This window comes from Erinaceus europaeus, unplaced genomic scaffold (genome assembly GCF_950295315.1).
Source record: "Erinaceus europaeus unplaced genomic scaffold, mEriEur2.1 scaffold_854, whole genome shotgun sequence".
Classification (NCBI taxonomy): domain Eukaryota; kingdom Metazoa; phylum Chordata; class Mammalia; order Eulipotyphla; family Erinaceidae; genus Erinaceus; species Erinaceus europaeus.
Window position 1 is genome coordinate 1 of NW_026647864.1, and position 54,935 is coordinate 54,935.

At 43.4% G+C, this 54,935-nt stretch overlaps 2 protein-coding genes across 4 annotated transcripts; one reads left to right on the forward strand and one right to left on the reverse strand.

Annotated features, from left to right (window-relative positions):
- Nucleotides 1–4,296: 4,296 nt before the first annotated feature.
- On the reverse strand, nucleotides 4,297–36,719 carry LOC103113503 (probable tubulin polyglutamylase TTLL9). 3 transcript variants are annotated; one of them, XM_060184466.1, is made up of 11 exons: nucleotides 36,543–36,719; nucleotides 32,534–32,577; nucleotides 25,679–25,771; nucleotides 21,038–21,149; nucleotides 18,464–18,649; nucleotides 10,561–10,629; nucleotides 9,662–9,736; nucleotides 9,298–9,465; nucleotides 8,001–8,091; nucleotides 5,610–5,650; nucleotides 4,297–4,522 (listed from the first exon to the last, which is right to left on the reverse strand). In XM_060184466.1, exons 1-11 carry the CDS (start codon nucleotides 36,555–36,557, stop codon nucleotides 4,337–4,339), a joined length of 1,080 nt encoding a protein of 359 aa, XP_060040449.1. In that variant the 5' UTR covers nucleotides 36,558–36,719; the 3' UTR covers nucleotides 4,297–4,336. The 3 variants fall into 3 exon arrangements, with proteins under 3 accessions (XP_060040449.1, XP_060040451.1, XP_060040450.1); XM_060184468.1 differs by lacking the exon at nucleotides 9,298–9,465 and having other exon boundaries at nucleotides 36,543–36,716; XM_060184467.1 differs by lacking the exons at nucleotides 32,534–32,577; nucleotides 36,543–36,719 and adding an exon at nucleotides 32,044–32,157.
- Nucleotides 36,720–44,375: 7,656 nt separating this feature from the next.
- Nucleotides 44,376–53,976, forward strand: LOC103113544 (dual specificity protein phosphatase 15). Its single transcript, XM_060184469.1, has 5 exons — nucleotides 44,376–44,688; nucleotides 45,322–45,355; nucleotides 49,116–49,198; nucleotides 51,995–52,044; nucleotides 52,935–53,976. Exons 1-5 carry the CDS (start codon nucleotides 44,668–44,670, stop codon nucleotides 53,011–53,013), a joined length of 267 nt encoding a protein of 88 aa, XP_060040452.1. The 5' UTR covers nucleotides 44,376–44,667; the 3' UTR covers nucleotides 53,014–53,976.
- Nucleotides 53,977–54,935: the final 959 nt, after the last annotated feature.

Below are 54,935 nucleotides of genomic sequence, written 5' to 3' on the forward strand. Positions count from 1 at the left end.
ATTGTATGTCTTAGCAACAGAAACTAAGCACTACCTAAATGCCTACAGAATGGGGAAGTAAGCCAGTATAACTACTAAATGGAACACTTGTTAACTAATAAAGATACTGACAAGAAAAATACTATGTTTAACTTTTTTAAAAGTTGTATTTTAAAAACTGGGATTGCTAGTAGGCTGGGAGGTAGTGCAGTGGGTTAGGTACACATAGCACAAAGTGTAAGGACCTGCTAAGATTCCAGTTCAAGCCCCCAGCTCCAAACCTGCAGGGGGATCACTTCACAAGTGGTGAAGCAGGTCTGCTTCTCCTCCTCTCTGTTTTCCCCTCCTTTCTCTATTTCTCTCTACCATACCCAGCAATAACAACAAAGGCAACAAAATGGAAAAAATGGCCTCCAGGAGTAGTGCATCCATTCCCTCATTAAAAAAGAAAACAAAACAAAACAAAACAAAACAAAACAAAACAAAACAAAACACCTGGGATTACTGGTTTACAAAAGGCAAGCTACAAAAAAAAAAAATTACAAATTAACCCAGGAGGAAATGCATGAAAACAATAAGTGCTCATCTCTAGAATATATGACTACAGAAAGATTTTTTTTCCTTTTCTGAACCATCTGACTAAGCTTTCTTTTTTTCTTTCTTTCTTTCTTTCTTTCTTTCTTTCTTTCTTTCTGCCAGAGCACTGCTCAGTTCCAGCTTATGGTGGTATGGGGGATTGAACCTGGGACTTTGGAGCCTCAAGCACGACAGTATCTTTGCATAACCATTATGCTATCTACCCCTGCCCCTGACTAATCTTTAAAGAGTGATAGTAAAGAGCTTTTAGTGTAAAAGCTAAATATTTAAATAAAGTAAAGCACATCAGTTGTGACACAGTTGAATATAATGGACCTTGATTTGATTCAAATCTTCCAGTTTTTAGAGTTAATAGATCAGTAAAGATCCTTTTAATGCTTTCTTTCTAGACAGAAACATTCTGCCTTAAAAGTAAGGATGAGTGGGGGAGTTGGGTGGTAGAGCAGTATAGGTTAAGTGCAGGTGGTGCAAAGCTCAAGGACCAGTGTAAGGAAACCCGGTTCCAGCCCCTGGCTCCCCACCTGCAGGGGAGTTGGTTCACAGGCGGTGAAGCAGGTCTGCAGGTGTCTATCTTTCTCTCCCCCTCTGTCTTCCCCTTTTCTCCATTTATCTCTGTCCTATCCAAAAACAATAAAATCAATAACAACAACAATAACTACAATAAAACAAGGGCAACAAGAGGGAATAAATAAATAAATATTTAAAGAAAAGTAAGGGTGATGTCACAAATATTCCGTTTCTATACCTTAATATTGTTTTTCACTTAGTAATAATCTTTGACACCTTTTCTTGACATTCCAATTAATGTCACTATAGTAAACACCACTACAGTGTTGTGTTGATGCTATTTTTCCATTTTACCATACCTCAAGGGTGGTTTAAGTAATTTCTACTTGTTTACTATTACAGTGTTAAAGTGAATATCTTTATATTCTGTGTGTCTATCCACCCATATTTGAATAACTATATACATATATGTACATATGTGTGTATATACACATACTAATAATGTAAGGTTAAATATGTAAGCTTTATAGTTCTGTGGTACAAAGGTACTTCATTATTTTAAAAGTTGGTGTGTAGTGGGCTGGGCTGTGGCATACCTAGTCAATTGCACACATTACTATACCCAAGGATCAGAGTTTGAACTCCTGCTTCCACCTGCTCGGGGGAAGCTTCATTAGCAGTGAAGTAGGTCTGCAGGTGTCTCTCTGTCTCCCTCCCTTGAATTTTTCTCTGTCCTATCAAATAAAGAATAAGAAAAAAGTTGGTGTGTAATGCCTGAAGAAAATATGATAAAACAATAATATTTGTTAAATCTGGATGGGAGATACATGCATTACTGCTATAATCATTTTTCCTTATAGTTTTCCATGTATTTTATATATTTCAATATTGTGAAAATTAAAACAATAACACAAAGGAGTGGAAAATGTGTATTCATTCTTGGGAAAATTGCAAAGCCTCACTAAATAGAAACTGCCCTGGGAGAGACCTGGGTTTGCTTAATAAGGCCCCATGATGCCCAGAGATATAAAGACACTTTCAAATGAGGGAGGGGGTTCATTAACGTGTACTGAGAGTCATTCTGGGTTGAACATTCTTCTAAATGCCTTAGGTGTATCACACAATTTAAATAAAAATGAGGTGGCAACAAACTAAATTTGATGACTTGCCTATGATAAATGCTTATTAGAATTACAAAATAAAGGAATCATAGTAGAAATGCTGGAGTTGTCAAAATCAAATGAAACCAATTATAAAAAGCACTCAGGAGGACCCACCCCCATTCTAACACACAGGCAATGCAAATGCATTACTTTGAGAGCTCCTTCACTGTGTGATGAAGTTAAGGCAAGAGATAAAAATAGGCTGAGACCATCAGCTGTATTATTGAAGCCTCACTTCAATCACTTCCCACTTCCATTTCTCCTTTATGGGGTGATCTAGTCCTGTTGGCTTGTTTCCTAAATATTTTAAAATTATATGTCCCTTTTTCCTGATCCTCAAGTCTAAAGTCTCCCTGCCCCCAGGGTTACTGCTGGGGCTCAGTGCTACTATTAAAAAGCCACCACTCCCGGCGGTCATTTTGTCCTCTTAATTTTTTTCTTTCTTTTTCTATTTCATTTAATAGGACAGAGTGATATTGATTCATCACTTGTGAAGCTTCCCCATCTGCAAGTGGGGAGCAGGGACTCAAACCCAGGTCCTTGAGTATGGTAAAGTGTACTTTCTACAGGTTGAGGTAAGGTATCTTCTGACCCCTATTGTTTTATTTTTATTTATTTTTTGCCTCTAGGGTTATTGCTGGGGCCCGGTGCCTGCACTATGAAGCCCACTGCTTCTGGATGCCATTTTCCCCATTTTGTTGCCCTTGTTGTTTTTATTATTATTGTCATTGCTGTTGTTATTGGATAGAACCGAGAGAAATCAAGAGAGGAGGGGAAGACAGAGAGGGGGAAAGACACCTGCAGACCTGCTTCACCACCCGTGAAGCAACCTCCCTGCAAGTGGGGAGCCAAAGGCTTGAACCAGGTTCCATAGGCCAATCCTTGTGCTTCGCCATGTGCGCTTAACCCACTGCGCTACCACCTGGGCCCCCTATTGTTTCTTTTTAACAGTTGCACAGTACTCCACTATATACATTTAGTTGTTTGCTTTCACCTACTGTTATAAACAAGGCTGTGAGTGTACTTTAAACCCCTTTTCCTATATTGTGAGCATATCCGTGGGATTAAGTCTCAAAATGGAATTGCTGGGCCAGGGGTATGTAAATTTATCTTTCGATGGACATTTGTTGTACTGTCTCCTGAGAGTTTCTACCAGTTCACTTTTTTTTTAAAAAAAAATTTTTTTATTATCTTTATTTGATAGAGTCAGCCAGAAGTCAAGTGGGAAGGGAGTAATAGGGAGACAGAGAGACCTGCAGCCCTGCTTCACCACTTGCAAAGCTTTCCCCCTTACAGGTGGGGACTAGAGGGGGCTCAAACCTGGGTCCTTGAGTATTGTAACAAGTGTGCTCAACCAGGTGCACACTGCCCAGCCCCCCCAGTTTACATTTCCACCAGCAACATAAATATTCCTTCATCTGAACCAACTCAAACTCTTCAGCCCCTGTCAATTTGATGGGTTTTGAAAGCAGCATCATATTTGAGTGACTGGATAAGCCAATGTCTAGGCACTCAGGAAAAGCACATGAAAGGATGTGCAGACTTTCTCTAAAGGGGTTCAAAGCATTCAATCCTAGAAGTAGGAATCCAAGTGATTATTAAGTAAAGCAGTTTGGGGTGAGTTGTTCTTGGCAGAGAGGGGCTGCTCCCTTTGGATCACTGGGGGTGTCCCCCACCAACTCTACAAGATGAATCTAAGCATACAAAAGGATATAACCAGGTTTGTCTTTTTTTCTTTTTTTTTTTACCCCCCCCTCCAGAGTTATTGCTGGGGCTCGGTGCCTATACTACAAATCCACTGCTCCTGTGGCCATTAAAAAAAAAATTTTTTTTTTGATAGAACAGAAAGAAATTGAGAGGGGAAGGCAGAGAGAAGGAAAGAAAGACACCTACAGACCTGATTTACCACTTGTGAAGTGACACCCCTGCAGGTGGGGAGCCAGGGGCTCAAACTGGGATCCTTGTGTAGGTCCTTGCACCTCAAATTATGTGCACTTAACCTGCTGCACCACCGCCTGAGCCCCCCCCCCCCCCCCAGGCTTGTCTTTCTTGTTCAAGCTGTCTCTCATGCTCAGACCAGACTCTGACACTCAGAAAACACTGTGGAATGAGTGAGTTCTCTTGGTAGCAAACAGGACAATAAGGGGCAGAGTGCGTATGGAGGTGGTAGGTGTGGGCCTCAGGATACATTGGTCATCGATGCTGCTGAGTGTAAATCGGGTGTTGGAGAATCGAGCGAAGCCATCCCGGTACAGCCAGGCCCGAAGTGGGATGTACTGTCCAGAAGTGGGAATGGAAAGAGAATAAGGCAGGGGGACAAAGACAAGCATTTCCCACTTCCAGCTGTGTGCCCGCTGTTTCCACAACCTGCTTCCTTCTTCCCCACATCACCTCTCAAGAATCTGCTCACACACCAGCCTTCTTGGATTCTCCCTCTCTCTTTCCCTTGCGGGGTAGGGAGTAGAGTAGGATGCAGAAGGCATCAAAATGAATGGGTCTCTTGTGGGTTCCACTGCCACCCCCAACATGGTGTTGCCATAATCCCTAGCAAGATAAGGACAAGCCTGTCTCAGATACCTCGATTTCCTTGTGCTGCTCAGCACACCATGAAGTTTAAATGTTTGTTGCGTGACAAGGTACAGGGAGTCTAGTAGCTGTGTAAATAAGTGAGTAATTCTGGGCTAGGCTGTCTGGCTTGGAGTCTCTGCTCTGCCATTCACCAACTGTGTGGCTTTGGCAAGTCACCCAAGTCCTCTGTAAGTGCTTTCTTTCTTTTTTTTTTAAATATTTATTTATTTCCTTTTTGTTGCCCTTGTTATTGTAGTTATTATTGTTGTTGATGTTGTCATTGTTGGACAGGACAGAGAGAAATAGAGGAGGGGAAGACAGAGAGGGGGAGAGAAAGATAGATACCTGCAGACCTGCTTCGCCACCTGTGAAGCAACTCCCCTACAGGTGGGGAACTGGGGGCTCGAACCGGGACCTTTACGCCGGTCCTTGCGCTTTGCGCCACATGTGCTTAATCCGCTGCGCTACCACCTGACTCCCTGTACATGCTTTCTTATCTGTAAAGTGAGAGTAGTAATAGAACCTACTTCCCTGTTGAATACCAGGGTCTGGCTCTTAGTAACTACTCAATAAATGCTAGCTGGGATTACTGCAGATGACTAAGTGAATAGGGGACAGATAGGCAGAGGGAAATATAGAATCTGGGGCCTCTAAATGGGAAAACTTGGATCTGGTTGGTTCCTCCACTTCACACTCAGATGCTCCCAGGCCCTCTCAGGCAGGTAAGGCCAGCCAGATTCATAGTCTCCCTGCTGCCCCACTTGCCACTGGAGGAGCTAAGTGGTAATTACTCACCGACATCACTAGCACGTAGACACGCAGGTCAAACTTGCGGCCTGTGAGGCAAGGAAAGAATTAACTCAAGTAAAACAAACTGAGTGCCAGGCAGGCTCGAGGGATATAGCAGTCAGCAACGGCAGACATGAACCTCAATGAAATCACATAAGAGGTACAAGAAGAGGAGCTGATGGTCAAGGTCAAGGAAAGGCTGCAGCTGTGGTGACCTGGAGGAAGAGAACCTGGCTGCCTAGCCCAGAGAGCGGCGTCCTCAGGCAGGAGGTAGTACATGAGCAGAGATCCCAAAGGGGCAAAGGACTTATTTAAGGACAGAGTGGTAGGATGTTTGGTTGTTAAGGCCAGCAGCGGCTAGGCTATGTGGCATTTGGGGGTTTTGTTCTACTAGTCGCTGGAAGATGGACATTCAATTCCTCTTATAGCTAGAGTGGAGAGGAGGTCAGTGTCTTCCTGAACCCAGGTCCTTGGACATGGTATACTCCAAGGGGAGCCAAGGTCCAGTGAGCCAGGTGTCTAGGAGGGAGAGGACAGGAGGACTGGAAACAAGGTGGGAAAGGTGGCCAGAAACACTATAGAGTGCATGGGAGCTCAGTGAAGAACTGTGTGCAGGAGAGAAGGAGTAGGCCATCCAGAACATCTCTTGGCTTCTGGTTGAGCAGCCAGGGTGGGGGCTGTGTCCCCTGATAGGGAGGCTGGTGAATGAGTCAGAAGGTGTAAGAGGTTGGAGTTTAGATATTAGGTTCAAGTTGCTGGGAGATGCTCAAAAGGGACCTCAAGGATGACAGAAGTCCTAGTGGGAGTTGTATAGTTATATGGAAAACTGGCAAATGTTATGCATGTACAAACTATTGTATTTACTGTGGATTGTAAAACATTAATTCCCCAATAAAGAAATTTTTTTTTTTAAAAAAAGGACATCAAGGTCTGGGGGCAAGGTCTCAAATGGGGACAGAAAGCTGAGAGTCACCAGCAACTTGGTGGTATTTAAAGTCTCAAGACTGATGGGGTGGGACCTGGGTTGAGCACACACATTGCCATGTGTTAAGGACCTGGGTTCAAACCCTAGGTCCCCACCTGTAGGGGAGAAGCTTCACAGGATGAAGCAGTGTTGCAAGTATTTCTATTTCTCTCTCCCTATTTCCTTCTATTTTTCTCTCTGTCCTATCAGATAAAAACGAAGGAAGGGAGGGAGGGAGGGAGATAGGGAGATAGGGAAGGAGGGAGGAAAAAAGGAAGAAAAAACTGGATAGGGGAAACTGTGGGGTGGGAAGCTAGGGTTGGGGGAAAGGAGAAGTGAGGTCTTGGGGAAGGACACTGCCTGAGTTGGTGAGAGGAGGCAAGAGGTATTAAAACCTTTTTTTTTTTTAATTGCCACTCTAGGTTATTACTGGGACTTGGAGTCTGCATGAGAAATCTATCACTCCTAATGGCCATCTCTTTCTTTTCTTTTCCTTTTTTCTTTTTTCCTCTTTCTTTCCTTCTTTCTTTTTTGAAATAGATAAGGAGTGAGGAGAGAGAGGGAAAGAAAAAGAGAGACACCTATAGCCCTGTTTCACAATTGGTGAAATTTAACCCACACAGGTTGTGACTAGGATTTGAACCCAGGTCCTTGAGTTTGGTAATGTGTCCACCCTACCAGATGCACCACCACCTGGTCCTGAATCAACACTTCTTAATATGTGGCCCCTCTTAGACTAGACCCTCCAAAGTTCTACCCCTTCTCACATAATTCCTGACATCTTCATATGTCACAGATACCCTATAGGAAAAAAGAGATGTAGAAACTACCAGATGGTTTCACTCATATGCAGAATCTAGAGATCTGATAAATATAAACTTGAAAAGCAAACAAACTGTCTCTAAGACTTATGATAACTTTAGTTGTTACCTTTGTGAGGAGGGCTTTTGGTAGTGGGTGTGGTGTGGAACTACAAACTGTAATCTCACAATCTTGTAACCTACTATAATCACAAATTAAAAAAATTAAAAGAAGAAGAGAGATGTAGAGATGGTCTGGGAAATCAGGGAAGGCCTCCTGGGGGTGGTTAAGTTTCACTTCAGGTTCTTGTAGTACCACTTCCTCCTCAGTCTCTCTAGTTCCAAACCTACCTGGGTGACTCCAAGATGTCATTTAGGTTTTGACTCACCTGTCACCACTCAGAGAGACCTTCCCTCCCTATTCTATCACCCCCTGTTTGTAATACTTCATAATATCCACCACTATGTAGAACTCTCTTATTTATTGTTGTCTGCTTTTCTGTGTCCCACAAAAGGCAACAAGGGAGGCAGAAATAGAACCTGCTGTCAGGCTTAGCACATGGTATACTGCTAGTCAAAGCTTGGTGTCTGACTGACTGACCATTCTATTGGGAGCAGAGACAGCCATCTCACCTCCAATCAGGTAGGGGTTTTCAATGTAACGCTGAGCTACATAGTTTTCCACAGGAATTTCTTCCTTCTGGTCATCAGAACATCTTGCATCCTAGTTGTAATACCAATTGTTAGCTTTATTACCCACTTCATGTGCACTAGACATTACATTAGGCAGTCTATGTGGGGCACATCCTCCAATACTCAAATCAGCCCTATTAGGGAAGCACACACTACCCTCACCCTCGTTTTACAGATAAGAAAGTGGAGCACAGAGGAGAGTGACTTGCCTGATGCCACACAGCTAGTCAATGGCAAAGCTGGGAAGTGGACCCACAAGGGCTGGGCTCAGAGTCTGGTCACTTAACTTCTCTGTCTGTGCTGCCCAATATTGCAATCAGTGGCCACAGATAGTCATTTACTTTTCACAGAGTGAAAGGAAATGAAATTGTGTGCCACAAAAAAATGGATGGACCTTGGAGACTTCATGCTAAGTGAAATAAATAAACCAGACATGAAAGTTAGAATAGTGTGTGATTCCACTTATAGGAGGATCCTCATGTAATGTCTTACTTACATAAGAGTAGTCAATTTCTTAGAGACAGGAAGTAGAACTGTGGTTGTAGAATTGTGGGCTGGGGGTAGGACGGTGGACAAAGAGAAGTTATGCTTAATGGGAACAATTCTGGCTGGGTAAGGCACATGCCTTGTCACATGTGCTGCTCAAGTGGATGCCCTGGCATCACATGGGAGGTGCTGTGGCACCAGAGGAAACTGGTGGAGTGGTGCCTCTACCTCTACCTAAATGGAAAAATGGCCTGGAGCCATGGAATAGCATATGTACTAGGTCCTGGATCCAAACAATAAAATAGTAATAGTCCTGGAAGTGGATGTTAGAGTTTATCACAACACTCTGAATGCGATTATGGCACTGAACTATGTAATGAAAATGCTGAAATGTGAGATTATATATACTTTGCTGTCACCACCACCACCACAAGGAAAAAAAGAATGGAAATTTAAATATCCAGTCCTTCAGTTTCCCAAGTCACTTTTCTTTTTAATAGTTTATTTAGTTTGGATGCAAACAGAAAGAAATTGAGAGGGAAGGAGGAGATAGAGATGGAGAGAGAGAAAGAGATACGTATAGCACTGCTTCACCATTTGTTGAACTTCTCCACTACAGGTCCTTTTGTGCACCGTAACGTGTGCACTCTACCAGATGTGTCATTGCCTGTCCCTTTCCCTAGCCACTTTTCAAGGGCTGGTCATCAACCTATGGCAAGTGATCACCATACTGGAGAGCACAAGTAGATACCATTTCCTTCACTGTGGAAAGTTCCTTTGGCCAGTGCTGCTGAAAGCACACACAGGTTCTAAGGACTGTCTTCTCCCTCTTCTGCTTTCCCACTGCTTCCAGGCCAGCCCAGGGAGATAGCAATGCACTCTCACACATGTTTCCCATGCATTGTCCATTCTCGCCAACCTTGTGAAGAAGCCAAAGACCAAAGGCAGGTGACTTGGCAAAGTCATAGAACACACCTATAGGAATGAGTTCTGGAACTAAAGGCTTCTGGCCCAAGGGCAAAATCACCCACCTAGACTCCTACACCTCCCAAATTGCTTTAAAACAGTCAGGCTATTCCTCCCTGGGACCCAGGACGAGCCCCATCTATACTCACATGACCACCAGAAGGATTGACAGTGCTCCGGGCAGGCTGGGCCTCCAAGCTGGCAAGCTTCTTTCCAGCAGTGCCCTGACAGTTTCATAGAAGAATCAGGACACTTGGAGGAGGGGGAATTTCATTTATTGGGCACCTGCTGTGAGTTTGCTGGTGCCAGAGCTGCTAGCTGTGTAGGAGTCTGGTCACCCCACTCCTCTCACTCATCCTGTGTCGTTCTCATCTTTAAGGCTCAAAGGGGTTCAGCAGTTTTCTTAGGACCACACGACCAAGGAGTAGCAGCTGCAGGACTAAAACTAGGGCTTCTACTGCACCACTTCTGGGGCCAAGGAGGGGGTCATGGGAGGAAGGGAACTGCCTCTCACTCAGTCTAGGACCTAGAGGAAGAGTTTAGGACATGGGGTCAAACCCTCCCCACCAAGTAAGCAAAAGGCCAGATAAAGAATGCAGTGCTCTCAGGTTTTAGACGTATTAACTTATTGCAACCTCAGCTGATACTATTACTGTCTCCCATTCACTTGGGCACAGAGAAGTCAGGCAACTTGCCTGTGGTCACAACTTTATGAAGTGACATGGTCAAGATTTGAACTGTCATTATTTTATTTATTTATTTATTTAATTTATTTATTTTCCCTTTTGTTGCCCTTGTTGTTTTTAAACTGTCATTCTTATGGGAGGAGTTTTTTTTTTTTTAAATCTATTAAACACACACACATACTCAGAGCATCTCACAGGCACAGGCAATGCCAGAGATCAAAATCAGGACTTCTAAGTCCCTTACTCCAATAACTGTGTGCCACCTATCAGGCCCCTGGGCATAGCTTCTTTGCCAGCAGGATCCTTGCCTTAACAAAAACAAAGAGGTGTTCTGGGGGGCAAAGGATGAGAGGCAGGCTCACCTTCTTCCAGTCCATGATGTCCTTCAGCTTCCGGAAGAGGAATATGCCCTTTCCCTGTGAACGGGCTACCTGGGGCAGGGCAGGGGTGAGATGGGGTGGGGGAGTACAGAAAGTTTCTGGTCTCCATGTGGTTCCTTTTAAAAATTATTTTTATTATCTTTATTTATTTACTTATTGGATAGAGACGGCCAGAAATTGAGAGAAAAGGAGGAAATAGAGTGGAAGAGAGACAGGGAGATACCTGCAACACTGCTTCACCCCTTGCGAAGCTTTCCCCCTACAGGTGGGGACTAGGAGCTCGAACCTGTGTCCTGGCACACTGTAACATGTGTGCTCAGCCAGGTATGCCACCACCCAGCCCCTTCCATGTGGTTTCTTATGGGCCCCTGTGCTGAGACCCCTCCCAATATTTTCCTATCTCCCCAGGAACCCCACCCTTACCCCTACTGCTATCCCCAGAGAAAAGCCTAAACCAGGTTTTCAATAGAGAAGGTGCTAAGCTTGTAGGGAGGGAGAGAAGAAAGTGAGACACTGACTTAGCTCACAAAGGCATACAATTGCATGAATAATACAAAAGAGCAGACAATTAAAATCCCATTTCTAACAGTCCTGGGAACATATCATCCCATTCTTTTTTTGGAAATCAATTTGCCTTCCTAATTAGGCTTTGCTTCAGCTAATACTGAAATCACCCTGCCTTTACTGGATCCCAGCATGGATAATTTATAGCTGTAGAGTCTGAAGGCCAGGATGGTCTTTAATAACATGTATTGCAGTCTTTCTGAAGGCATTACTACTCACTCCTGTGAAATCCCTGTACAATGATCACCTACCTGGCCTGGCACATTCACTGTGCCCAACAGTTCACTACCCTCCCCCAAGTTCCCACACAGCCCATTTTGTTGCATGGTATTTGTTGCAGCAGTCATCCAAAGGGTGCATATTAGGTGATACTTGTGTGGTGAGCTTTACGTTATTTCAGTAACTCAGACCTCACGGAGTTTTCTAAGCCTAACCTGTGTTGAGCTAACTTTTGCAATCTGGCTATAGCCTTGAGGTGTAATGCTACCACTACACAGCTGTCTTTTTTCCAGAAAAAAAGGGCAACCAATAAGTGCAAACTCTTATTTCTCTCTAATCTCCTTTGAGCATTCCCCAGTATGACAAATTAAGACTCTAAAATTCAGGCATGGAGAGAACTGTCAGGAATGGCTGTCCACATTGTTTACTGAATGAAAAGCTTTAGACATGGAGTGGTGGGAGCTGATACCCAGGCCTGCTCTACCTGCCATGCTATACATCTGACTTCAAGGTTTTCTGAACCCAGAACTCAAAGTCCAGAAGAATGTGGCGCATTGGTGGTGATGCACGGGTAGGCATAGCTACACAGTTATTTTTGGAAACTACTCAGTATGCATCAAGATCTTTCTAACAGTTCATAACTATGTAAGTCAATTTCACTTCACCATGGACTACTAAGTGTAAACAAGTAAAAGACACTCAATTTTATGCAAGTGAAGATCCTACCATGATATCACTATACACTCTGAGAACTTAAACACAGATAATAGCAAGTGCTGGGGAGGGTGTGGAAAGATGAGACCGCTCCCACATTGTTGGTAGCAAAGTCTACTGACACACCCAGTAAACCCTTCCTGGAGTTGGTGTTCCATTATGAAAGGAAATCCCTGGGGTTTGTAAATTTGAATAAGAAAAAGTGCTCATCTTTGTTTTCACTATCCTCTAATCAAAGTTTCACATTTCCTCTATTATACAGATAACAAATCATTGGTGTATTGGTCATGTCTGTAACTTCATTCTCAAAAAAAAAAACACCACATTTTTCTATCACATTACAATTTTTGTAGGTATTTCTAAATATTGTTTATATGTTCATTATGACTTTGAAATTATAGTAACTCTTGGCCCTGTTGTTAAATTCTCCTGAATTGTCCATGAAAGCACCCATAATATATAGCAGAGAATTTTGTAATAGTTTGTGTGTCAGCCATAAAAAATGTACTCAAAGGTCTCTAACTATGAGACAATCAGTAACAGGGAGTGCCCACTGCCCTGTGCTGAAATACAGGCCTGCAGGGGCTGCCAGCCAATGGCTGAGGACAGCAGAGACACAAAGGCCAGAGCATTCTTGAGACACAGAGACTCCTCTGACAGTCACTTGGACTAGAGGCCTCCTCCCTTAGCTTTGTAGAATGCCCCTTTGGCTGTAGGGCAGCTGAGGAGCTTCCGCCTAGCTTCCTCCTCTCTTTTTTATTGGACTGTGGCTGTTGTCCTGACAGCGTGCCCTGCCTCACTGGTTCCCTCCCTATTCTCTCACAGACGAAACTCTGCCATGTTGAATCTTGTCTTGGCATCCGTTTCTCAGAAGACCCAGACTAACAGTTTGATAACTGTTTTTTCAATATAGTTGCTTTCTTTTATAATTAACTGTACTTTATTTTAAGCTTTTAAAAACATTGTTTGGAGGTCGGACGGTAGCGCAGCAGGTTAAGCGCACATGGTATGAAGCACAAGGACAGGTGTAAGGATCCTGGTTCGGGCCCTGGCTCCCCACCTGCAAGGAAGTTGCTTCACAAGCAGTGAATCAGGTCTGCAGGTGTCTCTCTTTTCCCCTCTCATCTTGCCCATTTTCTCTCCATTTCTCTCTATCCTATCCAACAATGACGATATCAACGACAGCAGCAATAATAACTATAACAACAACAAAATAGCAAGGGCAACAAAAGGGAAAATAAATAATAAAAAATAATATAAAATAAAACACTGTTCTATGAGAAGGCCCACATATTTTACCAGATTACAGAGGCTAAAGGCAGGAAAACCAGTTCAGAACCTATGTCTTCTTATTTTAGCTTCTGTTAGTTGGGTTGTTCATTTGTTGCCCAAAGTATCCCAATTTTTTAGAAGACTCCAGTGAAAACGTTTGAGATGCTCTGGTTGGAGTAAACTCATATTCAACAGGGCATTAAAATATGGTTCTCCCTGTCTTATAGTTTGAACAGTGCCCCCACAAAACTGAGGACTGCTCTCAGTTCTGAGAACAGAAAGACAGTCTGAGGCCCTGACAACATGTCACCTGCCTCCAGGTCACAAGAGTCTGGGGAGCAAGTACGGTCCCCATAACCTGGATATACCCACCTTCCCACTCAGACAGTTGTGCCAGTGGGAAAAGAGAATTCTTAGATGGAAATAAAGCTTGCATCGATGCAATTCTTAACACTAGACTGAACATTTAAATGTTAATCCCTCCTGTCTGTCCTTATATTTCCAGAGAGTGACATCAAAGCTTTTTTTTTTTAATATTTATTTTATTTATTTATTCCCTTTTGTTGCCCTTGTTGTTTTATTGTTGTAGTTATTATTGTTGTTGTCGTTGTTAGATAGGACAGAGAGAAATGGAGAGAGGAGGGGAAGACAGAGAGGAGGAGAGAAAGATAGACACCTGCAGACCTGCTTCACCACTTGTGAAGCGACTGCCCTGCAGGTGGGGAGCCGGGGTTCAAACCGGGATCCTTATGCCGGTCCTTGTGCTTTGCACCACCTGTGCTTAACCCGCTGCGCTGCAGCCCAACTCCCAACATCATCAAAGCTTTATGATAGGCCCAGGGCTCAGGTCATGTTGGAAGAGGGGGTCTCTACATAGTATGAAGAGTGCAACAAAGCTCCCTGTTCCCTTCTGAGTCCAAACTGACCCCTTCTTTCTGGAGACCTGCACATAGGAGGTCAGAGGAACAAGTTGGCCCATAGCTGCCTAAAGCGGTCCAGCCACTATAGCTGTGTGAAAATACTTGTTTGGGGCAGGGGGCTGGTGGACAAGGACCAAGTGAGTCATGAAGATAAGCCTAATGGGAACGCAAGATGGATTGGGGGAAACCTTCCCCCATTTTCAACTTTAAGGTAACATCTTATTTATTTTTTAACATTTCCCACCCCCAAAGGAATCAAACAACAGGGTCCCAAAATGAATCCTCTAACTTGACGGTCCTCAGAGTGTGATGCTCAGACCAGCATCTGCCTCCTCCTAACCTGCTGTGATGGCTATCTTTAGGTCCAGCTTGACTGGGCATTGGTGTTCATGCTGTTTAGCCAAACACTTGTCTAGACACTGCTGTGAAGACAGTCTGCAGATATGATTCATGTCTAGCACCAGCAGCCCTTAAGTAAAGGATAGCGCTCTCATAGTGTGGGTGGGTTCCACCCAACCAACTGAGAGCTTAAAAGCAAAAATTGAGGGTTCTGGAAAGAGAAACAATTCTGCCTTAAGACTGTAGGACAGAAATTATGCCTGAGTTCTCAGTCTGCTGGACTACTGCAGATTTTAGACCTGTCAATCTCCATAGTATCACACAAGCCAATTCCTTACACACACGACTCTTCTTCTCTGGAGAGTTCTGACTGCTACCACACATCACTCCTGCTGAATCATATACTCTGGAGGGTGGGAGGCTTACGTTCCCCAGAAAATGATGATGCACTCTCAATTTTGAGAACTACTCCTTTACAGCCTTGCTTCTCAAAGTGAACTGTGGAGCGGCAGCAATGCCCCATCACATGGTTAAAAATGCAGACTCTTACCACCCTCAACCCCCAGACCTGCCAAACCAAGATCTGTGTTCTATGAGATTCCAAATGATCTGTGGGCCCATTCGAGTTTGAGAAGTGCTGACCTGATGTTTCACAGGGGCAAGGGGGAGAGAAGATGCTACCTGAACTCCAGGAAATAACAAAAATGGTCAGTTATTGGAAACCTTATGTGCTAAGACCTTTCTATAATTTGTATATAATTTATATAACATCATGGATTTCTCTCCTAAACCTATGTAGTGAACTCACTTAGTTCCATTTTACAGATGACATAACAGACTGAGAGAAGTTGAGAAACTTGCACAGGGTTATAGGGCTCACAAATCAGAAAACAGAACACAGGCTAATCTAACTAGAAGTACTCACTTTCCATACCCTGCACTCCAAACCCCACAGTACCTCAGCTCAGAAAGAACACACACACACACACACACACACACACACACACACACACACACACACACACACACACACACACATTCCTCCTCTTAATTACAGCTGCCATTGTGTCTGCTGCTAACAAAGGCTGTGGGCCGGGAAAGTAATCAACTTAATATGTGATTGCCTGTTCCCAATTAACACAAATTACCATTTGTCGAGAGGATAATACTGGGAGCTGGAATGTGCGAGCTGGAATGTGCCCGGTGGGTTGCTGTATTCATCTGCCAAACCCTGAAGCTCCAGTTTCAGCACCCTCCCCACTGCACCTTCCCAGGAAGGGGGAAGCCCTATAGCAGGCCTTCCCAGGGAGAGGACCAGGGGGTCCAGTAAACCCTGGCTCAGTGTCCACTGGGAGCATCTGCATTAGATCTTCCTCCATGAAGCTACTGGCTACTTGTCCAGTGGTCAGCCACAGCCACAGCTTCTCCACAAGGAAGTTTTACAGCATCTCAACTCTCTTCCTGGGATCCAACATATATGCCCCTTCCAGGAAAATCTCAAGGGTCTTTGATGATGCCATTCAAGGTTATGGTGACTGTGTGGTGAGAGGCCAGTCCTGGCATGAGGAGGGTTGAGGGACAGGCAGGTGCTCAAGTTTCCAGATCCTCAAAAAGCTGCCTCCAGATATAACACCTTACTACATGTAGTTCCTTCCACTGAAATGCTCTTCCCTGCTAACCTTGTCAAAGTAAGGACTACAAAAGCTGAATAAAGGCAAGAGACTGGCATATTTTAATGATGACTCTTTCATCACTATCAGGCCACCCCCATCACCTGGGGCCCTAGTCAGGAAGTCCTAGGATTCCCACACAGACATGATAGGCCTAGACCCCTAACAGATCCCTCTCTCCATTGTCATTGGTCACCTCCATCAGGAACAACATAATGGACGCCTTTGTGGGCCCATATAGGATTTGTCCTCAATGTGAATCAATAATTGTAGGGAATGTTCCATTCTCTGAAGGGAAGTTAGACTACATACTATACCTACTACCCAAGGAAGATGGGTCTTGAAATTAGTGCAGCCTGGAGTGTTCCTAGCTGTGGCAACAGAATGTGAGCTCAGACTCACAAGGATGCAGAAGTTACATATGCCCCTGTGCTGAATATGGGCCCCAGATCAAATCAATGGGGTTTACAGTTAACAATTTTATATACTTTCCCCATATTTAGGAGCTACTTTCTTCCCTGATCCAGCTTTCTAGTCATTTTTCCAACTATGACACCATCTCCCCAGACAATAATCTGGGTCCATCTGCATATTAGATGTCAGATTCAGCAAAAACTAGTAAAGTTATGGGCCCCTTGGAATACACCTAAAATAGACCTGCTGGCTTTTTCCAAAACGGAGACCCCAAATCTTCATCTGCAATATTTTTGCCTTTAGGTTCATGATTAGTCAACAATTTGTTCTGCTTTATATCTTAAATATCTTTATATCATTTTCAGCCACCAGGTTCCAGATGCTACCATGATGCCAACCTGACTTCCCTGGGCAGATAACCCTACCATATGTCCTGGAGCCCTGCCTCCCCAGATCCTTGCCCCACTAGGGAAAGACAAGAGACAGGCTGGAAGTATGGACTGACCTGCCAATGCCCATGTTCAGAGGAGAAGTAATTACAGAAGCCAGACCTTCCACCTTCTGCACCCCATAATGATCCTGGGTCCATACTCCCAGAGGGATAAAGAATAGAAAAGCTATCAGGGGAGAGGATTGGGTATAGAGTTATGGTGGTGGGAACAGTGTGGAAATGTACTCCTCTTAACCTCCCATTTTGTCAATATTTCCATTTTATAAATAGAAATTAAAAAAAGAATATTTAAAAAAATCCTGAGAACTGTACAATGCATGGAGGGTTGGGTGGTGGCTTACTTGGTTGAACACATGTTCCCATGCACAAGGATCCAGGCTCAAGCCCCTGGCCCCATGCACAGGAGGACAGATTTGCAAATGATGAAGCAGTGCTGCAGGTGTCTGTCTCTTTTCCTCTCTATCTCCCCCTTCCCTCTCGATCTCTGACCGTCTCTGTCCAATACATAAAGATAATAAAAAACTTAGTATATATATATATATATATTTAAATTGGGGGAAGCTTCACAAGTGGTGAAGTAGGGCTGCAGGTATCTCTCTGTCTCTCTCCTTTTCTATCATCCTCACCCCTCTCAATTTCTCTGTTTCTATCCAATAAGAAGTAAATAAGGGGCCAGGCAGTAGCACAGCAGGCTAAGTGCAGATGGTGCAAAGTGCAAGGACTGTCATAAAGATCCCAGTTCGAGCCCCTGGCTTCCCACCTGCAGGAGGGTCGCTTCACAAGTTGTGAAGCAGGTCTGCAGGAGTCTATCTTTCTCTCCTGCTGTCTTCCTCTCCTCTCTTGATTTCTCTCTGTCCTATACAACAGCAATGACAGCAATAATAATAATAATAACAACAACAACGATAAACAAAAAGGGAGAAAAATGACCTCCAGGAGCAGTAGATTTGTAGTGCAGGGACTGAACCCCAGTGATAACCCTGGAGGCAAAAAGAAAAAGAAAGAAAGAAATTTTTAAAATAAACAATGAATGCAAAGCACTTCTTATACCCAGACTGCTTTCATGGCAGAAAGAGGCAGGGCCCTGAGCCTAGTGAGGCCCCAGATTTCCTGCCCTGGTATCCCTGAGGTCACTTGTTCACTTACTGAGCACCTGTTCTAGAGAGGTGACTTCTAGATGAAGTCCACCCTTCAGAAGAGGCAGATGGTAGGTCTAAGGTTGAGCTCTCAGGCAGAGTCCTGTCCTAACCTGTGAAGGGGCCCTGCTTTGGTGCCTGGGACACCCTCCTCTGTCCCCATAGTCCCCTCCACTGGGTACTCACAGGCTTCATAATCCAGGTGATTCCTGGGTTTTTGCGAAACTCCTCCACAAACAAGTGGTACTCGCTGGGCAGTTCAAAGGTTTTGGGGAAGAAGTCACATTTTGCTGCCTCTAGCTTTCCTGCTTCCCGCTCCAGCTGTTTCCGGAATCGTTTCAGGTTCTTCACCATGTAGTTCTTGCGGGTCAGCTGAACAGCAGAATGGAAGGGTCAGTGCTAGTGTCTGTGTCTGCTGTCCTGCCCCACTTCCTAACCTCAGCTATCCCACCAACTACCCCTCACAGCCCCTATTCTCTGGCCCACAAAATAACGATGACATTAAGTAACTTTGTGGACCAGGATGACAGGTTAAGCATAAAGACAGGACTTGCATGCCTGAGGCCCCAGACAGAGGTCACAGGCTCAATCCATGGCACTGCCTTATGCCAGAGCAGAGCAGTGTTCTGGCTCTCCTGCTTTCTCTACCTACTGTCTCATGAAAGATAAATCCTTATTAAAAAATCTTTCTTTTTCATTAAAAAATTTTTTTAATATTTATTTTCCCTTTTGTTGCCCTTGTTGTTTTTCATTGTTATAGTTACTATTGCTACAGTTATTGATGTTGTTGTTGTTGGGTAGGACAGACAGAAATTGAGAGAAGAGGGGAAGACAGAGAGGGGGAAAGAAAAATAGACACCTGCAGACCTGCTTCACTGCCTGTGAAGCGACTCCCCTGCAGGTGGGGAGCCAGGGGCTCGAACCCAGATCCCTATGCTGGTCTTTGCGCTTTGTGCCACATGTGCTTAACCTGCTGCGCTACCGCCCAACTCCCTCTTTTTTTAAAAAATATTTTATTTATATATTGCATAGAGAGAAATTGAGAAGGAGAGAGACAGAGAGACACCTGCAGCCCTGCTTCACCACTCATGAAGCTTTCCCTTTGCAGGGGGGGACCTGAGGCCTGAACCTGGATCCTTACACACTATAATGTGTGCACTTAGCCAGGTGCGTCACCACCCGGCCTCCCTCTTTTCTTCTTAAAGACTAACTCTGACTGAGATCTGCTGTTCTAGTTTTTCCACTTTACTGGTGAGGCAACTGAGTGAGGCTCAAACGGTTGCTTAGTGTTATCCAGCTAACAGTCAGCACAATCTGGGCCTGTCTGACTCTGAAGTTCATGTTTCTAAGTTGACTAACCTTTCAAAATCTCCCATCACTGAAGTAGGCAAAATAGCTGACCTGCAAGGGTGCCTGCTATGTATGTCACGCTCACAACCCCTCCTCATTGGGGAAAACATCTGTGCTGTGGTGTCTTTCCCTTTCCCCTACTGTCTGTCTGTCTGTCTGTCTCTCTCTCTCTCTCTCTTTTTTAAAAAAAATTATTCAGTGTTAAGAAAAAGAGAACCAGAGCATCACTCTGGCACATGCAATGCAATGCTAATGATTAGACTCAGGAGCTTGCACTTAATAGCCCAAGTTTTTATTTATTATTATTATTTGCCTCTAGGGTTATTGCTGAAGCTCGGTGCCTGCACCATGAACCCACTGCTCCTGGAGACCATTTTTTCCCCTTTTGTTACACTTGTTGTTTTATCACTGTTGTGGTTATTATAATTGTTGTTGTTGGATAGGACAAAGAGAAATCAAGAGAGGAGGGGAGACAGAGAGGGGGAGAGAAAGATAGATACATGCAGACCTGTTTCACTGCCTGTGAAACAACTCCCCTGTAGGTAGGGAGCCGGGGGCTTGAACCAGGGTCCTTATGCCGGTCCTTGCGCTTCATGCCACATACACTTAACCTGCTGCGCTACCGCCCAACTCCCTAGAGCCCAAGTTTTATCCACTGTACTACCTCCCAAGATCACACACACACACACACACACACACACACACACACACACCACTCTCTCTCTCTCTCTAAAAAAAGTTGGAGTACAAAAATTTTTTCAATGTATTATTCTTTAAAAAAAAAAAAAAGTCAGCCTGGAGTAGTGAAGCCCCACAACAAAATAAATAGTGGCACAGTGGCTAAAGCATTGGGCTTGGAAACATAAGGTCCCAAGTTTATCCCTAGCATAGCATAGCATGTGCCAGAGTGATGCACTAGTTCTCTCTCTCTCCTATTCTCTCTTTCTCTCTCTCTCTCTCTGTCCAATAAATAAATAAAACCTTTAAATAAGTAAAATGTGTTTTTTTAAATCTCACCACCAGGCCTTCCCTCCATCCTATCTTTGTGATCTGGTTCCTCCCGAGCTTCCCTCCCATCTCTTGGCTCCAAATCGCTTTCTACCCTAAATTCACCATAATCTCCCAAGATCCTGCTCCTGCACTTGTACACCTTAGTTAGCCTGCTTCTCACATATCTAGTGGCTAAATGCCAATCAACTCATGGCCTTAACCTTCCTCCCAAGATTTTCCCTTTGGTCTTGGATCTTTAATCCTTTACACTGTTTACTAATTAATCATATATCTGGGGCACACAGCCCCCAATTAGCATGTATGTCAAACTCCCTGAAACTTTTCCATTCTATCCCCTGTGCTTCCCAAACCAGCTTGACATGACACATTGGCTGACTATTCCTGGCCCATCCAGCTTACCTCGTAGTGGTTTCGGAAGTGGCTGATCCGCACATGTTCGTCCATGTAGGTATGGTCAAAGTTCTCCCGGACCCAGCTGACATCACACCAGTAGAAATCCCATTCCCCTTCACTGGGGGTGGGCAAAGGTCATGAACTGAGGGCCTCAGTGCTTCTGGGCACCTGGGCCCCAGGGATATGCAGCAGAGTAGTAAGCATCAGTGTGACCATCAGGCGTCTTGAGGTGGCTGTGAGCCACCACTGCCCACAAAGTGCTTTGTGGGGCCAGAGTGAAAACTGGAGAAATGTTCCCTCAGAAACCCAGGCTGTGACTTCCTTGGAACAATCAATAAATCTGGCCTCACTGAGCACAAACACTTCCTCACACCTGTTAGCTGAATTTAGGAATGGCCACCACTTTAGATGGTGGCGAGATCCTTGGAGAAATCACAGTCCTCCCCACTCCCCATGGCTCATGACAGCCAGCTAGCCTCAGCTAGTCAGGTCACCTGCCTGGGCCCTGGAAGCACCTGAGTCTCACTACCCCCCAGCTCACCTTACCCAACAGTAGAAATTTGTATTACTTGCAAACCACTCCCAGTTTAAAAAGTCTGTCTCTCACCAAATCCTCAGAGCAGGTCCACAGGTGACAATGGGCATCTGTGGATCTCTAAGAGGCTTGTCTGCCAAGGACATAGTCATCCCAGGAGACAGTCCTGTCTGACTTCAAATTCTGATTCTGTTCTTTACACTATGCCAGGGAAAAAGGAAACCAGACTAATCTACCACATCCAGATACTGGAACTGGGGGTACAGTGGGGAAGTACACAAAAAAGATGTAACAAGAGATACAGTAACATCACTATGATTGCTTCCAAATTTCAAGTAAGAACTTATGGATGTAACTTATGGCCCCTGCATATACTTTCTTGATCTTGTTTCCTTCTCTGCTATTTCAAAGGAAGCTATTAGCCTGAACTTGGCATACATTATTTCCACAAGTGTCTTCACACCTTTAGTGTGTGTATGTCCCACATGTAGAATATTTTTAAACTTCTTAAACTTTCTAGTACCTAATCCTTACTGTTTGCCAGGTTCCAGGCACTGCTCTAAGTAATTTATAAACAGTACCTCATCGGGATAGGGAGATAGCATAATGGTTATGCAAAGGCTTTTTATGTGCGAGACTCTGAAGTCCAATGTTTACTCCCTATCACCACCATAAGCCAGAACTAAGTGCTCAATTCTCATAGCAATTCCAAGTGTTAGGTTATGTTATTATTCCTAGTTGACAGAGAAGGAAACTGAAACACAGAAGTACAGAACTTGCTCAGGGTGATATAGTTAGTAGTGGCATAAGATTTGAACTCAGGCCACTGGGCTCCAGAGCCAATGTTCTTTGGCTGAGATCTCTACCGTCCTCCTTTCACAACTTGCCTTTTCACCAATCTTTTGTTTTGGGCAAGTAAATAAATCAGGGGTGAGGAACATCCAGCCCACAGGCCATCTATGACCCTCTAAGTCATTTGCCAAGGCAACCACAGATGGTTCTCAAAATTCAATACATCTCGGAGCTATTTTCATAGCAACATAAAGTGCTAATTTTAGAGCTGGTAATTCTGTATGTCTCACAAATTATGTTATAAACATCCAAATGGCCCTTGGCAAAAGTGGTTCCCCACCCCTGAAATAAATAATACATTTGCATGGATGAATGAATAAATGATGTATTGTTTATCCATCCATCCAACACATATGTACTGAGGTTGCTTTTTTTAAAAATATTTATTTTATTTATTTATTCCCTTTTGTTGCCCTTGTTGTTTTATTGTTGTAGTTATTATTGTTGTTGTTGTTGTTGGATAGGACAGAGAGAAATGGAGAGAGGAGGGGAAGACAGAGGGGGGAGAGAAAGATAGACACCTGCAGACCTGCTTCACCGCCTGTGAAGCGACTCCCCTGCAGGTGGGGAGCCGGGGTTCGAACCGGGATCCTTATGCCAGTCCTTGCGCTTTGCGCCACCTGCGCTTAACCCGCTGAGCTACAGCCCAACTCCCTTGAGGTTGCTTTTTGTCACAGAAGATGCTTGGTTCCTTTTTGGGTACAAGGATACAGGAAAAAGCAAAACACACCCTTGAGGACTTAACCTAACTTAACCCTTAAGAGGTCTGGTATTTGACTATAGGGAAGATTAACAATAAACAAGGAAACAAACAAGTAACTCTACAATAAGGAGTAAGAAATGTTCAGTGAGTAATCCAGAAGGCCATCAGGCAGGGTAGCTTGAGGGACCTGTGTTGGTGGAAGCCACCCTGTGGAAGTGATATTTCAACTGAGATCTGAAGGGTATGGAGAGCAACTAGCTCAGGAAAGCAAATGGCAGGAACTGAGGTATTACAGTAGGAAAGGCATATTCAAGGACATAAAGAAGAGCTGTAGTGGAGGGACAGAGGTCAGAGAAAACCTGAAGAGTGGGTGGGCTAGAAGCCAATCAAGCAAAATCTTGGAAACCACAGTGTGAATTCTGGATTCTTTTCCAGCTCTGAAAGTCCATTCATTGCGTACACTAACTTCATGATTACTGTAGTCAAGTTGCTTGTAAATCACTCAAAAAGACACTTCATTGCTCAACAAGGTCAGCCAGGGTCTATTTTCCTTCTACTTTCCCACCCTCTCCTCTTTAGTATGTTGACTTCATGATCACCACCTCAGGATTACAATATGGTTGCAGCAGTTCCAGGAGTCATACAAGCTTCCTTAGTGGGAAATAAGGAAGAAACAGCTTGGTCACATCTATTCCAATCTCTGATCTGAAAGGCTGGCAGTCTGAATTAAAATCTCATTCTGTTTGGAAATAAATGCCAGAACTTCAGGTTTGGTCCCAAGGATGAGGCCTGATCTTCACAGAGCTGTGTCTAGTGTAAAGTCCCTGGCCTCTGTCTCTCCCTGATCTGAGGCTCCTCCAAGAATTTCACATTGGCTACAAACACTGCTTCATGAACTACCAACCACCAGCATCAAGTAAACACTGTCTTCTACCTGACCATGGAGCGAATCTGAGAAGGGGCAAGAGGTACCTTAGGGTGACACAGGAGATCAGAACAGCATCCTTTCCCATATACTACACCTACCTGCCAGTCACCTCACTCTTATCCCCCAACTTCCTGCATAGTCCTTACACCAGTTCCTCTGGATCCAGGTAGGAAACCTGATTCTTATATTAACATGATAGCTGAGAGACTCAAGAAAGAAGAGCCATGTAACTGCCATCACCACCACCAGCAATACAGTTACCATCCTTCCAATATTCCCCAAAGTCCCTGAGAGAGGATTCTGTTGTCTTGCTTATCCCGTGCCACAGCTTGTCACAGACAGCCAACTCCCACTTTTTTGTCTGTGTGTGGGGAGGGGACTGGCTAAAATAAGGTCTATCTCCTCTACTAGACTTCAGCACCCAGCAGAAGGGATCATGAACTCATGCATCTGCTATTTGTTTCTTCACTCACTAAGAGGTTAGTTACCACCTGAGACTCTGCAGACTAACAGACAAGGTGCAAATCCTAGTCTAACCTCACAAACATAGCACTCAGACATGAAATGTTTTTTATTCTTCTGTGTCCAGTCTTCACCTCTGTAGAATGGGGATGATGGCAGCACTGACCAGAAAGGTTTACTGATATGATTCAAAGAGGTCATTCATACAAAGTGCTGAACTATGCCCAGCAGATTTAGCTGTTATTATGCAGCAGGTATTTATTGAACACTTTGGCAACTTAATTGGCTGCCTCACCTCACCCCTCATACTCATTTTCTCCTTTTTCTACAGTAAAAGCTTCCCTAATGATTACTGGGAAAGTGAAGCTTAAACTTGCCAGAATAAAGACCATTTTCCAGACACCCTTGAAGACTGAGTATGGCCACATGGCTAAATCCTTCCTCCCTACTGCTATTTGGGATGTGGACCTAGGGCTGGAGCCCCATCCTGACCTGTCATGAGGTCAAGGACCCTACTCAAAGGACTGCAAAGTGGAACGATGGAAGCTGATGAAGCTCATGTTTCTACAGGACCCCCAAACTTTACACATGTGTCAAAGCCTCTCCTACTTTGGGTTCTATCATATACACCCAAACCTTGACCATGTCTAATATTCACACATACTATGTGCCAGGCTTTGTATACCTCAGTATCCCAAGGGTCCAGCATAAAAGAATAAAAGTAGACTCAGAAGTCAAGTAGATTGTTCAAGGTCACTGAACTAATAAAAGTAGCACTTAACCCAGATCTGCCATTGTTGGAGGGTGCAAGCCAGTAAGTCTGTAATGACTGCCTTGATTCCAGTGAAAACCTTAGGACACTGGCTATAAAACTGAACTGAGTTTGAATCCTACTCTTACACTTATGTGCTGTATGACCTTAGCAAGAGACTTAAAACCTTCTGTACATAATTATAACTTGCTGGGTGGCTGTACGGCTTAAACAACACAGAGATGGTGTCAGTAGTTGTGACTGCTAATTTAAATATTGGTTTCTGTCACAGCCCCTGTGAGAAAAATCCCAGTCATCATCCAGGGAAGTGAGAGAAAAAATAAAGGACATAATAAGACCCTGTGAGGCAAAGGAAAGGAAGGATGGGGTGGCAGGGCATATTGGGGGTGCCTTACTCTTTTACTTCCACCCATCCCGGCCTGTGGCGAAGGACATCCATGAGTGTATTCATGAGAGTGGTTTTGAACCGGATAGATGCTCTCTGCTCTCTGAAAGACAATAAAATGGAGGTGCTGTTTGTTTACCAGGGCACTACTCAGCTTTGGCTATTAGTGGTGCTGGGGACTGAGTCTGGGACTCTATAAGTCCTGTGACTATTGTGTTCTCTCCAGTTCAACAATGCAACAGAATGCTTACCCAGAATCAAATATTTTCTTCTTCCTTTTTTTAAAATTCTGTTCTAGTATTTAAAAAAAAAACTATTTATTGGATAGAGGCAGCCAGAAATGGAGAGGGAAGGGGAAGATAGAGAGGGAGAGTGACAGAGAAAGACCTGCAGCCCTGCTTCACCACTCACAAAGCTTTTCCCCTCTCAAAGCTTTCCCACTGTACAGGTGGGAACCAGGGGCTCAAAGCTGGGCCCTTGTGCATTATAGCACATGTGCTCAACCAGGTGTGCAACCACCTGGCCCCCAGAATCAAATATTTTCATAGGATATTCCAGGGATAACAACAACATTACCACCAAAAGGAGGGTGGGGTGAGGACAGGAAAAAGGTCAAGTTCCATGCCTGGGAATACCAAAACATAAGATTACTGAACTTAACCCTTAGTTAGACTCACAAAAAAAGGGGGCGGGGGGAGAAAGCTCAAACAGGATTGTAAATGAAAGAGGAAGTATCCCAACAGACACCACAGAAATCCAAAGTATCATGTGAGACTTCTATGAACAACTAACTAAATGCCACCAAGCTAGAGAACCTGGAAGAAATGGACAACTTCCTAAATACATACAAACTTCCAGAATTAAACAAAGACAAACTAGATAATGTGAACAAGTCAATCACAGTCAAAGAAATTGAAACCATTATCAAGAACCTCACCAACAATAAAAGTACTGGACCAGATAGTTTTACAAATGAATTCCACAAAACCTTCAAGGAAGAGTTAACACTTCTACTCTTAAAAGTCTTCCAAAAGAATGAAGACACAGGAATACTCCCTTCCAGCTTCTATAAAGCCAGCATCACCCTGATACCAAAAGCAGACAGACACACAACAGAAAAAGAAAACTACAGACCAGTATCTCTGATGAACATAGATGCTAAAATAGTGAATCAAATTCTAACCAACTGGATACAGCAGTATGTTAAAGATTGTGCATCATGACCAAGTGGGGTTTATCCCATGGAAGCAAGGCTGGTTCAATACATGTATATCAGTCAGTATAATCCACCACATCAATAAAAGCAAGACCAAAACCACATGATTATATTAATAGATGCAGAGAAAGCCTTTGACAAAATCCAACATGAACAAAACACTACAAAAAATAGAAATAGATGGAAAATTCCTCAAGGAAGTGGAGTCCATATATAGCAAACCTAAAGCCAACATCATACTCAATGGTAAAAAACTGGAAGCATTTCCCTTCAGACCAGGTACTAGACAGGGCTGCCCACTATCACCATTACTATTCAACGTAGTGTTGGAAGTTCTTGCCATAGCAATCAGGCAAAAACAAGGAATTAAAGGGATACAGATTGAAAGAGAATAAATTAAGCTCTCACTATTTGTAGATGATATGATAGTATACATAGAAAAAAACTAAAGAAGGGGCTGGGTGGTAGCACAGCACGTTAAGCGCACATGGCGCAAGGCTCAAGGACCGGAGTAGGGATCCCAGTTCAAGCCCCTGGCTCCTCACCTGCAGGGGGGGTTGCTACACAGGTGGTAAAGCAGGTCTGCAGGTGTCTATCTTTCTCTCTCCCTTTCTGTCTTCCCCTCCTGTCTTGATTTCTCTCTGTCCTATCCAACAACAATGACAGCAATAACAATGATAATAATAACTACAACAATGATAAACAAGGGCAACAAAAGGGAAAAAATGGCCTCCAGGAGCAGTGGATTCGTAGTGTAGGTACCAAGCCCCAGCAACAACCCTGGAGGCAAAAATAAAGAAAGAAAAGAAAGGAAAAGAAAAACCTAAAGAGACCAGGTGGTGGTGCACTTGATTAAGCACAAACATTACAGAGCCCAAGGACCCAGGTTCAAGCCCTTGGTCCCCACCTGCAGGGGGAAAGCTTCACAAGTGGTGAAGCAGGGCTGCAGGTGTCTGTCTCTCTCCCTCTCTATCTACCCTGACCTCTCAGTTTCTCTCTATCTCTATCTAATAAAGAAATAGAGGGGGAAAAAAAGCAAAACAAAGAAACAAACAGGGAGTCAGGTGGTAGTGCAGTGGGTTAAGCATAGGTGGTACAAGCGCAAGGACCAGCGTAAGGACCCTGGTTCGAGCTCCCGGCTCCCCATCTGCAGGGGAGTTACTTCACAGGTGGTGAAGCAGGTCTGCAGGTGTCTATCTTTCTCTCTCTCTTTGTCCTCCCCTCCTCTCTCTTCTCTCTGTCCTATCCAACAACAACGGCATCAAGAACAACAACAATAATAACTACAACAATAAAAACAACAAGAGCAACAAAAGGGAATCAATCAATTAATCAGACTCCTTAAAAAAAAAAAAAAGAAACAAAACAAAAGCAAAACCTAAAGAATCCAGCAGGAAGCTCCTGGAAATTATCAGGCAATGTAGTAAGGTGTCAGGATACAAAATTAACATATAAAAGTTGGTGGCATTCCCCTATGCAAACACTAACTCAGAAGAAGAAGAAATCCAGAAACCAGTCCTCTTTACTATAGCAACAAAAACAATATAATATCTAGGAATAAACCTAACAAAATAAGTGAACTTGTATATTGAAAATTATGAATCACTATTCAAGGAAATAGAAAAAGACACGGGGCTCAGGCAGTAGTGCAGCAGTTTAAGTGCACATGGCACAAAGCGCAAGGACCAGTGTAAGGATCCCAGTTCGAGCTCCGGCTCCGAAACTGCAGGAGGGTTGCTTCACAAATGGTAAAGCAGGTCTGCAGGTGTCTTTCTTTCCCCCCTCTCTGTCTTCCCTTCCTCTCTCCATTTCTCTCTGTCCTAACCAACAACAATAACATCAATAACAACAATAATAATAACCACAACAATGATAAAACAACAAGGGCAACAAAGGGGAAAAAAATAGCCTCTAGGGGCAGTGGATTCATAATGCAGGCACCAAGCCCCAGCAATAACCTTGGAGGTGAAAGAAAGAGAGAGAGAGAGTGAGAGAGAAAGGAAGAAAGGAAAAGAAAAAACACAAAGAAGTGAAAAGATATTCCATGTTCATGGGTTGAAAGAATTAACATTGTCAAAATGAATATTCTACCCATAACCATATACAAATTTAATGCAATCACCATCAAGGCCCAAGTCCAGTGTTTTTAGGAGAATAGAACAAAAGCTACAAATGTTTATCTGGAACCAGAAAATACCTAGAACTAAGAAAAAAGAACAGAATTAGAAGCATCACACTCCCAGATCTCAATTTGTATTATAGGACCATTGTAATCAAAACTGCCTGGTACTGGAACAAAATTAGACACACTGACCAGTGAAATAGAATCAAGAGCCCAGCAATAAGCTCCAACACCTATAGACATCTAATCTTCAACAAAGGTGCCCAGACTATTAAATGGGGAAAGGAGAGTCTCTTCAACAAACAGTGTTGGAGAAATTGAGTTGAAACATGCAGAAGGATAAAACTGAACTACTACATTTCACCAGACACAAAAGTAAACTCAAAATGAACTTAGGTGTTAGACCAAAAACTATCAAATACTTAGAAGAAAATATTGGCAAAACTCTTTTCCATCTAAATTTTTTAGGCATCTTCAATGATATGAATCCAAATTACAATGAAGACTAAAACAAAATAAACCAATGGAAAAAATAAAAAATAAATAAATAAACCAATGGGACTATGTCAAATTAAAAAGCTTTTGTACAGCAAAAAAAACCACAACCCAAACCCTTACAGAATGGGAGAAGATTTTTACATGCTAACAGACAAGAGGCTAGTAACCAAAAATACATAAGGAGCTCACCAAACTCAGCAACAACAACAAATGACCCCATCCAAAAATGGGGAGAGGATATGAACAAAATATTCTCCATAGAGGAGATCCAAAAGGCCAATAAACATATGAAAAAAGCACTCCAAATCATTGATTGTCAGAGAAATGCAAATAAAAACGAGATACCATTTCACTCCTGTGAGAATTTCATACATCACAAAAGGTAGCAGTAACAAACAATAGAGAAGTTGTGAGGACAAAGGAACCCTCTTACACTGCTGGTGGGAGTATAAATTGGTCCAATCCCTGTGGAGAGCATTCTGGAGAACTCTCAGAAGGCTAGAAATAGACCTACCCTTTGACCCTGCAATCCCCCTACTGAGGATATATCCTAAAGAACCAAACACACACATAGCAGCACAATTTGTAACAAGCAACCCAGATGTCCAACAACAGATGAGTGACTGAGTAAGTTGTGGTCTATATACACAATGGAATACTACTACTCAGCTACTAAAAATGGTGATTTCACCTTCTTCACATCATCTTGGATGGAGCTTGAAGGGATCATATTAAGTGAGATAAGCCAGAAAGAAAGGATGAATATGGGATGATCCCACTCATAGACAGAAGTTGAAAAATAAGAACAGAAGAGAAAACACAAAGCAGAACTTGCAATGGATCTGGTGCATTGCACAAAGGTAAAGAACTCTTGGTGTGTGTGTGTGTGGGGGGGGTGTTCAGGTCCTGGAACATGATGGCAGTGGGGAATTAGATTGTTATGTGGAAAACTGAGAAATGTTACACATGTACAAAATACTGTATCCTACTGTTGACGGTGAACCATTAATCCCCCCAATAAAGAAAAAAAAGATTACTGAATTTCAGAGTTTATTCTCATAGATAGCATAGAACACTTGAAAATTATCAAATTGAGAGAAGCTGGGTGGTTGTTCACTCAGTAGAGTACACATTAACATGTGCAAGGACCTGGGTTCAAGCATCCATCCCACCTTCAGGGGAAGCTTCATGAGTGGTAAGCAGTATTGCAGGTGTCTCTCTCCCCCCCCTCCATCTCAGTTTCTCTCTGTATATATATGAAAGAATAAAAAGAAAAACAGAAAAAAATGGCCACTAGCAGTGGTGGATTTGTTATGTAGGCACCAAGCCCCAATGATAATCCTGGTGGCAGTAAATTAATTAACTAACTAAAAAGTAAGTAAATCAGCAAAGTAGACCTACAAAATAGCTCACTTGGACAGTGTTCTGCTATTCCATGTGTGTAACCCAGATTCAAGCCTGCCCCCCACTTACTGCACTGGAGGAAGTTTCATTGCTGTGGTTTCTTTTCCTCATTCTCTACCTACCTCTCTGTCTCTTTGTGAAAAAGGAAAAAAAAAAAAAAAGCCACCAGAAGTGGTAGGGTTGCTGTGTAGGCATCAAGCCTGAGTTGTAACTCTGGTGGCAATAAATAAAAATGAAAAAAGTAGAATGATGGTTGTCAGAGGTGGGAGGCATGAAGAATTACTATTTACTGTGTAGAGTTTCAGTTTTTACAAAGATGTGGTTTTATAGGATGCAGAAGCCACTCAATGTTCATGAGGAAAAGGTCAAAACAATCACTGCAACCAGTGCTCACACTGGTAAACACTAAACTGACTCTTCAGATTCTGTTATGTGAGGAAAATAAATACAAAACAATTTAAGCTATTATTAATTAAATTTGTTACTTGTAGCCACTTTTTAAAAAATATATTTATTCCCTTTTGTTGCCCTTGTTGTTTTATTGTTGTGGTTATTGTCATCATTGTTGGAAAGGACAGAGAGAAATGGAGAGAGGAGGGGAAGACATAGAGGGGGAGAGAAAGATAGAGACCTGCAGACCTGCTTCACCAACTGTGAAGCGACTCCCCAGCAGGTGGGGATCTGGGGGCTCGAACTGGGACCCTTACACCAGACCTTGTGCTTTGTGCCACATGCACTTAACCTGCTGCGCTACCTCCCGACTCCCTGGAGCCACTTTTTAAATTGTCTAATAAAAGAGTTGTGTGGTGCCTTTTAACTGAAGCATTCTTTGTTTTGCTGGGGTGGAAGCAAGTATGTTAAGTTCAGGGCCAGAATCTGAACAGACCTGAACTGTTTTGTATAAGAGAGTGGGAGATTTGAAATTGACAGGACTGAATTACTATAAGGAGAAAAGAGACAAAGAAGATTGGTGATTCCTGAGAAAAGGGTCAGAAACCATATACACCCTCTTCATTGGTGGAATATCCAGTAGGGACCCTAAAAAGAATAGAAATAACTAGTGAAATAGACACTTAAATACCTTAACTATTTGTCATGGTATATGTAATATAAATTATTTCTTTTGACTCCTTACATAAATCTTCAGTGAAGTCCATCTTGTTCCACCCTGCTTTGTGGATTCTGCTTAGCAAATGGTGCTGAGTTCTGCATTCAGGCCATTAATGCAGGATGAAGCAGAGGATCAGGGCAGAGCTGACACTGAAATTATCAAGTCATTGCATGCTCATTGAAAGAGGCAGGAGGACAGAACTAGATGCAACATGCACCTTGGCGTTCAACAAGTTCTGTCATTAACTGATCACATAGCCTTCAAGTTATATAACCTGTCTAAACTTCAGCTTCCTCATCTGTAAAATGTATACAACAGTAGAATACATTTTAAAGAACTGTGAAAGGAGTAAACAAGTTAACACCAGTAAAGTGACTAGTCCAGGGTATGACACATAAGTGCTCAGTAATTATCTACTATTGTTACTGCCATCATTTATATCATCATTGAAGTATAGAAGGAGAGGCAGGAAGAAGGAAGACAGTTCTATATTGGATTATGCAGAAGTACTCACCGCTCTTTTCCCTTTGACAGTCCATGGCCCTTGTAATTTTGATTCTGAAATGAGAAAAGGAAATTGATTATACTTTTGCACAGCCACTCAGTCTTATTCGCTCAACTTACTTCAGATATTAAATGTTCAGATCATCAGATGCAACATAACCCAGATCCTAAGACATGAAGGTCTAGCCTGACCAAGCTTTCATTGGTCATCACATACCCAGAAACTTGATCCTGAAAATGAAATTCAAGTACCCAAGGGCCCACTTCATTGTGGACTTGACCATTATGAACAGTATAATGAATACTTGATGTTCAATGATCCAACAGGCCCAAACAAGAGCCCCAGTTTTGATGGATAAATTCAGCAGGCTCTGCAGGGAAAATCTAGACTTCCTCCTCTAATGTTGAATTTTCATTGACTCCAAATGTAGGAGGAGACTGGGTCAAAGAATCACAGTAATGTTCATTTCTTCCACCCAAAATAGACATATTGAGTTCTCAAAGGATGATGAGTATTATTCTCCTACCATAGTCACATAGACTTTGGCCCTTAGTCCTTGTAAGACTAAACCCTAAGGGAGACGTGGACAATGAAACTGAACTGAGCTGTAAAGTTTGGATGGCCTTTCCATCTGCATTAGTTTTTTACTGCTGCAGACCACAAACTTACTGGCTTAAAGCAGTGATGTTTTTTCTATGGGTCTGAAGTCTGAGCACAGTTTAGTTAGAGCCTTTGCTTAGGACTAAAAGACTTCAGTCAAGGTTAGAGTTATTGCTCTCATCCAGAGTTCAGGGTTCTCTTCCAAGATTATCCAGATTAATGGCAGAATTCAGTAGCTGGGGTTGAGCGACTAAAGTTGTTCTTTATTTTGATAGCTATTGGCTAGGGACTGTACTCAATAAACAGGGGTCACTTTCCTTTCAATATGGCCCCCTGGTCAGCTCGTAAAATGAATATAAAACAGAGAACTTTTAAACTTTCCCATTTGAGTGAACTACAGTAGTCTTATGTAATGTATTGTAATCATGGTACTCACTACCCCATCAAATCCACAGCTTACACACACACTCAAAAGAAGGGAGTTATACAAGATATATATACTGGGCGTGGGAATGTAGGATATCACTTAGGATTCTGCCAAACACACCATTTTATACATAAAAGAGTCAGTGTAGAGGAACGGAGTGAAATCTTATCACAGCTAATCATTTAAGTCCCTCCAACTATTCCAGCCCTAGACAACTATCCTAATCTTTGTTTGTTTGTTTTAGATAGAGACAGACTTAAAAAGACCACAGAACCAAAGCTTCCTTCAATGTGGTTGGGACTGGGCTCGAACCTGGATCACACACATGGTAAAGCAGCACACTATCCAAGTTGAGTTATTATACCAGCCCATCTTTTCTTAATTACACCTTTTATACTCTTGTTTTCAGTTCCATTTTCATTATATGTATCAGGTTGCTCTAGACTGTTTGTTTGTAAAAATTTCCTTTTCTAAGTGAATTGCATTATGTCTTTAGTCAAAATTCAATTTATGGTGTACATGTGGGTCTATTTCTAGATGTTCAGCCTATTTAGTCTTATGTTACTACCACACTCTATTATTATTGTAGCTAGTTAAATTTGATATCTGATAGCTTAAGTTTTATTTTCTTCAAGTATGTCTTTGCAATTTGGGATCTTTTGCACTTACAAATGTAAATTTTAGATATATATAATATAAATTTTAGAATCAATTTGCTAAGTCCTTCTCCCCCATTATATTTGGAGGTTAATGGTTTATAGCATAATTGTCTACACATAATATTCATTTCCCAGCTCTGCATCATGGGTGTCTGTAAAACATTCTCACACCCAACTTAGGACTCCAGTTTGCTGATTTCTATCCAAAAATAATTTGTGGAGATTTTTATTGGGGTTATATTGGAAGTTAATTTGGGGGAGATATGACATCATAAAATTGAGTCTTCCTGTCCATTAATATGATTTCTCTCCATTAAGTTATTATTTTTCCCACAATGTTTTCAGTACAGAAAAGTCTTGAGCATTTTAACTAAACTTATTCATAGGTATTTCTTAGAAATATCTAAAATATGTGTCTATTTATATGCTATTGTAAATAGCATGTTATTTATATTTCTTTTTATAAAAGTATTTGTGAAGATTGTATTGGAGGAAACTTCAGTGTTATGGTGTCTTCCCCTCTACTCTGTGGCTATCTGAAAAAGTCATCTCAGAATGGTGAAGCCCCAGTAAAGACAAAAACATTTTATGTATTTTTATGAGAGACTATAGCCCCCCTCAGTCATAGAGATGCAGAGATTGAACCCTCACTCAAATGCACAGAAAATACATGTTCTAGGGGTCAGGGAGGTAGCGCAGCGGGTTAAGCATACATGGCACCAAGCACAGGGACCAGCATAAGATCCCAGTCCGAGCCCCTGGCTCCCCATGTGCAGGGGGGTCATTTCACAAGCAGTGAAGCAGGTCTGCAGGTGACTATCTTTCTCTCCCCCTCTGTTTTCCTCTTCTCTCTCCATTTCTCTTTGTCCTATCCAACAATAACAACAAGGGCAACAAATGGGGAAAATGGCCTCCAGGGGCAGTGGATTTGTAGAGAGGCATGGAGCCTCAGCAATAACCCTCGAGGGGACAGAAAGAAAGAAAGAGAGAGAGAGAGAAAGAAAGAAAGAAAGAAAGAAAGAAAGAAAGGAAGAAAGAAAATATGTGTTCTAGTCACTGAGCTACCTCCATAGCCCTAAAATATATTTTCTAATTGCTTGATGACAATATATTGTGGTAGGAAGAATTCTCCCCCAGATGTTCATGCCTTAATCCTCAGAAACCACAAATGTTGCATTACATTTCATTACAAAGGGAAATTAAGGTGACAGCATTAAGGTTGCCTGTTAATTGACTGTAAAATTGATTATCCTGAATTACCTGGATGAGTCTAATGTTAACTTTTTTTTTATGAGAAGGAATTAAAGAAATGGAGGCAAAAAAAAAATGGAGGCACCGTTTCTGAGAGGAGGAATTAAAAAAAAAGGAGGAGGCTGCAAGGACATGGTACTTAGATTCTAGAGGAACTCATTTTCCCTCTTGGGGGTCTTTTTTTCCCCTGACTCTTAACTGGGCAGAGTTACCTTCACACTCTAGAGAGCAGGAGTTGTTTGAGTCACTTCCAGTGAAGGGCCAGCACTGGATTCAGCTTGGGAAAGGCTAATTAGTGTTTTTTTTTAATTAAGTTTTAAAATTTATTTAGTTACTTATTATTGGATAAAGACAGATAAACTGAGAGGGGAGAGGAAGAAAGAGAGAAAGACAGAGAGAGAGAGAGATCAGTAGCCCTGCTTCACTACTCATGAAGCTTTTCCCCTGCGGGTCGGGACCAGGGGCTTGAACCTAGGTCCTTGTGCACTGTAACGTGTCCGCTTAATCAGGTGCACCACTGCCTGGCCCCTAATTAGTGTTTTTTTGATGGATGACTTATGAATGGTAGAGTAGACAAATGGATGGCAGAATAAGTCATTCATCAAAGAAAATTTTCTAGGTAAAAAATTCCAAAAGTTCCAGCAACAGAACTGGTAACCGGGTAGGGCTCCTGACTTACAAGTAGGAGATTCTGAGTTCGATTCCTGGCATCGCATATATGCTAGAGTGCTGCTCTGGTTCTCTCCCTCCCTCATTATGAAATGTATAAGTCTTTAAAAATTTTCCAGAAGTCTGAGATTCCCCTAAAGTCACAGAAAATGTTGAACACAGCTCAGAAGCAGGAAGATTGGGGGTGAGATGGGGAGGTTTCTGTGGCTTCTTTCCAGCTGGGCTGCCCTCCGCGCTTCTCGCCCAGCTTTTATGGCGCGCGGCACGCCGGGACTGAGTCCCTCCCTCCCCCAGCCCCCAGCCCCCGCACCCCGCCATACTCCGTGAGGACTGTCCATGTTCTGAATCCCTTCTCCACTTCCCCTCCTCTCTCTAGGAAAGATTAAAGTATACTGACCCAGGGTACTCTTACCTTTGGTTTCGACATACCACGAGACCCCAGGACCCAATGCGACCCGCCACCTAAACGCCAGCGGGCTCTCGAAAAACCTATGCGTCCTGTTACTAAGGCAACGAAGGGTACTCAGATCCGCCGCTCTGATTGGATGAGCCATGGCGCCTCTCAGAGCTATAAACCGGTTCGGTTCCTGCTCTAGAGACAAAGGGCTCCTGTGCGAACCTGAGGCCCAAGCCCTTCTGTTCTCTCAACCTCTCTCCCAGCCCTAGGACACCGCGGCCCTGGGGCACACCCCATCAGAGACTAGCTGCCTGCTGCGACCTCCAGCAACTATTTCTCAGCACCACCTCCAACTGCTCTTTGCTTGAACCTAAAAGCACAGAGACTGAAGTTGTCAGCTTTTGGTAAATGCAGTGATAGATACTAAGTTTCTTACTTGAGCTCTCACTAAGTCAGTTGTTCTATAGGTCCATAGGAAATGCAGCCATTCAACCGTTTATGCTCTCCCCTTGTCACTCTCTGATTCTTAGGCACCAACTCTATGCCAGGGCTCACCTCAGTCCGCAAGGCAACCTGCTGATGTGTCTAGTGGGATAGGCCCACTGTTGGCCTAATCATTCTAATTCATTCTGTGCCCTGCAGAAAGCCTGCATGTGACATGAAGTGGCCATTCGCTGGATACTGCACCCTTGAATTGACTCCCTGTCCTTTTCTGCTTTGCTTCCCCACTGTCCTGGGATCGATATGCCAACCACAGCTATTAGAAACTTTTTTTTTGGGGGGGTGGGTGGCGATAAGTGATAGCAAACTGGGTGGACACACATGTTACAAAGCGCCAGGACCCAAGTTTAAGCTCCTGGTCCCCACCTGCAGGTGAAAAACAAGTTTCACAAGCAGTAAAGCAGTGCTGCAGAGTCTCTCCCTGTCTCCTTCTCTATCTCAACCTCCCTCCCGATTTCTCCCTGTCTCAATAAAATACATAAATAAATATCATTATTTTAAAGGAAATTTTAAATGTCATTTTATCACAGCAAAAAATGTTGTGCAGTAATAGATCTAACAAAATATATGCAAGATATTTAATTAATATATTGTTATTAATCATATTCTAGTCTATACCCTGCCCTGTTCTTAACTCCAAATATGTAACAAAAAATCCACAGACATCCTCACTTGTGGGTTTCTATTCTCATAGAGAAAATTACAAAGCAGTATTGGAAGAAAAACTGAAGAAAACTTGAATAAATGGAAGGATATACTGTGTTTGTGGATGAGAAGACTTTAATATCATAAAGATGTACGTTTTCTAAAAGTCAGGATTTAAGAGATTTTGCCAAGAAAGAAAGAAAGGAAGGAAGGAAGAAAGAAAGGAAGGAAGAAAGAAAGAAAGAACACAGTGTATGTGTTGAGTTGTTCCATTATGATGGGCCATTCCAGTTCTATTATGATGCAGGGAGAGACAGATATCAATGGAATGCAATGAGGAGCCTAAAAACAGACAAAGGTGTGTGTGTGTGTGTGTGTGTGTGTGTTAATGTGATTCAACAGAGATGGCATCATTAATTACTAGGGAAAAGATGAAGGGCTCAGTAAGTGTTCATGAGAATCTAGATTTCTATAGGAGTATAGAATTCAAGTGGATTAAAGAATAAATATATCAAACTATTAGAAGTACAAATATGAGTCTATACTTACAAGTTATTATTTATTTTTACCAGAGCAATGCACAGCTCTGACTTTTGGTGGTGTGGAAGATTGAACCTAGGACCTTGGAGCCTCAGGCATAAGAATCTTTTGCATAACCATTATGCTATATCCCCTTCTTTTACTTATATGCTGATGACCTCAGAGTTGGAAAGGATTTTTTTTTTTATCAGAGCACTGCTTAGCTCTGGATTATGGTGGTGCAGGATGTATGTGGGGGTGTGTTTGAACTGGGACTTGGAAGACTTGGGCATAAAGGTTTCTTTTTTTTAAAGGTTTTTAAAATTTTTTATTTCCCTTTTGTTGCGCTTGTTTTTTTATTATTGTTGTTGTAGTTATTGTTGTTATTGAGGTTGTCGTTGTTAGATAGGACAGAGAGAAATGGAGAGAGGAGGGGAAGACAGAGAGGGGGAGAGAAAGATAGACACCTGCAGACCTGCTTCACCGCTTGCCACGTAAACCCTCTGCAGGTGGGGATCCGGAGGCTCGAACTGAGATCCTTATGCTGGTCTGTGGGCTTTGCTTAACCTGCTGCACTACCTCCCAACTCCCAAAGGTTTCTTTGCATAACTATTATGCTATCTCTTCCACTATAAGATTTTTCTTTAAAAAAACAAACAAAAAATTATTTCACAAGATAGAAAGAGAAATCAGAGCATCATTCTGGCATATACAATGCCTGGGATTAAATTTGGGACCTCAGGCTTACAAATCTAGTGCTTTACCCATGTGCTACCTCCCAGGTTTCAGAAAGGGTTTCTTAAACAAAAAATAAAGCATAGCTCCTAAAGGGGAAAAAAAAGTATAACACTTTCAAAACTTGTACTGCTATTTAACAAAAGATATTATCTTTTATCATGGTACTAGTTACAGAATGGGAAGAAATATCTGCAACATATATAACAAAGGACTAGTATTTAAAATATTCCTACAGAAATTAAAAAATTACAAAAGAAGAAAAATGAATAAAGGCTATGAATAGAGAATTTCAGCAGGAGAAATTCAAATAGCCAATAAACAAATCAAGACATGTAAATCACAGTAATTGCAAATATACTTTTATGTACTCAGAAAAAAATAGAAACATTTATCAGTGCCAAGTGCTTGAGAGTATGTTGGGAATAGAAGCCTTTATACTCATATTTTGGAAGGCAATTTGGCAATACCTCAGAGAGTTGAAAATGCACATAGTTTACAAATCATCAGTTCCACTACTGGATGTCTATCCTATAGGCTCACAAACACAGCTGCACAACCCATGGACTCTCTTTCACTCTGCGGCTAGTGTGCATAGTGACAACCATCCCTAAAGAAGGTTTGTGCACAAGTCAAATGTATAAAGATGTTCTTTGTAATAGTTTTCTCTTTCTTTCTCTCGTTTTTTTTCTTTTTCCTTTTTTTTTTTTTTTAATGCTTCCAGGGTTATCACTGGGGCTCGGTGCCAGCACTATGAATCCATTGTTCCTAGCGGCCATTTTTCTTTTTATTTATTTTATTTTATTGGATAGGACAGAGGGAAATTGAGAGGGGTCGGGGAGGTGAAGAGTTTGAACATTTTAATGTTAGTGAAAATATTAGAAATAATCTAATCTTAAATATGTTCTGATACTAAAGTTTTGTATTGCATGCCTGTCAATTGCTCTACAGTAATAACTACAGTTATTACTGTAGTTAAGTAATAACAGTTATTACTGGCAGTAAGGATGATGCATTGCGTGCCAGTACTCCTATTAGGTGATTTAAATAAATATTCTTCATCTCACCACAGATCTTAGAAGTTATTTTCTTCTGTATTTTACAGATGGTGAAACTGAGGCCCACAGAAAAAAATTTCTCAGGACTACAGTGGCAGAAACAGATCCCACAGGCCTTAAAGGCTATGCTAAACAGGTTGGACATTTCCCTAAGTTTGTTGTGGATGAGTTAAGTTCCTACTGCTGCTGTGGTTACCATGAACAGAGTGACTTGAAACAATACAAATTTACTAATTTAAAATTCTAGAAGTGGGAGTCGGGCGGTAGCACAGCGGATTAAGCACACATGACACAAAGAACAAGGACCGGCATAGGATCCCGGTTCAAGCCCCCAGCTCCCCACCTTCAGGGGAGTCACTTCACAGGTGGTGAAGCAGGTCTGCAGGTGTCTATCTTTCTTTCCCCCTTCTGTCTTCCCCTCCTCTCTCCATTTCTCTCTGTCCTATCCAACAATGATGACATCAATAACAACAACAATAATAACTGCAACAACAATAAAAAAGGGTAACAAAAGGGAAAATAGATATAAAAAATAAAATAAAATAAAAATTCTAAAAGTAAGAAGACAGGAATGAGCTTCACTAAGCTAAAATAAGGTGTTAACCGACAGGGCTGGGTTCCTTCTGGAGACTCTTGGAGTCTGTTTTCTTAATTTCCCACCTGCATTCTTTGCTTTGGAGTCATAGTTATTCTACTCCAACTTCTGCTTCTATCATTACAACCTCTTAGATTCTCTCCTCATTTCCTTTCATTTACAAGGACACTGTGATTGCATTGGACACACTCAAATAGTCCAGGATAATCTCCCTATTATACTGTCATCTAATTTGCAATTTTATTTTGTCTGCAGCCCCTAGCTTTCCGCCCTTCCCTCTAATATAACATGTTGACTAGCATAGCATAGTCACTCACCAATGTGTCCTGGAGCCCCCACTTCCCCAGAGCCCTTCCCCACTAGGGAAAGAGAGAGACAGGCTAGGAGTATGGATCAACCTGTCAACACTCATGTTCAGTGGGGAAGCAATTGCAGAAGCCAGACTTTCTACCTTCTGCACCCCATAATGACCCTGGGTCTATACTCCCAGAAGGATAAAGAATAGGAAAGCTATCAGGGGAGGGGATGGGATCCAGAGTTCTGGTGGTGGGAATTGTGTGGTATACCCCTCTTATCCTATGGTTTTGTCAGTGTTTCCTTTTTATAAATAAAAAAAAACAACATAGCATAGTCACAATTTCCAGGAATTTGAGCATGGACATCTTTGGGAATGGGCCTTTATTTTACCTACCATAATGACTAGAGATTTTGAATAAGGAAATGACAAGGTGAGATCTTAAGTTTAGTATCTTCATATTACTTGTTTTATAAAAGCAGTCACTTCATGTGGATGAAGAAATAACTCAACTGGTAGAGCATCAGACTAGCATGCCTGAGATTCCCATTTTGATCTCCAGTGCCACATATTTGCCGAATGGTGACCTGGCTTGTTTCTTTTCCTCTCTGTCTCATATGAAACTTCCTGTTTTACATATGTAATAAACCTTTAAACAGTCACCTCATGTCTTAAGACATGAGTATTTTGCAAAAATAGCTTTCAAAGATTCAACAGTATATATATATTAATTGTGTAAAATCTTGTAACTAAATCTCTTTTGGGAATGACTTTTAACACAATCATGTCCTTTTGCACATGCAGTTTGATTCTAATCCTAACAACTAAGTGGTAATACAGGGGGCTGTAATAATATACCTTTTGTGGAAGAGCAAAGAGACCCAGGACATTTGATCCCTGTTCGGGTTCACAGAACTGTTAAGACTAGGGCAGCTATGATAAACTAATTTTCAGATCCTTTTACTAATATTTCTTTGTGTCTTTCATGGGGTGGAACATTTTGGGAGACAAGTCAGAATCAGCTCATCTTTGGTGTATAACTTGGTGCCCAGTAAAATTTGTTGAATAAATGAATAACCCCACTTTCACTTCTGTGGCACAGACAGTGATTTTCAAGGCAGGACAAATTGAGAGTTGGCCTAGAATTTTTTTTTCCTTTCCCCCCACATCGGATCTATGTAAGTTCTGTCAGCAGTGCCACTGAAATGTTAATGTATGCTGAGTCTAACCCTTCTTTCCAACTTCTCAGCTCTCACTAGATCCCTGGACACCATCATATCTCTCCATGGTTGCTGTAGTTAACTCTTCACTGACTTCCCTGCTGTGTCTCTCAGATAGGGTCACTCTAAATATGAACAAAGCAACCTAGGCAAAAATGCAAATCAGATAACATGGTTCCTCCCCACTAGAATTTCCCACTGGCTTTCCATCACACGGAGAAGAAAATTTTCAACCTTCTTCACAACAATGCATGGCCTTGCACACTGAGTTCTCCTACTCTCTTTAGCTTCATCTCTTATAACCTCCCTTTGGCCCCCTCCCTCCAGTTTCACTGGAATAAAAGAGAACCGTTTCCCACCACAATGTTTTTGCCTTGCTGTGAAAATGCTCTCTCCACACTTTAAATAGCTGGGACATACTTATATGTCGGGTTTCAACTCAAATGTCATCCACTCAGTGACATTTTGTTTCCTTTATAGAAAAATATGACCACTCGTAAAAACTTTGCCTGTCCACCTTTTTTGTTTGACTTCCCTCCTAGATCCAAGATGTATAATATGTAGTTACCTGGGAGTCGGGCGGTGGCACAGAGGGTTAAGCGCATGTGCCACAAAGCACAAGGACTGGTGTAAAGATCCCAGTTCGAGCCCCTGGCTCCCCACCTGCAGGGGAGTCACTTCACAGGCAGTGAAGCAGGTCTGCAGGTGTCTATCTTTCTCTCCCCCTCTCTGTCATCCCCTCTTCTCTCCATGTCTCTCTGTCCTATCCACTAGCAATGACATCAATAACCACAACAATGTTAAACAACAAGGGCAACAAAAGGGAAAATAAATAAATAAATAATTTTAAAAAAATATGTAGTTACCAGCCACTTTTGGTTTCTTACTGCCTGGACTTTAAAGACTCAATATAATTAAAGGGATGTAAAAATAATTTTAAAATATTGACTTAAAGTTAACATTCTGATTAAAAATAAAATCATTAATGACCTGTTTCTACTTTTTTATTAAATTTATTTAATAATGATCGACAAGACTGTGGGATAATTTCATATAATTCCCCCCACCTGATTCCTGTTTCTACTCTTTTAATATAGTTACTAGAAAACTTGAAATTGCACAGTGGATATATATATTCTGGTTAGACTGTTAACCAAATAGGAACCATCTCTGCCTCCCTATCTGTGTTCCTAGTACCTACCACAGGGCAGCTGGTCAGTTAAGTATCTGCTGAATAATCTGGGAACCCTGAGCACAGAGAGATCTGAGAATTTGAGGAAGTCCTATGTATACTGTGAACTTTTAGGAAGAAAGAGCTTTCTTTCTATTCAGCCACTGCGTTGCAGACTGTCATTTCTCTGTCCTGCCAGTCCCCCCACGGTCACCTGCTACTATAGATGAAGGAGTGGGGGATGTGATGGCTGGAGGAGCAAAGCTGGTTCAGCTGCTTCTATTTCAGTCCCATAGGGGGTGTCTAGTTTCAGTTATTTTACATTCTTCAGTTTTGGTCCTGGAAGCTGGGAAAGGCTCGACTCAACACACTGAGACACAAGGACAGGGTAGCTGGGATCCAAAAGGACTTGCTCAAGGTTACGCAGCAAGTCAGATGTAAATAAGGCCTTGAACCTTGACTTCCCTTCCAAAACTCTTGCTACTAAATACATCCTTTTGTAATCTTCTCTACTCCCAGGAACTTGGGTAACTCTCTCCCTGGACACATTAACCTCTGACTTCACAGGTCTCCTAAAGACATTATGCTTATTCCTAGCAGAGCTTATCCAAATGGTACCATCCACACAGAGTCCAAAGTGGATGGGAGGAAGGGGGGATGGAGGGATAGAGGGGCGGATGGATGATTGGGTGTATGGTTGAGTGAACTGATGAATGAAGGAGGGCAGTGATTGAATGAGTAGGGGAGGAGGGTGGCTACCTGGTAAGATGCCTGCATGGGGGAAAGGCAGGAGAAGAGATGTACAGAAGGAAGGCATGACCACTTTTCTCACCTCAGAGTCTGAGGAGCAGATGACCCTTAGCCATCAAAGTCTAGCCCCTATATCTCAGCAAGACAACCCAGTCACAAGGGGTTGGGTACTTTGCCTCAAGGACCCAAGGGAAGTCCAGGCGGAACCCAGCTGGGGGCGCTCCTGGCCTCCCAGTCCCTGGCCCCCCACCCGCGCCAGACTGTGCCAGGGTGGGGGGAGAAGCCCTGCCCCCACCTCCGGAGGTGGCGGCCCCACGCGGCCCCAACAAGCTGCCGTTGTCCCGCGGGCCTTGGGCCCGGCACACTGGGGCTTTGTCCAGCCCCCCGCCGCGACCCGGGGGGGCCACATGACCGAGGGGGTAGGAGGAGCCTGCGGCGGAGGTGGCTGCAGCGGCGGCTTCACAGTCATTTCTCTCCCTGGCGGGGGCTCGGCGAGCAGCTGCCGAGCGGAGCTAGGCGGAGCAGGGCGCGCCAGGCCCCCTGTTTCCCGCCGGACTGCAGCCGGGTCTGGGCCAGCAGGGCAGCTGTGACCTGAACGCTCTCCCAGCGTCGACGAGCTGGGTGTGCGACTGCACTGCCACCCCCGGGATCATGGGGAATGGCATGACCAAGGTAGGGGGGTCGGGGTCGCCTCTCATCCCAGTCGGCTGACCTTCTGGTCTCTCTGAGTCTGTGTCCCTGCCTCTCTGTGTCTCTGGGATCGCCTTTCTCCCGGACTGTATCTCTCTTTCATTTTCATTTTCATTTTCATATTCTCATTCTCTCTCTCTCTCTCCCTCCCCCCCCCCTGCTCATTTGGTATCTCATGTGGCTGTCCATTTCTCAGTCTCTCTGCCTCCCTGTGTCTCTGTCTCTGCCTGTTTCTGTGCCTCTGTGTTACATGCTGTGTCTTCTTGTGACTGTCACTCCCTTACTATCTCTCTGAGTCCCTTTCACTCTGTGTCTCAGTCTCCCTCATCCCAGACTCTTTGGACTGTCTGGTACTGCTTTTCCATCCTTTCTCCCCAACCCACCTCCACTCACCACCCACCCACAGCTCTCCCTCTTTCCCTAGGTAATTTTGCACACACCCCCAAGTCTTGCCCAAGCTGGCCTCCCTCACTTCACCCACTCATTCTTCTGACCCCTCTCATAGGTGGAGGTGATCCAGGCAACCTTTATGGGGTGGGAAGGGGCTGTAGTACCCCTTATGTGGGGCCTGGGGAGGAGATACAGGACCACTGACCCTGCCTGTCTTTCCCATAGGTACTTCCTGGACTCTACCTCGGAAACTTCATTGGTGAGCACTGCCCCACTCTGTTCCCAGGCCATGGCTCTTACCCTGTCCCAGGCCTTTGTCCACCATTCATGCTCTGGCCCACACACCTTGAGTGCACTCAGGAATGGAGACCAGGGCCAGGGACACCATCCAGGCTGGGGGGGAGAAAAAAGCTTGTGAGGTTGATGGGGGCTGTTCCAGTGCCAGAGACAAAGAAACTGAATGCCAGACATTTGGCACCTGCTCTTAAGCTTGGCCTCCCCTCAGCATAAGACCTACCTGTTTCTTTCTTTTTATTGTGGGGATTAATGGTTTACAGTTGATAGTAAAATACAGTAGTTGGTACATGTGTCACATTTCCCAGTTTTCTGCATAACACTCTAACCCCCCCACCTAGGTCCTCCTGTTTCTAAGGGGTCTTCCCTTTCTTTAAAAAAAAAAAAAGAGGGGGGGGAGAGTCAGGTGGTAGTACAGTGGGTTAAGCACATGTGGTGCAATGCGCAAGGACCGGCATAAGGATCCTGGTTCCAGCCCCGGCTCCCCACCTGCAGGGGAGTTGCTTCACAAGCGGTGAAAAGAGGTCTGCAAGTGTTTATCTTTCTCTCCCCTTCTCTATCTTCCCCTCCTCTCTCCATTTCTCTCTGTCCTATACAACAAAGATGACATCAATAACAACAATAACTACAACAATAATAAAAAACAAGGGCAACAAAAGGGAAAATAAATACATTTAAAAAAATTAAAAATAAAAGAGAGAAATAAAGAAAGGGGGCTGGGGGGAGAGTGGGTGTAGATAGCATAATGGTTATGCAAAGAGACTCTCATGCCTGAGGCTCCAAAATTCCAGGTTCAATCCCCCCACACTACCATATGTGCTCTGTAAACAAAAAAGGGAAGGAGGCCAGGTGCTAGTGCACCTGGTTGAGGGCACATATTACAGTGTGCAGGGACCTAGGTTTGAGCCCCTGGACCCCACCTTCAGGTGGAAAGCTTTGCAAGTGGTGAAGCAGTTTATAGGTGTCTCTCTGTCTCTCTATCACCCCCCTTCCCTCTTGATTTCTGGCTGTCTCTATCTAATAAAAAAAATAAAGATAGGGAGTTGGGCTGTAGCGCAGCAGGTTAAGCGCAGGTTAAGCGCAGGTGGCGCAACGCAAAAGGACCGGTGTAAGGATCCCGGTTTGAGCCCCCACTCCCCACCTGCAGGGGAGTCGCTTCACAAGTGGTGAAGCAGGTCTGCAGGTGTCTATCTTTCTCTCCCTCTCTCTGTCTTCCCCCTCCTCTCTCCATTTCTCTCTGTCCTATCCAACAACAATGACAACAATAATAACTACAACAGTAAAACAACAAGGGCAACGAAAGGGAATAAATAAATAAAATAAATATATATTAAAAAAATAAATAAATAAAATAAAGATAATTTTTTTTAAAAAAGAAAGAAAATGACCAAAGTACTGCTCTGGTTATATGTGGTGCCAGTAATGAAATCTGGGCCTCAGGTTTGCAAAGCATGTGCTTTGCCTGCTGAGCCACCTCCTGGGTTGTTCTAAGGGGTCTTTCTGCCTAAGGTTCTAGGTTGAGGTATACTTGAGAATACTGTTTCTAGATGGGAAGTTGGCACCCCTTCTTCTCACTACTACAAGCTCCTCGGAGGAGGAGACCTCTGAAGATTGGACTCTTACTTGGAAATTTCTTTTGTACATCCTTCCCACTCTTGTCCCAAGGCTATCCCTAAGAGACAAGCTGTTCTGAGACTCGGGAGCCTAAGATGGGAAAGGTTAACATTTACCTGTGGCGTCAGAGAAAGCTTCAGAGAGGGCAGAACACCTGAACTGGGTCAAGACCCTCCTCATTCATCCCTGTTCCCCATGGGCTTGAGGGTCCCTTCCTCCCTTCTCTCACAGTCTATGAGAATGTGGCTAAATAAGCTCTGAATCCTTTATATAAAAAGTGTGTAGGCCATGAGGACTGGGACAGTGAAGTTAGTTGGCCTCAGGCCCCCTCTTGCCCACCCAAGGCTGCACAGAATCAGCACTTAGTGCTTGTTAAACAGGGAAGTAGATAGATCATTATTTATTTGATTATAAGAGATCTGAATATTCTGGAAATCCAGACTCTAGAGTTAACCACTGCAAGCAGTGGGTCACTGCTACCCTGTAGGCCATTTTTTATTTATTCAGATATAATTTTTAATTTTTTTATATTTATTTGTTTTCCCTGTTGTTACCCTTGTTTTTATTTATTACTATTGTTGTTATTGATGTCGTTGTTGGATAGGACAGAGAGAAATGGAGAGAGGAGGGGAAGACAGAGAGGGGGAGAGAAAGATAGACACCTGCAGACCTGCTTCACCGCCTGTGAAGTGACTCCCCTGCAGGTGGGGAGCCGGGGGCTCAAACCGGGATCCTTAGGCTGGTCCTTGCACTTCGCCCCACGTGCACTTATCCCACTGTGCTACCACCCGACTCCCCAGATATAAGTTTTTTTTTAATTATCTTTATTTATTGATTGGATAGGGACAGTCAGAAATCGAGAGGCAAGGGAGGGAGAGGGTGAGGGACAGAGAGACACCTGCAGCACTGCTTCACCACTTGTGAAACTTTCCCCCTACAGGTGGGGACTAGGGGCTCAAACCCAGGTCCTTGCGCATTGTTACATGTGCGCTCAACCAGGTGCACCACCACCCGGTCCCTCCCAGATAGAATTTTTAAGACAGAAATAGAAACTTATTCTGTTAGGGCGGGGGAGACAGCATAATGGTTATGCAAATAGACTCTCAAGCCTGAGGCTCCTAAGTCCCAGGTTCAGTCCCCCGCACCACCATAAACCTGAGCTGAGCAGTGCTCTGGTGTTTCTCTCTCTCTCTGCATCTCTCTCAAAAATAAAATTAATAAAAAAAAAAAAACCTTATTCTGCATGCTCTTCTGTTTGCCATTTAGTATATATTGTAGACATGCTCACATATCAGTACACTGAAATCTTTTCAGTGGTGACATAGAATAAAGGTAGCAGGCATGAGTATGTAAAGTATGAATGTGTCATTTTTAAAAAATATTTATTTCCTTTTTGTTGCTCTTGTTGTTTTTAATAGCTGTTATAGTTATTATTGTTGTTATTGATGTCATCTTTGTTGTATAGGACAGAGAGAAATGGAGAGAGGAGGGGAAGACAGGGAAGGGGAGAGAAAGATAAACACCTGCAGACCTGCTTCACTGCTTGTGAAGTGACTCCCCTGCAGGTGGGGTGCCAGGGGCTTGAACAGGGATCCTTACGCTGGTCCTTGCACTTTGCACCACGTATGCTTAACCCGCTGCGCTACTGCCCGACTCCCGAATGTGTCATTATTTATCCAGTTCTTTTGTGGTGGACATTTTGGTTGACCTTGTTTTTGAAAACTATTTCCAGTAGGTTTACTGTTATAGGCAGTAGTGTACCCTTCATCCTCTGTCCTCAGCTTTCTGCATGAGCAAATCTTTCTGTAGTAAGTTTCCTAGAAGTAGAATCAGTGGGTCAAAGCTATGTCAAAGATGAATGTTTGTGATGATTAAGTACAGCATGATTAAGGCCAGGCAGATTCAGGGCTACTACCTGCTATTACAGCAACAGGACTGAAGCCTAGGGGTGTGGCAGGACCTGTCATGCCAAGAACAGGAAGTAGGAAAGGAGCAGGGTGCTGGCTGAGGGTGGGTGGATCAAGGTGGGGTGGGAGGGGTGAGGTGAGCTTGACCATCAGAAATAATTCAGCCACACCTGCCAAACTGGTTTGTGCACCCCTTTCTTTCAGATGCCAAAGACCTGGACCAGCTGGGCAGGAATAAGATCACACACATCATTTCTATCCATGAGTCCCCCCAGCCTCTGCTGCAGGTACTTCTTTCCCCAACCCATAGCCGTGTGTGTGTGTGTGTGTGTGTGTGTGTGTGTGTGTGTGTGTGTGTGTGTGTGTGAAAGGGTGGTGAATTCACTTGTATACCAAATACCTACTATGTGCTGCCTTCATGACCCATGCTAACACAGTTGGTTAAAAAGCAATCTGTTCAAAATCAGCATCTTTGTCTGGCAGCTAAAGCTCTGAGAGGTAAAGTAACTAAATTGATAGTTCTGGGTCTGGGTCTTGCTGTGTATCCTCCACTCTTAGTCTTAGCCCTATCTGCCTCCAGGGGACTTCTGTGAGGTTGCAGAGAGGGACTATGGGATGAAGATGCTTCACACACTACAAAACAATACCCCCCCCTTTGGGAGTCGGGCAGTAGCACAGCAGGTTAAGCGCCGTGGTGCAAAGCACAAGGACTGCGTAAGGATCCCAGTTTGAGCCCCCGGCTCCCACCTGCAGGGGTGTCGCTTCACAGGCAGTGAAGCAGGTCTACAGGTGTCTATCTTTCTCTACCCCTCTCTGTCTTCCCCTCCTCTCTCCATTTCTCTCTGTCCTATCCAACAATGATGACATCAATAACAACAACGATAACTACAACAATAAAACAACAAGGGCAACAAAAGGGAATAAATAAATAAATATTAATATATATATATATATATATACCCCCACCAGAAAATGGGAAGTTGGATTACCAGGTCCTGGAAAAGGAAGTGAGTGAGGAGTGTGTGTGTGTGTGTGTGTGTTTCAGAGAAGGAATGCAGGGAATCTGGGCCTTGTGTGCTGAGGACAGGAGCCCAAGTTCACATCACTATTGTTTCCTCTGTAGTGTCACTTCTCTGAGGCTAATCTCTTGCCTAATCTGTAAAAAGGAAATGTTATAACAGTATCTAGCTCACACTGTTGAGAACAACTTAATAGGCACTCAACTGATAATTTTATCACACAGTGGGTAAAGTCAGTCATATTCTTATCCCATTAAGAGGAAAAGGAGGAGCTCCCTCTCCTCCTTATCTGTTAATTTGTGGCACCTACAATTCTTTTTTTTTTTCAAAATATTTAATTTATTTATTCCCTTTTGTTGCCCTTGTTGTTTTATTGTTGTAGTTATTATTGTTGTTGTTGTTGGATAGGACAGAGAGAAATGGAGAGAGGAGGGGAAGACAGAGAGGAGGAGAGAAAGATAGACACCTGCAGACCTGCTTCACCACCTGTGAAGCGACTCCCCTGCAGGTAGGGAGCCGGGGTTCGAACCAGGATTCTTATGCCGGTCCTTGTGCTTTGCTCCACCTGCGCTTAACCCGCTGCGCTACAGCCCGACTCCCGGCACCTACAATTCTTATCCACAGAATTGTGGGTAGGAAAGAACACTGTAGATCTGAGAGCCAAACCAGGATCTGTCACAGATTTTCTGTGTTACCTTGGGCTGAGTGTTTCCTTACTCTCAGCCTAAGTTTCCTCATGCACCAGATTTGATAGTCTTTTAAGAGCAGCCTCCAATAATCTATGAGCTCTGGTGTCATTCAAAGGACTTTCCAGGTCAATGAAATCTAATTTTGCTTTATAGGGCAGGCTTATTTTTGGGGTACTTGAAATATGCAGTCATTATATTGCACAGAGAAGATTGTCAAGTCATGAATATGTTTACTAATGAAATAACTGCTTACAAAATGAGTCCCTGCCCCAGCAGTCCTTCCTTCTTCTCCCAAGCTTCCCTCTCTCCTGATCCACCAGTGAATTTACCAGTCAGGGTTGGATAGTCCTCTGCAAACCCAAGGCCAAAAGTATTACAAAGTGAAACTGCAACCAGGTTTTGTAACCTTGGTTGGAAATGAGTTAGTGAAGGACTTGTATCTCACACAAAGCCATTAATAGGAGAGGACCTGGCTAGGGTCCCTTAGTCATTGTCCAGCGGTGGGCCAGGACCCTGACAAGAGTCATTTGCATATGAAAGAATTAGGCAAGGTACTTGAGGGAAATGATGAAGTTCTTGAAACAACCAAAAATAATCTTTGTGGTTTTATGTGAAGGTTAAGCCTGAAGTAAAGGATGCCATAGCAAGTTTCTTGGAGAAATTACAATTCCCTGACTGTTTTAGTAATAAGTGTATAGTATTTATACTTCCATTCATCAGCTGTAGACTTATTTTCATAGTGTTGGCTTTTTTCCAAGATAATAACATCTGTTTTGCCCTTCTTGTTATGTAATTATGATGCCCTTCTTACAGTGTAATCCTCATTTGGAGGGGAGTCACTTTAAGTCATTCTTTCCCAAGCTACTGTTTTTCATATGGTACCAGGGATCTAACTGAGGGTATTGTGTGTGTGTGTGTGTGTGTGTGTGTGTGTGTGTGTGTGTGACACTACTTAGCAGCCTTCCCTAGTCTAGTTTTTCTAATTATTATTATTGTTGTTGTTGTTATTATTATTATGAGTGGGGGCAGAGATACAGAGTAAGAGGAAAGATAACACAGCACCAGTCCACCATATGGAGTTCCCTATAGTGCTCACTGAGTCAAGGGCCTCATGCATGGTAAGGCATGCATTCTGCCCAGTGATCCATCTCCTTGTAACCCTTTCCCAGCTATTAAATAAAAAGATCTTTGGATCCTTTTTGCCATGTTCTTGTGCCCTAGTCACCTATAGACTTAGAATACCAACTCTCCAGAAGGTTTTGGAATCATAGGTATTTAACGCTGGAAGACCCTGCCCTCTCTGGACAGAGAGAATCATTGTGGCCCAAAGAAGGGGAGAAACTGTCGAGGGTCTAAGTATGTTTTGTACTTGCAGGACATAACCTACCTTCGCATCCCAGTGGCTGACACCCCTGAAGTGCCCATGTAAGTTGCCCTGAATGTCTTCCTGTGGGGCTGAAGGTGGTCTGAGGAAGGACAGAAAAGACTCAGACCAGAGTGAACCCAGCACAGGTGGTTACCCAAACCCAGGTCTGACTCTCTCTCAGCTAAACCTTGTCCATGCCCCCAGCCATAACATGCTCTACCCCAGACCTGTGAAATGGAGAAAGCACCATGTCTCTTAGGATCAGATGTGTTGGTAGATTCAGAAGCATCAGGCTCAGCTTATTCCTGGCCTGGAAGATGACATCTGGGCTCTGGCCGGGCTTGCCATTTATTCATTATGTGACCTTGGACAGTTTGCTTCTCTAAGAGGGGAAAGTGGGCATAGTTAACACTAGAGATCTTCCAAAGATCAGACAGCTTGGGTTGAGGTATTAGGACAGAGTCTGAAATGTGGTAGGGAGTTTCAAAAAGTAAGGGTTTTGTTTGTTAATAGCAGCAGTATCTCCAAGGGCCTAACACAAGCACTTGTACCTCTTGGAACTCTTTTACCATGCCCATTGCTGGTTGTCATTGTCTTCTGGTGGGCTAATTGCAGACCTTAGAGGAGTTGGATTCGCATTTCTCCTCCCACCTACTTCCTGGTAAGATCAAGATAAACCCATCATGGGCAGGATCCCCAGAGCCCACCAGAGTTGATGCTCTTGGCTTTGCAGTGGGATCTGCCATGACTGCCCTCTGTCACAGCTTGCAGTGCCCCCCTTCTTGCTTCACACACACTTCTTCCTTGTGCTGTAGTATCAGCCTCTGTTCACTGATTGTATCTGTGCACCGCAGAATTCTATCTCTTGCCGTATCATAAATGGAGGGGGAGACACCTCTTAGGAGATCTGCCTCCTCAGTGCTCCCTTTCCTGTTCCTTTGTCCTCCAGCAAAAAGCACTTCAAAGAATGTATCAACTTCATCCACTGTTGCCGCCTCAATGGGGGGAACTGCCTTGTACACTGGTGAGTTAAGAGGGAAGTTGGGGGAGAGGAAGTGACTGTCCTTCATCCCAAACACACTCATCCTACAGGAATGAGGTACCAGTGACATCTCCAGGCTATCATAATGCCTTACAGTCCACTATCCATCTGACAGAAGCCCACTGGGGATTTAAAAAGAGTCCTGGACTCCTTATACCAAAATGGCCTTGAGCACATAGCTATTTCTCTTTGAGACTCAATTTTCCAATCTGCAAAATTGGGGAAGGATCTAATAGATGGTACAGGCAGGTTCATGCAGGTAGGCCAGCACCCTTCAATAGTTCTGGCTCCCACCCCACCACCCTACTCCCTCCTGGCCATTGTGATAGTGCAGAGAACATCAGGCTGAGAGACAGGATCCTTAATCTTTCCAGTGGCTCTAACTCATTAATACCATTAATTCCATAGCTTCTCTTTCTGCTAGGTTCAGGATGGCTCTATTGAGTCCCTGCCATAAAAAATGGCCCCTCCCACTGTCTTTCCATCCTTCGGGGCCTGGGGTATCTCACCATTCTTCAATCAACCAGGCTTCCAACCACAGAGTCTTTGTATACTGTCAAAAACATTCTTTAAAATTTTCTATCTTTACTTATTTATTGGATAGAGACAACCAGTGATAGAGAGGGAAGGGAGTGGTAGAGAAGGGAGAGAGACAGACACCTGCAACACTGCTTCACCACTTGAAGAGCTTTTCCTTTGCAGGTGGGGACTAGGGGCTTGAACCTGGGTCTTTGTGCATTGCAACATGTGTGCCCAATGAGGTGCACCACCACCCACCCCCTCACCTTTTTTTAAAATTTAATTTAATTTAATTAATTTTTAAAAAATATCTTTATTGGGGGGATTAATGTTTACAGTCAACAGTAAATATAATAGTTTGTACATGCATAACATTTCTGTTTTCCACATAACAATACAACCCCCCAGGTCCTCTATCATCCTTTTCCGGGACCTGTATTCTCCCCCTGCCCCACCCACCCCAGTGTCTTTTACTTTGGTGCAATACGCCAACTCCAGTTCAGGTTCTACTTGTGTTTTCTCTTCTGATCTTGTTTCTAAACTTCTGCCTGTGAATGAGATCATCCCTCCCTTTTTTTTTAATTACCACCAAGGTTATTGCTGGAGTTTGGTGCCTGCACTATGAATCTATTGCTCCTGGTGGAGAGGGATACAGAGAGGGAGAAAGATAGAGACCTGCAGACCTGCTTCACTTCTCATGAAGCATCCCCCCCTGCAGGTGGGGAGGGGGGCTCAAACCTGGCTCCTAGTGCATGTTAACAGATGTGCTTAGCCTGGTACACCACCACCTGGCCCCCCAAAACATTCTTGACTAACCCTTCCCCAGCTTTCTTGATGTCATTTCCTCAGAAACCACTCCCTAACCTTACCCCCACCCCCACCACTAGATTAATATATTCTCCAATATAATTTCCTAGGTCCCGAATTCATCTTTTAATAAAAGATTTATTTTATTTATCACATATGAGTTTCCTAAAAGAGAGAGAGAAAGAGAGAAAGCAAAACATCACTCTGGCACATGCAGTACTAGGGATCATGCTGGAAACCTCAGGCATACAAATCCAACATTCTACCAGCTAAGCCATCTCCCTAGCCACTGGATTCATCTTTAAAATGATTACTACCAACTGAAATTGCTTTCCTGGCTAATGTCTGTATAAGCCTCAGCATAGCGGAGATCCTGTCTATCATATTCCCAGAGTCTGAAAAATGACAGCTGGTCAGAAAACATTGAATGAGTGAGTGAAGTGACATTTCACTAAGACCTCTCATGTTGGGGAAAGCTTGGGATACTCCAGGCAGAGAGAGCAGCTTTGGCAATGGCTTGGAGGTGGGAAGACAGGTGCTGGCATTTGGAAGGGAAAATGGAGAACTGAAGAAATCATGGGG

What these genes read in the sequence shown, in the direction of transcription:
- LOC103113503 (XM_060184466.1), bottom strand. An exon ending in GGATGGGTGGAAGTAAAAGA is followed by an intron (nt 21,150 to 25,678) that starts GTAAGGCACCCC and finishes GCCCACCCCCAG; the next exon opens with TGAAGGGGAATGGGATTTCT. An exon ending in TCTACGTGCTAGTGATGTCG is followed by an intron (nt 4,523 to 5,609) that starts GTGAGTAATTAC and finishes ACTTCTGGACAG; the next exon opens with TACATCCCACTTCGGGCCTG.
- LOC103113544 (XM_060184469.1), top strand. Translation starts at nt 44,668, where the DNA reads ATGGGGAATGGCATGACCAAG. An exon ending in TGGGGAATGGCATGACCAAG is followed by an intron (nt 44,689 to 45,321) that starts GTAGGGGGGTCG and finishes TCTTTCCCATAG; the next exon opens with GTACTTCCTGGACTCTACCT. An exon ending in GACACCCCTGAAGTGCCCAT is followed by an intron (nt 52,045 to 52,934) that starts GTAAGTTGCCCT and finishes TTTGTCCTCCAG; the next exon opens with CAAAAAGCACTTCAAAGAAT.